Below are 72,089 nucleotides of genomic sequence, written 5' to 3' on the forward strand. Positions count from 1 at the left end.
GTCCCAAAGCTTTAGAAATGGCTTTATAACCTTTTCCAGACTGACAGATCTCAATTACTTTCTTTCTCATTTGTTCCTGAATTTCTTTGGATCTCGGCATGATGTCTAGCTTTTGAAGATCTTTTGGTCTACTTCACTTTGTCAGGCAGGTCCTATTTAAGTGATTTCTTGATTGAGAACAGGTGTGGCAGTAATCAGGCCTGGGTGTGGCTAGAGAAATTGAACTCAGGTGTGATAAACCACAGTTAAGTTATGTTTTAACAGGTGGGGCAAACACTTTTTCACAGAGGGCCATGTAGGTTTGGATTTTGTTTTCCCTTAATAATAACAACCTTCATTTAAAAACTGCATTTTGTGTTTACTTGTGTTATCTTTGACTAATATTTAAACTTGTTTGATGATCTGAAACATTTAATTGTGACAAACATGCAAAAAAATAAGAAATCAGGAAGGGGGGCAAACACTTTTTCACACCACTGTGTACCTTGCAGTTTGAACAGTCACTCAATGCAGTGTGAACAAAGCCTATAACATCACGTTGCTATGCACACTGCATGTAGCTGATAGAGAAGTGTCAGGCCATTCTTGTGTCCTCTCGGGCAAAAATGTTAGTAGAAAGTAAAATTCAGTGCAAAACTATCTTAACTTTTATAATTTAGCACAAGTGCAGGATGATTTCCTAGGGAGTCTTATTCCCCACGCTGTGATGAAAATGACGGTTCTCACTTCTCATGTGCTGTCGTCATCATGTCATATTCTCTTGGGTTCGGTGGCACATTACATATTCTTCGCCGAATTTTCTTGTCTTTAATTTCCTAATGTTTACAGTGTAAAATTAGATGGAATTTATGGGAGATTACATGGATTATATTTACACTCTGATTCAAGTCTGAAATTGAAAAATTTGCTGCTTCAGAAAATAATACTGCATATACTGTAACATTTGACAGTAGCTTGCTGTTAAATTTAGTTTTTTGTTGATAATTTTCTCCTCCAAGGCTCAAATTTACAGTATTAAACTGAATATTGAAATAACAGTATTTCACTGTACGAAATTGCCTGTGTTTTTACAGCATTTATTTTTGTTTTTTTATGTACTGTGATTATAATATACCTTAGTGTTACCAATGTGACCACAATGCAAATACTCAATCTTGTGGAACAGAGTTTAAAACTTCATGAACAGGTTGAAACATGTTCACTAGAGCTGGTTCACACTTCTGCCCACACAAATCTAGCCATTACGGTAACCTTTCTATCAAATTACAGATTTGTTTTATAAATAATGCAGAATAAATAAGACTTTGAACTGACCTGTTAGTCTTGATCCAGCAGCCATATCACCCTGTATCTCAAGACTGGTTGCCCACTGAAGCTAAACAGGGATGTGCCTGATCAGTACCTGGATGGGAGACCTCCTGGGGAAAGCTAAGGTTGCTGCTGGAAGAAATGTTAAGGAGTCGAGCAGGGGGTGCTCACCCTGTGGTCTGTGTGGGTCCTAATGCCCCAGTAAAGTGATGGGGACACTATACTGTAAAAAGTCACTGTCCTTTGGTGAGATTGTAATCCAAGGTCCTGACTCTCTGTGGTCATTAACAAAAAAAACAAAACAAAAAAAAAATCCCAGGGCACATCTCGTAAAGAGTAGGGGTGTAACCCCTGTGTCCTGGCCAAATTCCCACCATTGGCCCTTCTCAATCATGGCCTCATTATAATCCCCTTAAATTAATTGGCTAATAAATCACTCTACTCTCTCCTCTCCACCAATAGCTGGTGTGTGGTGAGTGTACTGGTGCATGCTGCACACTGCTGGTGGTTGAGGAGAGTCCCCTGTACACTGTGTAAAGTGCTTTGAGTGTAGTGTCAGAAAAAGCGCTATATAAATGTAACGTTCATTCATTCAGTGATGCCATAACTCATAAAAATCTGTTTGTCCTAGGGCCGGAGTGGGTAATCGGTAAGATGGGGGAATTCCAGGTGGGCCGCTCATAAATTGGGCCACAAGTTGATTAATAACTCTCTTATTGTTGGGATTTGGCAATTTTTTAATGGCATGTAAAAATGCAAGACAACCACTTCAGTAAATTTCTTAAACGTTTCATTGCGGCACATATTTTCACACTGGATCTGTTGTAATGTTAATTAAAATTTGCGGAAAGCAATTTTAGTATTTTTTGAGTTTATTTGGCTCCAGGCACCTTAAATAATGTAAGTGTGAAAATACTGTACAAGTTTGAGCACAGCAATACTCTCTACTTCATCAGAAAGCTAAAATCTAAGTGATTTAAACTTTAATTTTATGCAATGTGTGGCATAAAGACACTGAAACATATAATTTTCTAGTTATTGTATATAATGTATGTTTTCACCATGTTCTCGTTTTAGCGTAATCATTTTAACACCCATGGGGCAGGGGGTGGAGGGGGGCTGACATGGACATGAAATTCCCGGGCTGAACATGAATCCTGCTCCGGCCCTGGTTTGTCCTGACTACTGCAGCATTTTCTGTATTCACAGAATGTGAGAAACTGAAAGTGTCGGAGCTTGTTTTGTTTTAATGTCACTTTGTTGGAACAAAGTGATCACATGATGGAGTGGCTACACAAAGGCGTGGATTGGCCATTGGGAGAACCGGGACTTTTCCCGGTGGGCCGGCCATGAAATGGGGCCGCATGGGCCACCGCGTTATGCAGAACACACCACAAAACGGCGCCGCGATATGTGGAAGTGGGCAGCGATATGCAGAAAAGGACAGCAACACCCCCCCAGTCCACCCCTGGCTACACCTAAATTAAAGCCCCACCCCCGTCACATAACAAACATTTTCACAGCTCATTCAGTTTTTCAGTTTAATTCAGTTTTATTAGTGCTTTAATATATTTTGTTCCAATGCAGCTTTACAGAGAAAATTAAAAACTGTCAATGAATCTTCAATTAACTATTATACAAACATCTATAATTTTATACTAAAACATGTACAGGATTCTTATGTTATACTGATGCTCCTTGTGACCCCATTATTTTCAATTAAAAAGCTTTGGCTTCAATCCACCAATTTGAAATTAATAGTTGAGGTCTTGGACTTTGGTCTTTTTAGAGCTTTTTCTTACCAAGTGTTTAAAAAGTCTTTTGACGTGTTTGAATGTAAGCGTCTTTGTTCCTTGTCATATGGTATATTTTCATTTAAAAAAGAGTCAGCTCTTAGCCATGATATTGTTTAAGATACAACAGTCTGCCCTTCAACATTTTCCAGTTAGGGCGGAGCAACATGCAAGTGTGAGAAATAGAGAGAAAAAAAGCAGGAGAAAAGGGGGCTTCAAGTCACTTCAATTCATATAAGTGATAAAATCACGTTGTGTTAATAAACATTACGTGTTAAAGCGAAAATGTCTAAAAAAATGTCTCTTTATACGCTTTACACATATTTTTCATTGATAGCAATGTCATGTGTTCCCTGGTTTTAGAAAGCTTACTTATTTTCAGTCATAGCTGACCACAACTGTTATCTTTGCTGTTCTGCAGTTACTGTATACTGTTTTGATGAAGTCTGAATTGGTCACAGTCTGTTTCCAACTTCAAATTTAAATACATGTTTGTGAATTTGTGTTTGTGAGTGAAAATCTCAGAATTCATCTTCATGTTTTCAATGTGTAAATTTTTTTTTTTCTCACTGAGACCGTTACTGTTCAAGTACTGTACAGTTATTATACGTTTTCAAACCGGACTTGTGACATAAAAGGAGAAATTTTGAAGAATATACTGGTCGCTGTTTTCCATGCAATTACAAAGAATGTGAACTGAAGCTTTCAAGCTTCAAAAAGTATGCAAAAGCACAATAACGTATCATAAAAGTGGTCCATGTGTTATATTTCAAGTCAGCTGAAGTCATATGGTAGCACTGTGTCAGGAACAGATCAGAAATTGTCATTATTCACTGAGCACCGGATTTAGTGAGTTGAATCAGATCAGTCTAATCTGTGAATGAATAAATCTGCTTTTGTGAACCAGATCAACCAGATTATTGAAAACATCTGACTAAAAAACAACAACAACAACGATTAATTCACAAATCGGACACTTTTCTCATGAACGCCCCAAGGAGAGCCAGTATGATTTTCAGTATTTTCATTGAATAATGACTTAAAATGTAATCTTGTCCTTACACAGAGTAAAAGAGTGCACTGCCCTTACATAAGAAGCAACAGATTTCACCTGTTAACACTTTTATGGGACCTCATTCATTCATTATTATTGCATGGGAAAGAGCGACTTGTGTGTCGTTTTGTTATCAACACACATACTGTATGTTAAAGAGTTTCCTTTTATTAAATTACATTTTATTTAAACATAAAATGCATGGATTGCATACAGTAGATTAGACATTACATTGTTATTTTAAATGCAAGTCATATTTAAGTCTACATGACTGTAAGATGTTTATGAGCTAGCTGTTGTAGAATAGATGAATTGATTAAGAGCTCATTGCAGTCATCCATTAGGTGTCATTTGATAATGAAAGACATTATTATTACATTTGGAAATACTAATTTCTATGTTTAAAAAAGATTGAATGAATATCTGAATAAAATCTTAACTGATACATTAACTGATTTATTTATTTATTTATTGCCTCTCCAGATTTTCTGTCCATATCATATAATCCCTTGAAAGTGTTTTAAAAGACACATGCCTCAGTCTTCTTTTTTATCTGTTTTTTTAGAGGATGATTTTGCAAGTAAATATGCTCCTCCACCAACTACTACTGCTCCTGCAACACCACCTCCTAATGCTCCCAGTGCAGCTGCCTTCCCCACAGCAGCTGCAACTACTCCTGCCTTAGCTATTGCTGCTCCTGTTGCTCCTCCTACTGCTGCTCCTCCTGCTCCTCCTCCTGCTGCTCCAATAAAACCTTTTTTGAGCCGAAGTTCTTCCTGAGTTTTCTCATAGTCCTCCTTTTTATAGCATTTGCATTTATTCTTCTCCTTTAATCTTTTCATCTTTCTCAGAAGTTCAGTAACTTGAGATCGATCTTTGTCTTTGTTATTAAAAACATGATATCCTCCTCTACACTGATTAACCAGTGACTTCAGCTTTTCATTCTCATCAATATAGTTCTGAACTGAATCAGTTATTGAGTCTCCATGAGTAAACAACACCAGTGTGTGTTTTGTGGCTTCTTCTCCAAAGTTCTCCCGAATCCACTTCACTGTGTTCTCCTCCTCTTGTGTGAATTTCACATCCAGTCTGATCACCAGCAGGAATGCATCAGGTCCATCACCAGAGAAATTAAATATCTTCTCTATTTCAGTTTTAATCTTGTCTGATATCAGTGTTGTATCAAAGAGTCCTGGTGTGTCGACCAATGTGATTCTCTGTCCATTCACCTTTCCATGATATGCCTTACAAGTACTGGTCACAGATTTCGAAGAAAACTTTGCTTCAAAAAACATCTCACCCAGGATAGTGTTTCCTGTTGCACTCTTTCCTGATCCAGTTTTACCCAACAGCACAATATTCACTGTAAATAAATAAATAAAGACAGATGGACAGACAGACAGTTTGTGGTTTGCACAGAGATAAGTCTAAACCAAAATACACAATTAACAGGATTCTTCAAACTTTGTTAGATGCATGTTCATATCAATAGACAGTGCTGGCACTAGCCTTTTGGGGGCCCCCGTCAGCATGGTGTAACACTACTTATAATGTCTTTGACAGTGTGGGGGCCCCCTGGCATATTGGGGACCCTAAGCAACTTGCTTAATTTGCCTATAGGGAAGACTGGCACTTTTAATAATCATAGATTGATTTTGTAATCATGCATTTTGTATATGTATTCTAGTATTTTCAAACTTTATTAATAACATCTATCAATGCATTTTTTTTTTTAAATAAAGGTTATAAGTAAATGGATGTTGATTTTGAGTACTTGCAATGCAAATATGACTTAGGTAATAGTTCCATAAAATGCTTTTTGATTTTTATCTTTGATGGCCTTTTTTGTAACACTACAATAAGGTTGGATTTGTTAACATTAGTTAATGTCTTAGAAAACATGAAATTATGTATTAGTTAACATGAACTAACAATGAACAACACTTAGTTACAGCATTTATTAATCTTAGTTAATGTTTATTTATACATGTACTAATACATTGTTTAACATTAAAAAGGTGTATATGTACACATTAGTTAATGCATTAGCTAACGTAAATTAACAACGAACAACACTTACAGCGTGGTTGCATTTGTTAACATTAGTTTAGTCTTAGTAAACATTCATTAATGTATTAGTTAACATGAACTAACAATGAACAACACTTATTTACAGCATTTATTAATCTTGGTAAATGTTTATTTATACACATACTAACACATTTCTTAACATTAAAAAGGTGTATATGGGCACATTTGTTAATGCTTCAGAAAACATTAATGTATTAGTTAACGTGAACTAATAATGAACAACACTTATTTACAGCATTTATTAATGTTGGTTAATGTATACACTAACACATTTCTTGACATTAAAAAGGTGTATATGTGAACATTAGTTAGTACATTAACTAACGTGAACTAAAAATGAACAACACTCTTTTACAGCATTTATTAATCTTGGTTAAAGTTTATTTATATATAATACTTACACATTTCTATACACTGAAAGGAGTATATTACACTGTTTAAAGCATTAGTTAATATTAACTAATAATGAACAATGCCTCTTTCTTCACAGCATTATACATTTTTGTTAATGTTAATGTGTTGCTAATGTTTGTTAATTCTTAATTAATTATAAATAATTCTATTAAATTATGTATTATACATATTTGTGAACCTTACTGTAAAGTCTAAACCATTTGAACATCAGTTAATGTGTTGCTAATCTTTGTTAATCATAATTAATGATAATAAAGTATTTATTTAGCAAATTTGTGGAACTTATTGTAAAGTGTAACCTATTTGAACAATATCTAATGTGTTATTAATGTTTATAGGCTCTTTACTAACATTATTTAATAATAAAAATACAAATGAATTATGGTTATTGACAGAACTTACTTATGTGAACATCTCCACTGTGCAAAAGAAAAGTAAAATAAAGAAATATATATATGTATGAGAAATTGAGTAGTATGAGAAAAAGGTCAAGCGAGGTTTGCACGGGAGGACTCCGCTCACGTTTCCTTCAGAAAATGTACAGTTTAGTCCTTAATTTGCAGTTGTTTCTTACATGTTGGATCCACTGTGAGCAGCAAGCTTAACTTGTTTACCTGTTTTGCCTTTTTTATATACTGTATATTTTATGGATGTTTACTAAATATGAAAGGTATATTATTAATTTTGTAAAAGAATGTTGTTCATTGTCAGTTCACGTTTGCTAACGTATTAACTAATGTTAACATATACACCTTTTTAATGTTAAGAAAACACGTATAATAAGGGTGCATTTGTTAACATTAGTTAATGTCTTAGTAAACATTATATTATGTATTAGTTAACATTAACAATGAATAACACTTAGTTACAGCATTTATTAGTTCATGTTAACTAATACATTATTTAATGTTTACTAAGACATTAACTAATGTTAACAAATGCAACCTTATTGTAAAGTGTTACTGTCTATTTTTTGGTCTGGTTGTTAATATTAATTTCTTATTTTCAATGTTTATACAAATTTGTTTCTTCTCATTTCTGCACTCTTTCTTTCCCTCTTCTTTTTCTCTCTCTCTCTCAAAAAAAAAAAAAAAAAAAAGTAGCACAAACTGCATGATATTTACTAACACCTAAAAGCAGTAATAGTTAAACAAAAGATTTCTCACTCACCCATTGCAATTGTTATTTTGAAAGACTTCAGATGAACCTATAAAAAATCCATATAACAAAATACCTCAACAATGAATTATGTGATTATGTCAAACATGAATAATGCATTGCACCATTGTTATAGTTGCATTAACAATAATGTGTCATCATGTTATAAAACTACATAAACTACAATAAATCAGCGTACGCTACATGGCCAAAAGTGTGGACATCCACTTCTAATTCATGGGCTTTGCTTCTACAGCTACAGTAATAATGCATGATTAGTTCACTAAAAGTGAATGAAGGGTTGATGTAGCTCAAGTGGAGTGTGGTGCAAGTAACACATTTTCTTGTTTCAGTTCTAAGGAAAAACACACAGATAAAATACAGTATATGCCTTGAATGCACTGTAAATCCCTCTGCATAACAGCATATGCCAAATGCATAACTCACATACAGTATAATATAGTTAACATTTCTAAGCTAGGTAACACTTCTTAGCAAGCACAGTCATTGTGACGTCAAAGGTATTGTCTTTTTAAAGTGTGAGTAATGGCTATTCAGTGGCACCAAATTTTACAAACAATCTTATTGGTTCAGAGGTCATCATTACTATTTGCTCTAAATAAAGACATCAGCCAGTTGTAGCAGAGATAATTTCTTCCATATCGATAAAGAAACAAACAGAATAGTCCTCCTATCACTATATTCACTCCTCTTCTCAGTATGATTATCTTTCTGTTTTTCTCTTCTCCTTTTCCTGAGTTTCTCTCTGAAGTTTCTTCTTCATTGTCTTTCTCTCTATTCAGACTGGCTTCATCTTCTTCTTTGATCTTTCTCTGAGTCTCCTGGTACATCTCTTGAGTGTAGCACTGTCCTCCATTTTCTGTTATTAATGCTTTTATTTTCTTCATCAGCTCAGACACCTGAGATCGATCATTCTTTTCCACATTTGTAATGGTATGATTTACCGCTCCATGTTCGTGCAGGACATGCAGCTCTGTGTTTTCCAGACAAAATTCTTCTATTGGTTTGTCTAATTTATCAACTCCAGTAAACAATATTATGCTAAATCTCATAACATCTTCTCCAAAGTTCTTCTGAAGCCATTTCACTGTTTCCCTCTCTTCTTCTGTGAACCGCACATCAAGTCTTATCACCAGAAGAAACACATGAGGACCAGGAGCAGACATCTCCAAACACTTCTCAATCTCGGCCATCAGTTCTCCATCAGTCATGGATGTGTGAAACAGTCCTGGAGTGTCAATCACCGTGATGTTTGTGTCTTCTACTGTTTCTGTGTGTTTCTCACACTGTTTAGTTGTAGACTTAGAGGAGGAACCCTTTTTAAAAACATCTCTTCCCAGGATTGTGTTTCCTGATGCACTTTTTCCAGATCCAGTTTTACCCAGTAGAACAATATTCATTTCAGACACTGCGAGATAAACAAACAGTGTTTAAACTTGTTAAATCTGTAGTTTGTAATGTCTGCACAACAGGGGCGGTGCCGGGGGGTGGAGAGCACAACTGCCACTGCTGCACAACTAGTGGTACCAAACAGTATTGAAAAAATAATTACTCATCTCTTTTCACTGGTTTTTAATAGTATGTAATGTCCTGGTCTTGAATCGTTGTGTGTTTTTATAATTTTGTATTGTACAGCACTTTGGTCAGCCTTGATGCTGTTTTAATATGTGCTATATAAATAAAATAACTTGGAAAAAAACAAGAACTTACTTTTTGAAAACGTAAATATCCCGAACACAAAAATACCCAAACAGATAGTACTGGCCCAAACTCATGCCATTGTTTTTTTTTTTTTTTTTTTTTTTTTTTTTGTATGAATTTGGACAGACCTCTCAAACAAGCAGAGCAATATTTTGAAAGTACACCAAAGCCACAGAGTTTACATTTTACAATGAAATTAAAGCTGAAGTGTTTCTGTGCCATAGCATCACTGAATTAAATTGCAAAAAGAATCAATAAATAATAAATATAGAACAGATGGTCCCATAAACAGATCTCTCAAAAAAAAGAATAATAATAATAATAATAATAATAATAATATATATATATATATATATATATATATATATATATATATATATATATATATATATATATGTTATAGTTCCACAGAGACACAATGTTTACAGTTTTCAGGACAATGCATATTAATCTAGGATAGGAGAATGTATTTCAACACTGAAAAAAAAGTCACACACATCACCCTTTAAATAGATGTGAAACTAAAAACAGATCTTTGTTAAAATAGTAATAATAATAAAAAAAGTTTATATTTACATGTATAAATCGTTATATTCTTATTCTCATCTCTGCTTTAGGTTTTCTGAGCAATTAGTGGAAGCTATTTCATTATTACATTTTGATGAAAGATTACAGACATAATAAGAGGGTTTTGATTTCATCATAAAATGAGCAGTGCATGTGTTATAAAGTCAGAGTTTAACATTTGAAATGTATTGTTTTATGTTTGAATCAAAATAGAAAATAATGCATGTGAAAAAATACAACATCATAACGTTTACCAAAATGAGTATAGACAAAAAATATAAATTCCATAAAAAAATTCAAAGTCTTTGTCCTGCTTTAACCAAATAGGATTTCATTTAACTGCCACTTCTCATTTTCTTTAAACTCCTACCCAATCTCAGCCTGTATGTACTGTGGAAATTTACCTTCACCTATCTTGTCTTGAAAGGCACATGTGTAGGTAACACATACAAGAATGTACACAAAATAACATATTCCATGTTCACCATATAGTTCTTTAGGTAATTCTGAACAACAACAACAACTACTACTATAATAAACAAAATAAGCACTAAGGACATTAGCAAGAAAAAGAACAGCACTTCACATTTCAGTGCAGTTTGTTGGTTGGTTGCAGGATTGGTGTACTTACTTGATGATGATGAATAGCTCCTACTTTCAGAGTTTCAGAGTACAACTCAAAGGTGAGGAGAGGACTAAAATATCCCTGTGCATGTGAAGAGCCCCTCCTACTACTGTTTTAAATAATATTAATGAGCATGGAGACAAACAGAGACGCCCCAGTGCATTATATCATTTCTTGTAAACCAAGGCTGTTCTTGTAACAAAATCCACACTTTACTTTCAGTTACATGTACACTGGTGAAAAAAAGTTAATAACTTGCTGTCATTAAGTTCAGTTAAACCAACATAAATCTGTCTTTCACCATTTGTATTGTGTAATTTTAAAATAATAATTTAAACTACACACTTTTTTTCTGTAGAAAATGCATCTCAAATCCATTTATTGATTCAACTGATACAGGCATTATTACATTTTAATATCAAACTGTGTGTGTACAGAAGTGTCATGCACATGCCCCCATAATTTTTTAGCCAAGTGTATATTGAACACCATCTTTGATAATGAGGTTACATGAAAAATGTAGGTACAAATCTAGACTGTAATGCATTACAGAACAGAACACCCCAAAATCCTGGCAGTTTTATAGTGTCTTGATCAGGCACACTGTCATCAAACGGGTCACAAAAAACTGCATTAAGAGTACATTTGATAACATGTATATTAAAGTGGAACTGAAAGTAGATAGCAGACTGTCTTAGGAGTGTTATAATTGTTTGCAAGGCAGGAAACATGCACCAGGGACCCGTTAAAAGCGTTTGTGGTACCAGGTTATGCTTAGACAACCCTTAAGATGAGCAGCAGTTCAGAACCACCAACTACTATATATATATTTAGTTATTAAAATGGAACATCCTTAAAGTGGGAGTCTGGCAAAATGTGATACAGTAAATTCTTTTTTTTTCTTTTTTTTTCATTTCAATTTTATATATTTTCTTTGCAAAGAATAGCGCAGAAAAAAAAACTGCTGATGTTTCTGCTCATTTGACTGAAGGGTCTGCTACAAATATATTTGTGATGACATCATTTAATATGCCTGCATTGCTCACTGTTGTGCTATAAAAATGAAGACAAACCTAATTTTACACTCAGAACATCCACAACAGAGACTGATCTTTAATTTCAGTTTCCTACACATTTATTTGCTACAAATAATCCCACAAGATTGACAAACAGGATTATGATGGAGGAGGTCTAATGTAGATTTACTGTTACACTGAGGATTGACTGTTAATTATTATTTTGTACGGAGTAGCCCGACCACCCAGACGCGGGGAACGGCCGCCGTCCACGAGGCGAGTGGGGACGGGACTCCCCGACTGCCTGGAGCAAGGGAGCCGCTACCGGGGGCGGAGGAGTGCCCTGCCGTCCCCCAGGAACGCGGAGGGGTCGAGAGAAGACTGCCGTCCGCGGTGGGAGGAGGGAAGCGACTCCCCGACTGCCTGGAGTGGTAGGGCCGCTGCCAGGGGCGGAGGAGTGTCCCCACGGGACGCCGGGAACATGGAGGGGCGTTCTGTCCGCTGGGGGTCAGAGGTCTGACCGGGGAGGAGCGGCTGCCGTCCGCCTGAAAGGGTGGACTAGTGATCGAGGACCACGCGACGGCGCATCAGAGAACCGGTGAGTTTCTTTTTCTCTCTCTCCTCTCTCTCTCTCTGTCGCTCCATGTTGGCCTTTCCCTCGCCTATTTTGTTTTGTTGTTTTTTCCCCTCCTGTCTCCTCCCAGGTCGAGGAAGGCGGGGACGACCCGCCGGCAGTCAGGGCGCAAGGCACGCCCCCCCGGAGAGGAAGGGGGGATGTACGTCATGCCGGGGGCTCCCCGGCCTGAGGCAACGCCGGGAGGAGTGTAGAGCTGAGGAGGGCGGGGCCGGGCTGAAATGATGCACGCCCGGTCCCCAATCAGCCTGATGGGGCGCGTGAGGGATAAAGGCGGCGGACGACAGTTCGAGAGAGAGAGAGAATTACAGGCAGCTGTACTGTGTGTTTATGGTTGTGTGTTTTTGTTTAAGTTGTTTATTAAATTATTATTTGTCAAGCCGGTTCTCGCCTCCTCCTTTCCACTGAACCCCCTTACAAATTTATATTGTATTTTTTTGACACATTTATTTAAAACCTTCCTGATATCAGTAACCAAATGCCAAGAATTCCTGAACTACCAAAAACATTTTTAAATATTTTTTTCCTCATGTCAACAGTTTAATAAGTTGGCTGAGTGGTTGATTGTTCATAAACTAGAAATTATTTGTATGTTTTTTATTTGGACAGTATTTATCATTTATCAGTGAAGAGAATGGCAAGGCCCTGCCTAATGCATTTATTAAGAAAATTATAAAAACAAACCACAAAAGCATAAACAAATATACACACACCCTGGGGCTTTCTTGTAAATGTAGTGTGTTCCTGTAATAAGTGATATAATCTACTTTCGGTTTCACCTAATGGGAACTTTATTTAGAGTCAGACTAGTCAGCTTAACAACTCATTGATAATTTACACCATGTGTATTTAAAATATAAGCAACATTTGAATCTTGTTCATCATTTAAAAGACAGCATTTTATGTTAAACACTGAATGCACTTTTATACTGCATGTCTTTATACACAAAACACCCACAAGGTTGGGCTAATAGTTCAAAGAATCTTCCTCATTTAGACTATATGTTATTGTATTAGTATTGGTTAAGACTTTACATAATCCACTTGTGACGCAAATCATGCACACTCATTAAACAAAGAGCAATATAGAGTTTATCTGTCTGTAAGTCATGAAAAATGATGACGTGTAGTTTAGCATGTGTTCGACTGTCACCAGAGACATCTCCTAGCAACCCAATTGATAAACAATGCTGCAATGCTAGCATCTGTGCTACAAGTGTATGATTATTTGGTTGGGGTATTTTGAGTGGAAATATGTCACATGGTCTTGCCGAGCTTTGTCGGAAGTATGTCATGTGGAGAAGTCCCATGGAAAGGCCTACCCTACGGGGGAGGTGTTTCTACAAACATGGTGACTGGGGCAGAGGGGCCTCTGCCCAAGGAAGATGCAGTTTACTAACAGGGAAACAAATAAGCAGAAGATATACGTCGCATGGGGTTACCTACGAGGAACCAACACATGCGGAGCACCTACAGGGCTTAGTTAGTACATGTACTGAGCCGGCAGCGAGTTTCTCCGCAAACTCATCTGCCACAGGGCTCGGAGGAAATCATCCAGGGAACACAGTTTGTGAACACTACTGGGAGGCAACAGCGCATGTCTTCAGCTCAGGGGAGGTGAAAGGCGCTATGCGCAAGCGATACACCTGGCCAGCTGTCCCGGACTTAACTGCTTGTGCCTGCCACTACACGGGACGAAACCAGTTCCACCCGGAGATTGCAGAACCTCGCAAAGGTGTTGGGTGTTGCCCAGCCCGCTGCTCTGCAAATGTCTGTTAGAGAGGCGCCACTGGTCAAGGCCCAGGAGGCCGCCACACTCCTGGTAGAATGGGCTCATAGCCCTACCGGGAGCGGCACGTCCTGGGCGTGATATGCCATTGTTATGGCGTCAATGACCCAGTGGGTGATCCTCTGCATGGAGACAGCGCTTCCTTTCCGCTGTCCACCAAAGCAGACAAAGAGCTGCTCAGAGACTCTAAAGCTCTGCATGCGATCCAAATAGATGTGTAAAGCATGCACCAGACACAGCAATGTCAGGGCTGGGTCTGCCTCCTCCTGGGGCATCAATTGCAGGTTGACCACCTGATCCCTAAAATGGGTCGTGGGAACCTTGGGCACATAGCCCGGTTGGGGTCTCAGGATCACATGAGAGTATCCCGGACCGAACTCCAGGTATGTTTCACTGACAGAGAATGCTTGCAGGTCTCCTACCCTCTTGATGGAAGTGAGTGCAGTCAGGAGGGCAGTCTTCAAAGAGAGTTCCTTAAGCTCAGCTGACTGCAGGGGCTCAAAGGGGGCTCTCCATAGACCCTGAAGAACTACAGAGAGGTCCCATGATGGAATGAGGTGCGGTCTGAAGGGATTCAACCTCCTGATGATCAGGTCATGCTTCCGTAAGGACTTACCATCCACTGTGTCATGGTATGCCGCTATAGCGGCTACATACACCTTCAAAGTGGAGGGGACAGCCACCCTTCCAACCTCTCCTGCAGGAAGGAAAGCACCGATCCGACTGCGCATCTCTGGGGTCTTTGCGTCGGGAAGAACACCACTTAGCATACAGACGCCACTTCAAGGCATACAGGTGCCTTGTAGAGGGGGCCCTAGCCTGAGTGATCATGTCTACCAATGTGGGTGGTAGGCCACTCAAGTCTTCCATCAGTCCCATCCAGGGGCCAGACATGGAGATTCCAGAGGACTGGTTGCGGGTGCCAGATAGTGCCCCGTCCCTGAGAAAGAAGGTCCTTCCTCAGGGGAATTTGCCGGGGGGGGGCAAATTCCCCTGAGGAAGGACCAGGGGGCCAGCTGTGTGCCAGCACGTCTATACCGAGAGGTGGCTCGGTCAGGGTGTACCAGAGCAGGTAGTGGGAGGATTCTTGGGAGGCAAATAGGTCTACCTGTGCCTGCCCGAACTGACTCCAAAACAGCTGGACCACCTGAGGGTGGAGTCTCCACTCTCCCCTGAGGGTAACCTGCCATGACAGCGTGTCTGCTGCAGTGTTGAGGTTGCCCGGGGTGTGAGTGGCTCGCAGCGACTTGAGGTGCTGCTGACTCCAGAAGAGGAGACGGCGGGTGAGTCATACAACAGGTGCACAGACCACCTTGACGGTTGACATATGCTACCGTTGCCGTGTTGTCTGTCCGAACTAACATATGCTTGCCCTGGATCAACAGCCGAAACCTCCACAAGGCGAGCAGAATTGCCAGCAACTCGAGGCAATTGATGTGCCAATGCAGCCGCGGGCCCGTCCATGAGCCGGCAGCTGCGTGCCCATTGCATACAGCGCCCCAGCCCATTTTGGTGGCATCTGTCGTAACCACAACATGCCTGGAGACCTGCTCTAGGGGAACTCATGCCTATAGAAATGTGAGGTCGGTCCAAGGGCAGATCGGCGTTGTGTCCTACGGTGCCATGACCATCTCGGGACTCGAGTCTGAAGCCAGTGCTGAAGCGGTCTCATATGCATCACCCGAGCGGAGTGGCCACCACTGAGGATGACATATGCCCAGGAGCCTCTGAAACAGTTTCAGTGGAACCGCTGTCTTCTGTCCGAATGCCTTCAGAGAGGTCAGCACTGACTGTGCACGCTCGTTCGTTTGGTGCACCGTCAACGAGACTGAGTCCAACTCCAAGCCGAGAAAAGAGATGCTCTGAACCGGGAGGAGCTTGTTCTTTTCCCAGTTGACCCGAAGACCTAGTCGGCTGAGGTGCGAGAGCACCAGGTCCCTGTGTGAGCTAGGATTAGCCAATCATCGAGATAGTTGAGGATGTGAATGCCCACATCCCTTAGCGGGGCAAGGTATGCCTCTGCGACCTTCGTGAAGACGCGAGGGGACAAGGACAGGCCAATAGGGAGGACCTTGTACTGATACGCCTGACCCTCAAATGCAAACCGCAGGAAGGGTCTGTGTCAAGGTAGAATCGAGACGTGGAAGTACGTGTCCTTCAGGTCTACTGCCGTGAACCAATCTTGATGCCGGACGCTCGCTAGAATGCGTCTTTGCTTCAGCATCTTGAACGGGAGTTTGTGTAAAGCCCGGTTCAGTACTCGCAGGTCCAAGACTGGCCGAACCCACCGCCTTTTTTCGATACAATTCTTCATCTCGGCCGGAGGGACAGGCCCTATCACATCCTTCCATAGGAGGGTAGCGATCTCCGCACGTAAGGTGGCAGCATTCTCGCCCTTCACCTCGGTGAAGTGGATGCCGCTGAACCTGGGCGGATGCCTGGCGAAGTGAATCACGTAGCCGAGTTGGACGGTCCGGATCAACCATCGTGACGGATTGGAAAGCGCAAGCCATGCGTCCAAGCTCCAGGTGAGAGGGACCAAGGGGACAATCTCATCGGACATACCAGTGGGTGGGGCCTCGTGGTGGGGCGGAGCCTGAGGTGCCACACCATGTCATGGTCGTGCTGAGTTCAGGGACATCAAAGTATTTAACTGGCTCCTTGTGTCCACCCCCAGAACAGCCTGGGATGGGGGAGGAAGAGGCCTGTCCTCATGACCCGTGGAGACTGTCACATCGGGGGCGGATTTGTGCCACAGCTGGATGCTCAGGGGCGGGGAGACCGCCGCTGGAGCGCCAAACCTGCCAAAATGGAGTGGTGAACGGTGGTCGTGATGATGGCCGTGCACCCCAGATTTGTGACACAGGCAACAAGGAAACTGCTCTTGCTGAACTCTTGGGTACCGCAGCCAATTGGGCATACAGCACAATTAAATGCAAAGGTAACAAAATATTCTCCTCCCGGCCCTCCACCAGGGGATGGAGTGGTCTGCTTACCAGCTCCAGAACAGCAGGTTTCATCGTCCCTGGGTCGCCCATCCCAGGGGCGCTTCGAAGCCTTTTGCGGTTTCTTGGAAGCCGTGAGACGGGTGGTGTCTTCTTCCTGTGGTGGGCTCCATGCCAGGGCCAGGCTGCAGGGGTGGGCTGCGGCGGAACCAGTGCAGTTACCGCAGGGGGACGCCCTTGGTGATGAGCAGATGGGGTGCAGGATCTTGTGCCGTGGCGGGGCAGTACTTGCCGGATAACCTCCATCTGCTGCTTCAACGCTGAAAACTGCTGGGCAAAGTCCTCGACGGTGTCGCTGGACTGGCTAACCTGGGAAATGGGGTGCCAAGGAACCTTGCCTTGTCAGCCTCTCCAATCTCGACCAGGTTGAGCCAAAGGTGGCACTCCTGGACCACCAAGGTGGACATCACCTGCCCAAGAGATCGCGCCATGACCTTTGTCACCCGGAGAGTGAGGTCGGTTGCCGAGCGCAGCTCCTGCATCAATCCCGGGGCAGAACTACCCTCGTGCAGTTCCTTTAGCGCCTTGGCTTGGTGGACTTGCAGGAGAGCCATGGCGTGCAGGGTGGAGGCGGCTTGTCCAGCGACACCGTAGGCTTTGGCCATCAGGGACGCCATAAACCTACAGGCCTTGGACGGGAGCTTTGCGCGCCCATGCCAGGTGGTGGAGCTCTGCAGGCATAGGTGCACTGTGAATGCCTTATCCACTGGGGGGATTGCTGAATAGCCCTTGGCCGCCCCACCATCGAGGTTAGTGAGGGCGGGGGAGCTGAAAGATCGGGACCGGGCAGTAAAAGGTGCCTCCCATGACCTTGTCAGCTCCTCATTCACTTCCGGGAAGAAAGGAACGGGGTGGGGCGTGGCTGTGAGTGGCGCCACAAGCCCAGGAACCAATTATCGAGCCGCGAGGGTTCAGGAGAGAGCGGAGGGTTCCACTCTAGCCCGATGCTCGCTGCTGCCCAGGAAAGCATGTCGTCATCTCCGCGTCAGCCTGTGACTGTCCGATGCTGCACTCAAGAGCTCATCACCTTCGTGGGCTCCGAATAAGTGGTCGAACTCTCCATGAGACGAGCCAGCGGACTCATCCGGAAGCCCGATCGGGGCAGACGAGCGTGCTGGAGAATAGGAGGTCCGTGGGGGGATACCCGGTGAAGGTGGTCCCATGGGGTCCCCAAAACGCTCCCAGTGCTAGCCGCGCAGGCCTCATACCCATGGGTAGAAGGTCCGAGGCGGGGAGCCTCTGGGGTGGCTTTCTTTCTTACGAAGGGAAGCCGCGACCGCATCGTTGCCATGGACATGTTCTCGCAATGAGTACATGACCCATCTACGAATGCTGTCTTCGTGTGAGCAGCGCCCAGACACAAAAGACAGTGATTGTGGCCATCAGATGGTGAGAGACAACAAGCGCAACCAGGAATAACACACAAACAGAAAGGCATCTTTAAAAAGACGCGTCTTTAAAAAGACGTTCCGTGTGTGCCGCTCTTTTAGAGAAATGTACTCTTTTAGAGAAATATACTCTTTTAGAGAAATATTCTCTTTTATTTCTGCCAAAGTGCCCAGGGGCGTTCTCTGCAGTGCACCAGTGCAGAGGGAGGAGAAGCCGCTGAAATGCGCCGTCAGATCCAGCAGAGGTGAATGAATAGCTGTGGGAATTCAGCTCAGTGAGCATCAAACGTTCGGCTCTGAAGAGAAAATCTGAATGAGTGGTTGCATACCATCTCCTTTTATAACCGTATGTCCGGGGGAGTGGTATGCAAATACCACTCACCAATTTTCATTGGCCTTTTATCAAAGACCAGAGGTGTCTCGGGCTCCCAAGAGTGACCCCTAGTGTCACTACATCGACACAATGTCGAGTGAGTGACAGATAGGGAACCATGGTTATATTACCACCACATTACTGTAGTAACAGCACTGTTAAATGCATTAAACTATGGTTTATGCCAAAAAAACATGGTTATTACAATATTACAAGTGCGATCGACAGACCCCGCCTCCGAATCAAATCCTTCTCTGCCCTCTCTGTCATTCACTGTGACCAAATTACTGTAATGAAATCAACATTTATATTAATTTTTATCTATTATTTTTAGTAGTAATAAAGGACATATTAAGAGTGTAAACAGGAAATCAGATGGGAAAAAGAGTGGGACAAAAGGCAGGAATCAAACCAGGGTCGCTAGGACAACAATGCACATTCACACACCGTCTTTACACCCCACACCACTGCAGTGACACCTCTTGACTAGTATGTCTTATATTTCTGTGGTTCCACCAGACTATTGGGGTGAAAATATCAGCACAGTGTGGCAGATGCTATTTACACAGGGGTGCAATGAGGATAGTAATAATAATAATAATAATAATAATAAAAATAAGAATAAGAATAAGAATAAGAATAAGAATAAATGAAATATTGAAATGCAATTTAAAAATAAGTATTAATATGATAATTAATCATTTATAATACGTCAATTATTATTATTTTTATTATTATTGCTGTTGTTGTTATAATAATAATAATAAAACATATATTAACAATAATAATAAATATTATGGTTATTATATTATAATTGTTATTAATAATAATCATCATAATAACAATAATAATAATATTTTTTATAATAATACTATTTATTATTATGATAATGATCATAATAATCATCATCATCATCATAATAAATATGATTATTATTAAAAACAATGTAGTATTCTTATTGTTATTATTATTATTATTATTATTATTATTATTATTAATGTAATGGTGCTTCTGGTGGAGTAGAATATGTGTATCTGTTGAGGGACTATTTGGAAGACTCTTATAAGTGAGGCTTGAGGATAAAGAGCACAGATCTACTTAATCTGATCTTGGAGTGCTCCTCCATGCAGTGGCACAGGAAAGTCTAAAAAAAAAAAAAATACAGAACATGCCTGTCAAATCAACTGTTCTGAAATAAATTTGATTTTTATGTCTTTGTTTTCTTTAACAGCAGGATAGAGTTTAAGAAGATAATCTTCTAAAAGGGAGTACGAGGTGATCACAGAACTTCTGAGCAAAATCAAGCACTATTATATTAGGGTTTTCATTTATAAATATTTTTATTATTATTATTATTATTATTATTATTATTATTAATTAATTAATTAATTAATTAATTATTATAATTGTGTGTTTCAGTTCTAGATAGCAAGATTTCAAAATGGTCTTTTGCACATAAATGGCAGTTCCATGATACTATTCAATTTTAAATATGAACACATTTTAAATCACTTATTTTGTGGTGCAAGTTCCTCTCTCTGTTCCCCTTTATAACGCTGATCCCAGTGATGACACATATACAGCTCTTAACGTAAAGACCAGATCTTCTGATGTGTACAACACAATCACAGTGAGTGAGATCTCGATGTCAGATCATTCATCAAATATGATCCAATAATCTCTTATTCTCTGTCTCTCTCACACACAGACTTTTCATCCCAGATTGACTAAAGGCACACACAGAGCTCTTACTCCTCAGTCGAACACTCCTCTATATGAGAATATATCAGTCCATAATATTCAGCATATCAGGTCTTCTCAAAACAGTCAAGAAAGATGAAACTGTCTATAAATAGTGATTCTATTTCATTGTGTGTACATCTGATTTACTGTTGTTAAATTGTGTAATGTATATCAGCATTTATCGTCCATTCTGCTCTCTAGATATCTGTATCGGCCATTGAAAAACCATATCAGCTGACCAATATTTATCATAACCTGTTTAAATTTGTGGATGTGATGAGTATTATACCCTTTGAAAAGGGAAATATAACATTAGTCTGATGTTCTGAGATGCGTGGGAGAGATGTGATGTCATTCTGACTTGGATAGAGCGAGAATACAGATAGTTGGTAAATGAGGATATGATGTGAGCAGAGATAAAGTGTGATGTATGTCAGTTCCTGTTATTCATGATGAGTTTCTGTGTGTCAGTACAATAAACTTAATTCAGATTTGAATATAATCTGTTTCTTTTCTGCTGCAAACACATGACAAATGCCTTATAGAGATTAATCACAAATTCTTTGTCAGACTTTGGGATATTTGTTTCACAGACAAAATAGGTGCTTTATTGTTATATGTTATAAACAATAACATACGTCCAAGTTTTTTTTTTTTTTTTTTTCAAGGAAAACTACAAACTATGGTTACATAATTAAATGCTAAAAACATCTTGTAAAAATGTATTTAAATTAACTTAATTAAAAAGATCTTTACTTTTCCCTGGCATGTTTTAGTTGAGTGATGTTGTTCTGCTGGGGGAGTGAAAGCAAGAGACACTTTTGCCATTGCATTAAAAACACAAAAGGTCAATCAGATTAAAGATGCCAATCAGAGGACTGAATGTGACAATATACAGGTGCATCTCAATAAATTAGAATGTCGTGGAAAAGTTCATTTATTTCAGTAATTCAACTCAAATTGTGAAACTCGTGTATTAAATAAATTCAGTGCACACAGACTGAAGTAGTTTAAGTCTTTGGTTCTTTTAATTGTGATGATTTTGGCTCACATTTAACAAAAACCCACCAATTCACTATCTCAAAAAATTAGAATACATCATAAGACCAATAAAAAAACATTTTTAGTGAATTGTTGGCCTTCTGGAAAGTATGTTCATTTACTGTATATGTACTCAATACTTGGTAGGGGCTCCTTTTGCTTTAATTACTGCCTCAATTCGGCGTGGCATGGAGGTGATCAGTTTGTGGCACTGCTGAGGTGGTATGGAAGCCCAGGTTTCTTTGACAGTGGCCTTCAGCTCATCTGCATTTTTTGGTCTCTTGTTTCTCATTTTCCTCTTGACAATACCCCATAGATTCTCTATGGGGTTCAGGTCTGGTGAGTTTGCTGGCCAGTCAAGCACACCAACACCATGGTCATTTAACCAACTTTTGGTGCTTTTGGCAGTGTGGGCAGGTGCCAAATCTTGCTGGAAAATGAAATCAGCATCTTTAAAAAGCTGGTCAGCAGAAGGAAGCATGAAGTGCTCCAAAATTTCTTGGTAAATGGGTGCAGTGACTTTGGTTTTCAAAAAACACAATGGACCAACACCAGCAGATGACATTGCACCCCAAATCATCACAGACTGTGGAAACTTAACACTGGACTTCAAGCAACTTGGGCTATGAGCTTCTCCACCCTTCCTCCAGACTCTAGGACCTTGGTTTCCAAATGAAATACAAAACTTGCTCTCATCTGAAAAGAGGACTTTGGACCACTGGGCAACAGTCCAGTTCTTCTCCTTAGCCCAGGTAAGACGCCTCTGACGTTGTCTGTGGTTCAGGAGTGGCTTAACAAGAGGAATACAACAACTGTAGCCAAATTCCTTGACACGTCTGTGTGTGGTGGCTCTTAATACCTTGACCCCAGCCTCAGTCCATTCCTTGTGAAGTTCACCCAAATTCTTGAATCGATTTTGCTTGACAATTCTCATAAGGCTGCGGTTCTCTTGGTTGGTTGTGCATCTTTTTCTTCCACACTTTTTCCTTCCACTCAACTTTCTGTTAACATGCTTGGATACAGCACTCTGTGAACAGCCAGCTTCTTTGGCAATGAATGTTTGTGCCTTACCCTCCTTGTGAAGGGTGTCAATGATTGTCTTCTGGACAACTGTCAGATCAGCAGTCTTCCCCATGATTGTGTAGCCTAGTGAACCAAACTGAGATACCATTTTGAAGGCTCAGGAAACCTTTGCAGGTGTTTTGAGTTGATTAGCTGATTGGCATGTCACCATATTCTAATTTTATTGAGATAGTGAATTGGTGGGTTTTTGTTAAATGTGAGCCAAAATCATCACAATTAAAAGAACCAAAGACTTAAACTACTTCAGTCTGTGTGCATTGAATTTATTTAATACACGAGTTTCACAATTTGAGTTGAATTACTGAAATAAATGAACTTTTCCACGATATTCTAATTTATTGAGATGCACCTGTATATATATATATATATATATATATATATATATATATATATATATATATATATATATATATATATATATATATAATCAAATCACTTTTATTGTCACACAACCATATACACAAGTGCAATAGTGTGTGAAATTCTTGGGTGCAGTTCCGATCAACATAGTAGTCATGACAGTGATGAGACATATACCAATTTACAATAAACATCAGATTTACACAACACAATTTAAAATCTAATATACACATAATTACACACAACACAATATACAAATAATAACATACACTGTACAGTATACAATTCACACAATATAGATACACATTATACAATATATATAGTATATATAAAATATACAGTAGGTTGTATTATACTGTATTGACATTCAGGCTGTCTGTTGATAGTCAGTTGCCAGTGTGTTGTTAAGAGAGAATATAATTTATGACAGTCCAGTGTGAGATAATAAGATTAATAAAGTACAGTGCTGATGTATATTGATCGTGAGAGATCAAGTCTGATTGCTTGGGGGAAGAAGCTGTCGTGAAGTTGGCTGGTGCGGGTCCTGATGCTGCGATACCGCCTGCCTGATGGTAGCAGTGAGAACAGCCCATGGCTCGGGTGGCTGGAGTCTCTGATGATCCTCCGAGCTTTTTTCACACACCACCTGGTATATATGTCCTGGAGGGAGGGAATCTCACCTCCGATGATGTGTCTGGCAGTTCACACCACCCTTTGCAGGGCTTTGCAGTTGTGGGCGGTGCTATTGCCATACCAGGCGGAGATGCAGCCAGTCAGGATGCTCTCTACAGTGCAGGTGTAGAACCGTGTGAGGATGTGGCGGTTCATTCCAAACTTCCTCAGCCGTCTCAGGAAGAAAAGGCACTGATGAGCCTTCTTCACAACAGCCTCAGTGTGGACTGACCATGTGAGTTCCTCAGTGATGTTGACACCCAGGAACTTGAAGCTGCTGACCCTCTCCACTGGTGCTCCATTGATGGTGATGGGGCTGTGTTCTCTTTCTCTTCTTCTGAAGTCCACCACAAGCTCCTTTGTCTTACTGACATTGACAGAGATGTTGTGCTCCTGACACCAGTGTGTCAGAGTGTGCACCTCCTCTCTGTAGGCTGTTTCATCATTGTCAGTGATCAGACCTACCACCGTCGTATCATCAGCAAACTTAATGATGGCATTGGAGCTGTGTGTTGCCACACAGTCATGTGTGTACAGGGAATACAGGAGTGGGCTGAGAAAACAGCCCTGCAGGGCTCCAGTGTTGAGGGTCAGTCATGAGGAGATGTTGCTGCCCATTCTAACCACCTGGCGTCTGCTTGACAGGAAGTCCAGGATCCAGCTGCACAGTGAGCTGTTTAAGCCAAGAGCCCAGAGTTTCTCATCAAGCTTGGAGGGCACTATGGTGTTGAATGCTGAGTTGTAGTCTCCAAACTCTATTCTCACATAAGTGTTCTTTTTTTCCAGGTGGGAGAGAGCAGTGTGTATTGTGGATGCAATGGCATCATCAGTGGAGCGGTTGTTGCGGTAAGCAAACTGCAATGGGTCCAGTAATAGAAGCAGCACAGAGCAGATATAATCTTTGATTAGTCTCTCAAATCATTTGCTGATGATGGGGGTCAGAGCAACAGGACGCCAGTCATTTAAGCAAGTGATTTTGGATTGCTTTGGAACAGGCACAATGGTGGACGTTTTAAAGCATGTGGGGACTACAGACAAAGAGAGGGAAAGGTTGAAAATGTCCATAAAATCACCAGCCAGTTGGTTCGCACACGCTCTGGTGACGCGGCCCGGAATGCCGTCTGGACCCGCGGCTTTGCGGATATTCACCCGTCGGAAGGATTGGGTTACATCCGCTACAGAGACGGAGAGTGAACTAACCTTTGTAGCTTCGGCGAGAGCTCTCTCTGCGAGGGCGGTGTTATTTCCCTCAAAACGAGCATAAAAAGTATTTAGCTCATCCGGGAGAGAGGCAGTGGTGTTCACGGCAGAGTTTTTATTCCCTTTAAAGTCCGTGATGATGTTAATTCCCTGCCACATGCTTTTAGAGTTGGTGGTGTTAAACTGTCCTTCATTCTTTTTCCTGTACTGACGTTTTGCTGTTCTGATGTTTTCGGAGGGCATATCTGGCTTGTTTATGCTCCTCCGCATTCCCGGAATTAAAAGCAGAGGTCCGCGCTTCAAGTGCTGCAAGAACATCGCTATTAATCCAAGGTTTCTGGTTCGGGTAGATTCGTATTGTTTTGGTCGGAACAACGTCCTCTACGCACTTTCTGATGAAACACATTACGCTATCAGCGTAAAGCTTGATGTTGTCATCAGAGGCGGACTGGAACGTCTCCCAGTCCGCGTGATCAAAACAGTCTTGTAGCATAGAGTCTGATTGGTCCGACCAGCACTGGATCGTTCTGAGGGTGGGTGATTCCTGTTTCAGTTTCTGCCTGTAAGCGGAATGGAAGAGTGGTCCGATTTGCCGATTTGGTGGGCGGGGGAGGGAATTGTAGCCATCCCGGAAGGGAGAGTAGCAATGGTCCAAAACCCGGTCCCCTCGTGTGTTAAAACTAATGTGTTGGTGGTATTTTGGTGCGACTGATTTGAGATTAGCTTTGTTAAAGTCCTCGGTCACAATGAACACAGCCTCAGGGTGCACGGTTTCCTGCTTGCTTATAATCCCATACAGTTCCTTGAGTCTGTGTCGGCTTGTGGCGGGATGTACACAGCAGTGATAATGACTGCTGTGAATTCCCTCGGTAGCCAGAATGGTCGACACAGAAGCATGAGAAATTCCAGATCAGGAGAGCAGAAAGACTTGATAGAACGTACATTTCTCTGATCACACCAGGATTTGTTGATCATAAAACATACACCACCACCTCTGCTTTTACCTAAGAGGTCTTTCGCTCTGTCTGCTCGGTGCAAGGAGAACCCCATGGGTTCAATGGCTGAGTCTGGAATCTCCACAGACATCCAAGTTTCTGTAAGGCAGATAATGCAGCAGTCCCTCGTCTCTCGTTGGAAAGAGATCCGCGCTTTCAGCTCGCAGAGCTTGTTATCCAGAGACTGAACATTTGCCAGTAGAATAGTGGGTAGCGGGGGTTGATTTGCATGACGTCTTACTCTGATGACGCCGGCTCTGTTTCCCCTTTTCCTTTTGCGTTTCCGCGGCCGGGCAGCCCAGACAAAGGGCTCCGCTGCTGTGTTTGTAAACAGTGGGTCGGCATTGAGGAATCTGAAGTCCGGTTTACAGCGTGTAATTGCAGAACCAATGTCCAGAAGGGTTTGTCCGTTGTAGACAATAAGGCAGACAACATCCAAGACAAAAAACATAAGAATTGTAAACAAAACAAAACAAAAAAAACTACAATGTTGTGTCGGAGCTCGCAATGCTGCAGCCATAATCGGCGCCATCTTGAGTCCATACATACATTTGTGATGGTGATCACAATTTATGATGAGTCATTGATGTTTTTATTACAAGAATGTTGTTATTGTGTTTGTTATACTACTAGACTTCATTTTATGTATTGATTTTTATTTTATTTTTTAACTCTTTTGATTTTGACATTACATGGATGTGGTGACAGTGACATAGTTGTTTAGTATCAAAGGAAAAATATGTGAGACATCCTTCATAAGTACTGTTGTCCTATTAGTAAAGTAAAAGATGATTGACCTCATCATTGAGGACACAGTAGATTAGGAAGATGAAGGTTTCTTGCTGGGAGTTCAAGATCAGGAAGACAATCTCCATCACCTTAAGAATCCCAGAATACAGGGACAACCGAAAACCACAAACTGGGCCAGTGCTTTAAATACCAGAATCCTGAGGGGAGAGAATAACACATATTCAACTGATGTCTTTATTCTTTATAAGGTTCATTCTTAATAATGTTTAAAACACATGTTTCTTACTTGGTTTGTTTCATCAGTGAAACTTCAGCGTTCAGTTTTATTAGAACTGAGTTCAGATTGATGATGATGCTGATAAAAAGAATTGCATTTAACTGCAAGTCATTTTCACTTTCTTTTTCTTACAGTACAACAGTTCATGTCAATAAATGCATAACTTACTGCTAGAATTATGCAAACATGTCCTATAAAACTCCCGATAAAGCCTTGTTCTGCTTTTAATCCAGCATCTGTTTATGAGTAAATCCTCATCATTACTTTAATACCAATACAATAAAAAGCGTGATTAAAAATTGTGTCTACATTTTATTTTTATGGCTGGTTTTTACTTGATTACATTGTCAATTAAGAGCCAATAATGTATTTATCACATGGTACAGTAGCATTATGATAAAAGCTCTATAAGCAGATAAACTGATCAAAATAAATGACTTATTTTTTTCTCCTTGCTTAGAACATTAATAAAGTTTTTTTTTTTTTCTTTTTTTTACCAAAAACAAAATTAGTTTTTCATGACTGTTTCCTATAATGCATGTTGTCTTACAACAATTCATGTATTTTAAAAATGTCACATATTATATACAGTAACTGAAGCTATAAATTGTCAAATAAAACATTTATAAAAAATGTTTTTATTTTTTTATGAATGTTTGTAAAAGCATGTTATAAAAGCACTTACATTCATTCTTTTGTTAAAACTCATGTATTATTTGAGCTGTAAAGTTGTTTAAATTGGTATTTTTGTGGTCGTTTTAGGGTTTGTTGAAAGAATGTTGTCATGGCAAAGAACTTGCAAATTTATCACACTAAAATCATGTTAACACACATATTGTTTCTGTCTTGTGGCTATACTTTTGAAACAGTGAGTATTTTAACATATAAATATTGGCCCCATTCTCTTCCATTGTAAGTGCCTCACAGTAATCCAGAGGGACGAGTCACAATTGTTTTTTGTGGTAATCAACATTATGCCACGAATTCTGTCGATTGAGCTTAACTTGTATTGAGCCTAAAATATCCCTTTAATATTTATCACTGCTGCAGAAGCAGAAAGTCTATATTGATTACATAGAACATGATATCACAATAACATGTTTTTGAGCAGGTAAACAGATATTGATTAAGAGACTGACTGTTACTGCTGTCAGTTCCATGGCTGCATCTGAAACCAAAGGTAGCTGTATTGTTGCCTCGCTGTCCTCTCAGTCAATGACTCAATAGACAGTGCTTGCACATGGATTCGGACAGGCTACTGAGGCAGCATAATGTCACATTGTTACTAGGATTCCAGCAACTGATTACACCATGTAACACATTTTTTTTTTTAATTATTATTATTATTTTTATTTATTTTTTGGTTCCTGGGTAGTAAGTGTTATTTTCTAATTGCTTATGCCTCAAAAGTATAGAAAATGGCTATTATTCCACACACTGTGGCCAGGACAGTGATATTTTGAAATGTACCTATTTTCCAGAACATTCCAGATAGATTCCGTGCTGAGTAAACTTGGAGTAACTTCTAGAACTTTCTAGAACTTTCCAGTAATATAAATAGTAGTATAAATACAGGGGCCTTAAGCCCACCAGTTCAGTTCTTATTGTTCATGAGTGGATACCTATCTGCATTTTTCTGAGATGGCATCAAGAGGCTGCAAGCATCCGACAGACGTATTTAGCTATGCGAAAAGACAAGAGTGAAAAAGTACTCCGTGGAAGCATCTGCTAAGATGTGTGAGGCCTACAAGGCATATTTCGGCATGCCTGTTGGGGATCAAGACAAACCCTGGCCACCTCATTTCACTTGCGAGCACTGCAAAAAAACTCTGGAAGGTAAGATGGACAATTGACAATTTTATGTTATAAAATTTGTTAATTTTTAAAACTGTAAAGGTTTTTAATTTTAAAATGTTTTTTTGGGACGGCAGGGACACCAAGGTGCACTACCACAGACAGGACTGGCCACAGCAGACCGAGTTCTCTGTGGGGAGGAACAACGTCAAGTGGGAGCCACTGGTGGACCCCCGGAAGGTGCTGAGGCCACCACTGCATATCAAATTGGGCCTTATGAAACAATTTGTCAGAGCTCTAGATAAGGAGTCAGCAGCCTTCAAGTACCTTCAAGACTTCTTCACTAAGCTGTCTGAGGCAAAGGTCAAAGCCGGTGTCTTCGTCGGACCACTGATAAAGAAGATCCTGGAATGCAAGGAACTCCCCAAGAAGCTCACTAGTAAGGAGAAAGCAGCTTGGAACAGATTTGTTGCAGTGGTTCGGGGTTTCCTGAGCAATCACAAGGCCGAAAACTCTGTGGAGCTGGTTGAGAATCTGGTGAAGAACTACGGCACAATGGGCTGTAGAATGTCCCTCAAAGTCCATATCCTTAATGCTCATCTTGATAAATTCAAGGAGAACATGGGAGCGTACTCGGAGGAGCAAGACGAGCGCTTCCATCAGGATATACTGGACTTTGAACGCCACTACCAAGGACAGTATAACGAGAACATGATGGGAGACTACATTTGGGGGCTGATTTGTGAAAGTGATTTACAGTATAATCGTAAATCTCAAAAAACTACTCACTTCTAAATCTTTTGTAGTCATTTTTGTATTACTTTAGTATAAATACATGTTCATTTTGATTCATATGTTGTTTTTTTCTGACTTTATGTGAACGAAAAGACACAAATTCGCCCGTTTTCTCAGTGGAAATAGGTAAATTTCAAAATATTACTGTCCTGGTCACAAAAGCAAAGTTTGTGGGGAATAATAGCCATTTTCTATACTTTTGAGGCATAAGCAATTAGGAAATAACACTTACTACCCAGGAACAAAAATTGTGTTACATAGTCACCATCTGGTGTCCACTAAATGCAACGTGTCTGCTCATTCTGTCCAACCGAATCAAAAGGTCTAATAATCTGGAACAAAATATATGGGAGATAACCAAGTGTATATTTCATAACTACAATACTACTTTCTTGCTAGAAATGGAATCAAAATTTGGAAAAAGTGGGAAAAATCATACATTATACACAAATTGGACATCAATCGCCTCTTCAGCCTCCATATCTTTCTTCTTCAGCTCAGCAGTATTGTGGGATTTCATAGGCAGCAAAGGATACATCTATGCTGCCTTCAAAAATCGATCAGGTGAAGGGCATCTCAGTAGACAGGATGTGACACAAACATTGGTTTCAGACATGCCTCGATACCTTCCTACCTCCGTATACAGCCTCCGGAGGCAGCATTTTCCTGGTTTCAGACGCAGCCCTTGTCTCCAGTGCTATTCCCGCCCCCTGATTTGCCAGCTGTCTGTCTAGTTACACTCCTCATTTCTCCCTCTATTTAATCTCCCTGTCAGGGGTGTCTCCAGGATTTTCTGCCTGGGGTGGCAAAGGGGTGGCAAGAGTCAAGTATGGGATGGCATCCAGTAAGTTCGTCGTACCTGGGGCATGGGTGATGGTTGTGTGGTGTTGTCTTGTGGAGGATTCTGTCTACTGAGGCGGAACACTGTGTCCTGTCAGTCTCCAGGACCAGAGCTGGGTCCGAGTTGGTGTGGCAAGTGGGGTGGCAAAGCTCATTCTGCTCCCTGTGTGCTCTGTCTTGTACCAGTTCATTGGGTGGATTTCTCCCATATCAAGGTGTCAGTCTGGTGTGAATGTTCCTGTATGGTTGGATTTATTGTTCATGAGCCTCATTCTGCTCTGGGGAACTTTGAGTTTGTTGTTGTTGTGTTGTTGTTGTTTTTTTGTTTATTTCTTTGCATTAAATCTTTTTTTGATCTCCACAACTGATTCCTCACCCCTCTCCTAAACTCTGACACACACAGGCTGTTTAATTGTTCTTCTTCTGTTGAGCTTTGATGGCCGCTTCCTCATTTACCACCAGTATCAATCGCCATCTACAGGAGAAACTTTAGAAAAGCATTTGAGTTTGTTCTTTTCAAGATCTCTTGTTATTATGGAGTAATTCACATGTAACAATTAAGCATTAACACAAACATAAATAGAGGGTTTATAATACACTTTATAATACCATAACAGGGCTCTTTAGGAGGTTCAGATGGTGTAGTTACAGCATCTACCAGCAGGACCATAACTAAATCAGACTATCTAGCCAAATCTTGAACTCTAGATGAATACTGTCAAACAGGAAATATGAACTACAGTTTGTGTGTTTGTTGTTGAGTTGCAGATTCAGATTACAATGAGTTTATGTATCATTGACTGTGATACAGTTGACTATCATGGAGAATTACTTGTGCATTGTTTCTTTTTAAATCAGCAGCCTTTCTCAATCAAAAATGTGCTGATGTTATTTAATTTGCCTTGTTGAGATGATATTAATCAGTTATGTTCTTTTTCATTTGATGCAAAATTGGTTGCTCAGAAGGAGAAGAAATGTAAATAATAATTAAACTTAATCTCAGATTTTTTTTTTCCTTGAAAAACTACCAAATACTGTATGGTAACAGATTCCTTAAAAAAATAAATGTAATGTATTTAATTGATTATTATTATTTTTCTTTTCTTTTTTTCTTTAAGAGGGTTCAGCAAAGTGATGTTGCTGTGTTGGGGGAGGGACAGAGACATTTCCGCCAATGTATGTATAAAAAAACAAAACAAAAAATCTGGGTTAACCACACATTCAGTCTAGCGGATGTGCTAAAAAACTCTTTTGTCGCTGGTGATCAGACTAAGTTGAACACGGTAAGACAAACTAATTTGTACATAAATGAAATAAATGCTGCACATGCACATAAAAATGCATATAAATGAAATGAATTCTTGCAACAGATGAAGCTCACATGAAATTATATATATATATATATATATATATATATATATATATATATATATATATATATATATATATATATATTAATGGCCAGTTAATTTACATGAACCAATAATGTTGACAAGCTTCAGTGAAATAATGCTTCTGTAATAACTAATGCTAAGGGTCAGTTTATGGTGCTCTTAAAACAGATATACATAATGTTTATGAAATCGATTTAAAAAATCAATGCTGTATAGTATATAATTTTATATTATGATGTCATCAGAATGGCTCCACCTCTTCCTCTGATGTTTCTGCTCATGATTCCATGTGAGTCACTCATATTACATCATCACTCCAGAAATACTCTGCACTTTTTTTCATTTAATGTTGTATTGATTAATCAAATCATCGGCTTATTTGTTTAATGTGTTTTAGTTGCTAATGTATCATGATGTTGATCTGATTATTTGTTCAGTTGTGTTCTCTATTCAGTTTTCACACGTCTGTATGTTTATTTCTGCTTTTCTGCAACACCCTTCACACTCATTTATCACGTCAACAGTCAAGAGCTTGAGAATATTATAATATTGTCTGTTATACAGTGCTGTTTTCAAGCGCTAAGAGTATTAAAATTATATGAGCTTATCTAATTATAATTTTGCATTTCAGGGGTTTATAGTGCTGATGATTGGGGTGTGAGTTACACGTCTAAATACATCTGTGCACTAAAGGGGTCATCAGTGATAATGTCCTGCACTTATAAATACCCTCCTGAATATAAGATCAAGAAAGTGTTCTGGACCAAATTGATTGAAAAGGGTGTAGAGCCTCCAGATCTGTCTGATGACACTGAATACAGTCAGAGGATTCAGTATCTGGGAGATAAACGGCAGAACTGCACCATCAGACTGAATGATGTGACACAGAAGGATTCACACAAGTACTATTTCAGATTCATTACTGATAAACCCGATGGAAGATGGATTGGTTATCCTGGAGTGACTCTTGATATCACAGGTAACATTTTTCACAATTCAGTCTTGATTGTTTTTTATTTGGGTTTATGATCTCCATTTTAGATCAATTATATTCTGGAAAACAAAGTTACATCCACAATATATACAGATGTCAAGTGTTGTTGTTTTCAGATCTTCATGTGGAGTCTCCTGAGAGTGTGACAGAGGGAGATACAGTCAGTCTGACATGTAAAAGCACCTGTAATCTGACTGACAGAGCAACATTCATCTGGTTGAAAAACACACAGTCATTAACTGAGAGAAACAATAAACTCCTCCTGCAGTCAGTCAGAAGAGAGGATGCAGGCAGATATAGCTGTACTGTACACGGACACAATCTCACATCACCTCATGTTTATCTCAATGTTAGATGTAAGTATACACTCAGTCATTCTTTAAGGTTTTAATAGCTTTGTTCAGAGCACCCCTACTCGCTCCCTAACATGGATTCTTCCAAGGTTGAATCATCTAGCGCATTTAAGAATAACCATTTATAATCAAATTAGCAGCTAGTTCACTGAACAGCCAACCAACCAGACTTTATTTAGCATTAGTCGATCAGAATGAAGAACATCAGTCAGTAACAATACCTTCAATACAACAAAACATTAACAAGGATAAGATTTGTATGATGTACAATTCTTATGCCAGTAGGTAGCCACATTAACGAGCTAACAGTTGCTAACTGGTAAAGTTACACGAGCTGACCAAATATCTGGATTTATCATTATCGTTATGTTATTAGTTCTGTCTTGTGATTGGTTGTCTTGTTATCTTGTTACCCCTGTCTGTGCATTTAAACCATCTTGTTTGCTTTTGTTCTTGGTTAGGTATTGTTTGTGTAATGTCCAAATCTAAGTCGATTTGATTCAAGTCTAGTTTAGTCTCATCATAGTTTATGTTTGTTCTGGATTCCGGTTTTTGGATATTTTGTACCTTGTAAATAAACTGCACTTGGGTTTTCACATCATTGTCTTCATCTGCTCTTATCTTTATATGCTCCTACTATGCCAAAGTTACAATTTGGAGAAAAAAATAATAATTAGGCCAAACAGAGCATCATTATCACAACGATCGAACAGATGCTGAAACAGCAGCTTCATTAATGCAACAGATGGATGTGGAGGATGTAGTTAAATCATATTTTAGAATATGATTTAGAAATAAAGAAATCCTTGGTCTTTTGGCTCATCAGCACAGAGTTATTAGTTTTCGGACACTGAAGCGGTTATGTAGAAAATTACATTTATTCAGGAGAAAGAACCAGACAGATTTGTGCAGTCCCAATCGGTGTGGGTGATGCTTGATCTGCTTTTTTTTTGGGGGGGGGGGGGGGGGGGTTCCTTTCTAAACAGCACTGTAAATGAGGCGATGTTACCACATAGAATGTCTTGAAATGGACCTATATACAGTAATTAACAGCATTTCCTTACAATTATTTTTCGCTTCACTTGAGTGTGAGCCTGTATCTCGTGCCTCCCTTGACAGGCGCCCACATGTTGAAAACTTCTGTACTAATGCATACCTCATTCATGAACAGAGCGCTCGCAAAAACTTCTCACAAATTCAGCTCGGTTGCATAGCTAAGTTATCTCCCTGGTTAGAGATGTTGTATGTAAAGACCCAGACACTCCACTTTGCTGTTGTCCACCACATCACTTTGATGTTACTTTTGAATTATTCTCAAAATATTACCACGTTAATCTTATAATGCTTTGACTTTATTGTTGTAATGTTTACTTTATTCACAAAATATTATGATCAATGATAATTGTAAACGTAAGTTGTTTAGTGACTGCACAATGAACAATGAGTTGACAAATTGTAATTATCGCTTTGATCCGCAAATTAAATTAAGATTTGTTTATTGTGCGGCTGACATTTGCTCATGTAAAGTACTAAACCGTTGTCAGTGTTGCTCTTTTATATTATAATAAGCACCGGGTGACACTGAAGTCTTGCGACGCCCCTGGCTGAAAGTAATCAGAGGATATGTAGACTGTTGATGTTTGCTGTTGATGCAGAAAAATAAAGAAACATGATTCAATTAACATTATTTTTCTTGACACCCGTGGGTTTTCAGTGCTCGACTGGAATCTTATATTTTATATGTTTCACCTGTAGATCCTCCAGAGGATCCTGTAATCTCCATCAGTCCATCTGGTGAAATAATAGAGGGTGATTCAGTGACTCTGACCTGCAGCAGTGATTCAAACCCACCTGCAGACATCAGCTGGTTTAAAGAGAAAACATTTCTTACACATGGGCAAATCTACAGCATCACAAGTATCCGCTCTGATCACAGTGGAGAATACAAGTGCAAGTCCAGAAATGAAGCTGGAGAGAAATACTCTGATACTGTCACTTTAAATGTCATGTGTGAGTTTATGATACAATATAAGATTCCGCTGAACATTCCAGCATTTCTGTTTTGATAGTATACAATATAATTAACATTTTTTTTTATATAGATGCCCCAAAGACTGTCTCAGTGTCCATGAGTGGATCTGGTGAAATAGTTTTGGGTGATTCAGTGACTCTGACCTGCAGCAGTGATTCAAACCCACCTGTTCTGAACTACACCTGGTTTAAGGAGAATGAAAGCTCAGCTGTTGGATCTGGACAGAGTTACAGTGCACTACAGAGTGGATTCTTCTACTGTGTGGCTCAGAATCAACATGGATCTCAGAGATCAGCTGCTGTATCAGTGACAGGTAAAGATTTGATTCAAACTAGATCACACCTGTATAACTTCACATCTCTCTTCAGTTTGAGAGTTCATCTTCATGTTCTTCCTCTTTCAGTCCATCATAGATCTGGTTGGCATGTAGTGTTGGGGATCACAGTGGGGTGTGGAGGATTACTCATCATCATCATCATCATCATCATCATTCTGTTTAAAATGTAAAAGTATTCATTATATTAGTATGGTTCTTTGAAAACAGCATTTTTGACATTTCCAGTTAATTTATCCCAGTGCACTTATGCAGTTTATGTCTGTTCTTATAACAGGAAAAAGCATGCAGGTGTTAAAAATGAGAACCTCTCAGTAAATCAGGTAAAAATTATAATAATAAAAAAATCCAGAACCCCAAACTCACTTTACAACATCAGGAATGAATTGAATCTTTCAGAAGACATCTCTGTTTCATATTATGTCTCGTATCAACACAATTTCACAAAAACATATCCCCCATTCTTACCTTCTTTTTTAAACCACAACTTAAATATTGAAGTCTCTCTTTAGACCCGTGGTTCTGAAACTGTATGTGGATCGCTTGATTTGATTTCAGGATCATATCTATTCTGATGTGATAGAGAGAGTTTCAGTCCATGATGCTCCTCTTTCTGAAAGTGAAACAGCTGATCACAATGATGCTCAGTACTCCAGTATTACACCGAAGAGACTCAGAGGAAATCTGACCGCTGGAAAAGATCCTGAATCCACTACAGAGATTGAGTATGCAACTGTCCAACATCACAAAAACAAAAAGATGAAAAGAACAGAAGAACATGAATCCCAGAATGACAGGTGAGAAGAATCAAGTTAAACACACACATGATTATCTGTGTTTTAATTCATTTCTCTCATGTTATGTTTTGATATTTTAGGCGATCAGATATGCTGACTGTTGAAGAGGCCTCAGTGATCTACAGCAGTGTTAGATGATCAATAATGATCCATGGAGTTTATTGATTCTCTGTTGCCGCTTATAGAATATCTGACCACCACTATCAACATATTCAATAACCCACATTAAATCTGATTTCTTCTCTTTTGTCTTTTAGCATCATACTTATTGCATGCTGGACTAATGTAATATCTGTATCTTGTAATTTGCTTTGTATGTTTTTTTTTTTTTTTTTTTTTTTAAAGTTTGGTTATTAAAGTTTGTCTCTGATTTTGAATTTCTGTTTGTTTATTGTAATCTGATTTTAATCTATAGTACTTTGGTGTACAATGTTTTTCTAAGTATTTTTAGTCCATCACTCAGGGTGTAAATCTGGAAAACTGGAATCACAGATGGGATATAGGGTTATTTACTTAGTATAAACAGGCCATTTTTAACTCTTAGAAATGTATACTACATAGCCTATATTAATTGTTAAACAAAATGATATTTTGAGATAAACTACACTCTAAAATTGGCTGGGTTAAAAATAACTCAATTAGCAACCCAGTGGTGGTTAAATATTGGATAGAACACATGTTGGTGTTGTGTTTAATGCATGGTTTGTCATTATCTATACAGTTCAACCAGTAGATGATACCAGTGCTTCAGTAATGCATACAATCTTGAGTTAACGATGAAGTTGGTTGTACACCTGGGAGATTGGAGAAGTAAAGAATAAGTTAGAAATGATGCTTGGTGTCTGCATGACTCTTACTACATAACAAACAGGCCCTTCCTTCCATGCCCGGGAATCCGGCAATCCCATTTATTTCATGGATCAAGATGTTTGACAGCAATATGCTAGTGATTAATGCAATGAAGGACTTGTGGCCAGCCACGTGGAAAATGCTCTGACAAATGCATGTGTTACAGAAACCATCCGAGCAGTCAGTACAACAACTGCACCTGAAAAAATATTGCACGCTCACGAAAATGCGGGTGCTGCTAGAAAACAGAGCCGACCACAACAATGCGAAGGGGCGTGTTTGGTGCATAGGTGTCACAGCTGTGACTCAAATGCTCACTTGGCAAATTCACCACAGTGCCCATATGTTCACAAGTTGTGCAAACGTCGGACACTTTTCGAAGGTATGTTGTTCTGCTCGAAAACAAGAAGTTAGGCAAATAGAAGTGTAAGAACTCACTATTTTGTACATGACAAATTCAGCCCCTGTTTCTAACAAAGTTGTCTGTACTGTTGAACTGAGCACAAACATCAACATGAAACCACTTGAATTAATCGTTGATACTTGATCATTGCTGTCAGAGGATTTATACCAAAAATGCTTATATGACATGCCCAGTTACATTACACAGTAATGTTCACCCTGGGTTAGGTAAGGTGCTCCCTATATCTTTGCTGGCGATTTGGAGCTCACTCCCCTTTTTGGAGCAATGCCTGCAGCTATACCCTTCTCAAGATGTTCAGTGCTCGAGACAAAAACCTGCATGGCTGAGAGACTATGTCAAATAAGTATTCAACCTAACCTTGTGAAAACAGCAGTTTTGAAACTGTGAGGCTGTACTAAATTTATGAGCCTTAATGAAATATTGTTTGGGGTTAAACCATTTGTGTACTGTTATAGGAGGCTCAGAAAAATACTAAAATGCACTCATTGATATAATAATTATTTTTAGTTTCCTTACAGTATTATAGTACTAGTGCTTTCTTTACCAGAAGTGGAAATGTTGTGTTCTGTGCACGGTTTGTCATTGACTGTCTATACAGTCCAGTCAGTAGAGGGCGGCAGTGCTTCAGTACTGGATACAATCTTGAGCTAACAATGAAGAAGTCGGTTGTACACCTGGAAAGAAGAAATAAATATTAAGTTAGAAATGATACTCGGTGTTTGCATGATTCATACTACATAAGAGCTGGGTTAAACTAACCCAGCAAAGTTGGGTTACACATTTTAAACCAACCATTTATCCCAATATGTCAGCTCATATCGACATTACACTGGGCTAATTTCACCTCATAAATGGTTAATTTCATTATTCTTACAACAAAATCAGTACATTTAGATTTTGCTGTAGGGCTTCAGAAACATGACCTCAAATGGGTTTATAGAAACTAAATAAAGTCGTCCGTGGAATTGCCCGATTTAAAATGAGGATATGGTGTCACACCAGAGAACGTGGTTTTCAGTGACAAAATGTATCAACTTCCTACACTTCTAGAAATATATGGATGAAAAAAAACTAATTGCCATTTACTAAAATAGACACTTGTAAAATTATGCCAGTGGTATTTATCTACATTTTTATGCTTTTCTTTTTAATTTATAAAAGTTCGAATTTATCGAAAATTGCTTGAGGACAATTTTGAGATTTGGCTCAAAAAAAAAAAAAAAAAAAAAAAAAAAAAATCTAATGACAATGCAGTTTGTAGAATAACAGGTCGATGTAAAGTAAAGAAATGTTTAATCATGTAATGCATTTATAAATGATGACAGTACTATTTATTAATTTTTATCTTGTGTGACAGTGAAAATGCAATGTCATGTCAACAACCTATATACAGTAAATACTGTATATAAATACATACGGAAAATACTGAAAATACATTTACTTGACACCTGAAGACATTTTGTAATAAACAACAATCTTATATTTTAAACATTTAATTTGTAGATCCTCTAGAGAATCCTGTAATCTCCATCAGTCTGGACTTTATTATATCACGACAGGTTTGTTAACAGGTAAAGACCTTCAGTTAAGACTCCTCAGTGGGTTTAGATGGTAATAAACTTAAACTGAGATTTAAAAATAAACTACAAAATATGATAACAGATTCCTCAAAACATATGGTGGTAATAACTTTAATATATTAAATTTGATATTATTTAGCTAAAAGATGTTTCATGTCAGTGATGTTGATGTGAGGGGAGGAGCAGAGATATTTCCGCTGCTGTATTTAACTGTTAAACCCACAAACAGTCCATCAGATTAAAGTTATAAAGCAGATGTGCTAATAAACTCTTGTCTTTTCTCACTGGAGATCGAATTTAACTGAACACGGTAAGACAAATTCATTTGTAGATAAGGGAATATTGTTAATTATTGCAATAGATGAAGCTCATATGACACAAGAATCCTGATATGAGAAATATCTTGACCATCAATGAACAGTTCATTTAAACAAGCGTCACTGAAAGCTTTCACTGACACTATGAGCAGACCATGAAGCTGTAAATACATACTACAGTATACATGTGGTTTATGAAATCAGTTTCAAAGATTAATGATGTATCATATATCATTTTATGTTATGATGTCATCAGTATGGCTCCTCCTCTTCCTTTGATATTTCTGCTCATGATTCCAGCAGGTGAGTCACTGATATTACATGATCACTACTTTAATTTTGAATTTTATTAATGAAATATCTGCCTTTTGTTCCATGTATTTCTTTGCCTGTGTGGCATGATGTTGATCTGATTATTTGTTCAGTTGTGTTCTCTGTTCAGTTTTTCACACGTCTGTATGTTTATTTCTGCTTTTCTGCAACACCCTTTATAAAAACTCATGAAGAACTTCACACTCATTTATCATGTCAACAGTCAAGAGCTTGAGAAGATACTGTGTTATAAAGTGTTGTGTCCATGTGCAATGAGTGTTTAAAATGTATGTTAAAAGTTTCATATTATTGTCTAATAAATCAAATGATAAATTATTTTTCAGGGGTTTATAGTGATGATCGGGGTGTGAGTTACACGTCTAAATACATCTGTGCACTAAAGGGCTCATCAGTGATAATGTCCTGCACTTATAAATACCCTCCTGAATATAAGATCAAGAAAGTGTTCTGGACCAAATTTATCGAAAAGGGTGTAGAGTATCCAGATCTGTTTAATGACCCTGAATACAGTCAGAGGATTCAGTATCTGGGAGATAAACAGCAGAACTGCACCATCAGACTGAATGATGTGACACAGAAGGATTCACACGAGTACTATTTCAGATTCATTACTGATAAAACCGATGGAAGATGGATTGGTTATCCTGGAGTGACTCTTGATATCACAGGTAACATTTTTCACAATTCAGTCTTGATTGTTTTTTATTTGGGTTTATGATCTCCATTTTAGATCAATTATATTCTGGGAAACAAAGTTACATCCACAATATATACAGATGTCAAGTGTTGTTGTTGACAGATCTTCATGTGGAGTCTCCTGAGAGCGTGACAGAGGGAGATACAGTCAGTCTGACATGTAAAAGCACCTGTAATCTGACTGACAGAGCAACATTCATCTGGTTGAAAAACACACAGTCATTAACTGAGAGAAACAATAAACTCCTCCTGCAGTCAGTCAGAAGAGAGGATGCAGGCAGATATAGCTGTGCTGTACACGGACACAAACTCACATCACCTCATGTTTATCTCAATGTTAGATGTAAGTACATATACAGAGTTCAAGACTACATGTGTCTGTTCCACAATCAAGTGAGATTTCTCCTGAGTCAGCATTTTAAGACATCATAGGCGCACTCCCGACACGAAGGCTGTTCAACACCCTGCCTCCTAAGATATCTCGTTTTATACAAATTGTAAGGTATCATCGTATGAATCCTTCCCTGTGTAGACAATCCAAGAATTCACTGCGATGAGCTCGGAGGAATAATAAATCCAAGATGCGGATGTAGCAAGAACATTTTCTATTAAAAATATACTTATAAAATCCATTCAGTATTGGACAGTTTCGATAAAAATAGTTTAAAATAACAGAAAACTGACTATTTCACCTGAAAATGTGTGTGTTGTGTATATTTATGATGATTAGAGAATCGTGTTGTTCTTCTCAATGTTGCGCTGTCTCTAACGAGACTTCATTTCAGTTAGGATGCTGCTATAGAATACAGTGAGGCAGCTCACTAGGTTGTGGAACCCATTTCTCTCGTAAATGGTGAGAAAATGTGAAGGGTATTATTGGAGAATCTGTAAAATTTACATGAAAAATCATAAATGTAAAGCTGTTGTTCAGGTGTCTTTAAATACACAGACCATTTCTAAAGCTGAGAATAAAATAAGCAAGTCAAGATACTGTAAAAACTTCAACTTGAAGACTTTCAGTAATAGATTGGAACATTTCAACTATTTCACTTGTAGATTCTCCAAAGAATGTGTCAGTGTCCATCAGTGGATCTGGTGAAATATTTTTGGGTGATTCAGTGAATCTGACCTGCAGCAGTGATTCAAACCCACCTGTTCTGAACTACACCTGGTTTAAGGAGAATGAAAGCTCAGCTGTTGGATCTGGACAGAGTTACAGTGCACTACAGAGTGGATTCTTCTACTGTGTGGCTCAGAATCAACATGGATCTCAGAGATCAGCTGCTGTATCAGTGACAGGTAAAGATTTGATTCATACTAGATCACACCTGTATAACTTCACATCTCTCTTCAGTTTGAGAGTTCATCTTCATGTTCTTCCTCTTTCAGTCCATCATAGATCTGGTTGGTATATAATGTTGGGGATCGTGATGGGATGTGGTGGAACAATATTCATAATCATCATTATCATCATCGTCCTGTTTATAATGTGAGTGCAGACTCACAACACACAATTGAATCATGTGAAACATCAGGAGAAAACAGATGAGTTGAGCTCCAGTCGAGGAATATTACATGTCATATATGCAACAATAAAATGTTTTATTTGTGATTATTTCTGACAGTAAGAGAGAAAGGAAGAAAAGAAGATCTGCTATGAAGGAGAATGAGGTGAGATGATCACAGAACTACAAAATAAGAAAACAACTGTTATTTTTATAGTCACTATTAACTGTACAGAGATATTAAGAGTATAATTCATATGAGTGCAAATACTGTACCTGATTCTTCAGCATTCGGTGTTGAGGTTCTACATTAAAAAAGTGAGTAAACTGAATTACATAAAGTTCTTCTGAACAAGGCAGATAATATTTGTAATATTTTTTAATAATTTTGGTTTGTAATTTCTTCTCTCTCTGTTTCTCTATAGACTGCTGATCGCAGTGATGACACATACACAACTCTTGATCTCAAGAACAGATCTTCTGATGATGTGTACAACACAATCACAGTGAGTCAAAGAGACATTATTGAGTATTTAAAGTCAGTTTCTACAGTAAGAGAGTGTATTTATAATCTCTCTCTCACACAGACTGATGATCACAGATATACTGAAGACACATACACAGCTCTTGTTCCTCAGTCCAGATCTTCTGAATATGAAACTCTTTCAGTGTCACAATTTCACATCTTCTCAATACTGTTAATAAACAACAAAACCGTCCTGATCATTAGTCAACAATAATAACAGTCAATAATATTAAAATACAGATGGACATTTCTCTGTAACAGTCCACTATCATGAGGTCATTTGTATTGCTGCAGTATTTTATTACTATTCATGAACACTGCATTTGACTATAATTAATTAATGTTTAGTTAATTGTTTATCCATCATTCTTATTTATATAATGAGTTTCATAAAGACTAAAAGTGCTGACAAGAAATCTCCTACAAACTCACACATTTAATGTTATCCTAACATTTATGATAAAGTTTTGTGAATATTGTTTGCTAATGTGTTATAATCAGTCCTTCTCTGTCTTATTGTTTGTTCAGCCCAACAGGAAGATGGTGCAGTAAGTGGCGGAGCACAACCAATCAAATCCTTTCATCACTTCCCTGGGTGGAGCTTCAGATGATTGACAGGGATCATAACAATAAGTTACTGAAGTGTCATATTTGTTCTTCTTTAAAGCTTAAGAAGTCTGACATATCAGTGGACATAAATACAAGTAAGAAGTTCTGTGTATAAATTGCTGATACACATATGTGTTCAAATTAAGTCAGAGGATCAAAACAGCTCCTGAAGTGATGTTTAATAGGATACAAGCTCACTGCTTTGACATTTCAAAAGCTTTACAGAATTTCACTGTTTACAGAAGACGTCGTTTTACTCTAAAGTACAGAAAAATCTTCTTTGCACAACTTCAGTCTTTTATATCAGTTTGTTTTTGTATCTCTTGCACTTTTTTAAGTGGAGCATTTAACTTGTAATTACTGTACGTGTCACGTGAACTTGTTCAACAACCTCAAACCACCACCAGAGGTCTCTATCTGCTGCTGACTGACATGGACATTGATCTGCATCACCTCTGGATCATTCAATTATTCAGCCTTCAAATACATATTCTTCCAAACACATTTATTATCTACATATGAATTGCATTACTGAATGTATCCATTCTTACCATTATATTTTTTATGATTTCATGATTACATGTTTACATGTTTGCTGTTGACACTTCACTGTATTATGTTGATTTGTTTAAACTGCTATCTTTTGGATTTCAGATTCAGTGTTGTCTATTTTGTGAGTTACCCTTGAGTTTCAATAAATAACTCTTATGCACTTAGATTCATCTCTCTCGTCTCCTGAATTACAGTATGATGAAAAACATCTACAGTAAATACAGTAAGTGCTGTTACACCTGAAAGTGAAATCAGCTCACAAGAGGATCTTCCAGCACATTCTGATGATGATCTTGAACTGGATGGTGAGATGTTGCAGAAGAGTAATTGCTACCTGCATCAATCCAGGAGCATCTGAGATGGTTTGATCTGTAAAATAAGGAAATAAAGACACAGATTAGACTGCAAGAAGGACTGTCACTATGTTTAAATGTTCTTCTTCTTTTGAGCTTTGATGGCCTCTTCCTCATTTACCACCAGTATCAATCGCCATCTGCAGGAGAAACATTAGAAAAGCATTTGAGTTTGTTCTTTTCAAGACCTCTTGTCATTAAGAAGTAATTACACCTGTAACAAAGAAACGGAAACAATAAACATAAACAGATGTGTGTATTCGTGTTATCATTGTAATCTAATATCTACCCCACTTTATTATATCACGACAGGTTTGTTAACAGGTAAAGACCTTCAGTTAAGACTCCTCAGTGGGTTTAGATGGTAATAAACTTAAACTGAGATTTAAAAATATACTACAAAATATGCTAACAGATTCCTCAAAACATATGGTGGAAATAACTTTAATATATTGAATTTGATATTATTTTGCTGTAAGATGTTTCAGGTCAGTGATGTTGATGTGAGGGGAGGAGCAGAGATATTTCCGCTGCTGTATTTAACTGTTAAACCCACAAACAGTCCATCAGATTAAAGCTATAAAGCAGATGTGCTAATAAACTCTTGTCTTTTCTCACTGGAGATCGAATTTAACTGAACACGGTAAGACAAATTCATTTGTAGATAAGTGAACATTGTTGATTATTGCAATAGATGAAGCTCATATGACACAAGAATCCTGATATGAGAAATATCTTGACCATCAATGAACAGTTCATTTAAACAAGCGTCACTGAAAGCTTTCACTGACACTATGAGCAGATCATGAAGCTGTAAATACATACTACAGTATACATGTGGTTTATGAAATCAGTTTCAAAGATTAATGATGTATCATATATCATTTTATGTTATGATGTCATCAGTATGGCTCCTCCTCTTCCTTTGATATTTCTGCTCATGATTCCAGCAGGTGAGTCACTGATATTACATGATCACTACTTTAATTTTGAATTTTATTAATGAAATATCTGCCTTTTGTTCCATGTATTTCTTCACCTGTGTGGCATGATGTTGATCTGATTATTTGTTCAGTTGTGTTCTCTGTTCAGTTTTTCACACGTCTGTATGTTTATTTCTGCTTTTCTGCAACACCCTTTATAAAAACTCATGAAGAACTTCACACTCATTTATCATGTCAACAGTCAAGAGCTTGAGAAGATACTGTGTTATAAAGTGTTGTGTCCATGTGCAATGAGTGTTTAAAATGTATGTTAAAAGTTTCATATTATTGTCTAATAAATCAAATGATAAATTATTTTTCAGGGGTTTATAGTGATGATTGGGGTGTGAGTTACACGTCTAAATACATCTGTGCACTAAAGGGGTCATCAGTGATAATGTCCTGCACTTATAAATACCCTCCTGAATATAAGATCAAGAAAGTGTTCTGGACCAAATTTATCGAAAAGGGTGTAGAGCCTCCAGATCTTTTTAATGACTCTGAATACAGTCAGAGGATTCAGTATCTGGGAGATAAACAGCAGAACTGCACCATCAGACTGAATGATGTGACACAGAAGGATTCACACAAGTACTATTTCAGATTCATTACTGATAAAACCGGTGGAAGATGGATTGGCTACCCTGGAGTGAATCTAGATATCACAGGTAACATTTTTCACAATTCAGTCTTGATTGTTTTTTATTTGGGTTTATGATCTCCATTTTAGATCAATTATATTCTGGGAAACAAAGTTACATCCAAAATATATACAGATGTCAAGTGTTGTTGTTGTCAGATCTTCATGTGGAGTCTCCTGAGATCGTGACAGAGGGAGATACAGTCAGTCTGACATGTAAAAGCACCTGTAATCTGACTGACAGAGCAACATTCATCTGGTTGAAAAACACACAGTCATTAACTGAGAGAAACAATAAACTCCTCCTGCAGTCAGTCAGAAGAGAGGATGCAGGCAGATATAGCTGTGCTGTACACGGACACAAACTCACATCACCTCATGTTTATCTCAATGTTAGATGTAAGTACATATACAGAGTTCAAGACTACATGTGTCTGTTCCACAATCAAGTGAGATTTCTCCTGAGTCAGCATTTTAAGACATCATAGGCGCGCTCCCGACACAAAGGCTGTTCAACACCCTGCCTCCTAAGATATCTCGTTTTATACAAATTGTAAGGTATCATCGTATGAATCCTTCCCTGTGTAGACAATCCAAGAATTCACTGTGATGAGCTCGGAGGAATAATAAATCCAAGATGCGGATGTAGCAAGAACATTTTCTATTAAAAATATACTTATAAAATCCATTCAGTATTGGACAGTTTCGATAAAAATAGTTTAAAATAACAGAAAACGGACTCTTTCACCTGAAAATGTGTGTGTTGTGTATATTTATGATGATTAGAGAATCGTGTTGTTCTTCTGAATGTTGCGCTGTCTCTAACGAGACTTCATTTCAGTTAGGATGCTGCTATAGAATACAGTGAGGCAGCTCACTAGGTTGTGGAACCCATTTCTCTCGTAAATGGTAAGAAAATTTGAAGGGTATTATTGGAGAATCTGAAAAATGTACATGAAAAATCTTAAATGTAAAGCTGTTGTTCAGGTGTCTTTAAATACACAGACCATTTCTAAAGCTGAGAATAAAATAAGCAAGTCAATATACTGTAAAAACTTCAACTTGAAGACTTTCAGTAATAGACTGGAACATTTCAACTATTTCGCTTGTAGATTCTCCAAAGACTGTCTCAGTGTCCATGAGTGGATCTGGTGAAATAGTTTTGGGTGATTCAGTGACTCTGACCTGCAGCAGTGATTCAAACCCACCTGTTCTGAACTACACCTGGTTTAAGGAGAATACAACTGTAGGGTCTGGAGAAATATATAGTATCACAAGTATCCACTCTGATGACAGTGGAGAATACAAGTGCATGTCCAGAAATGAAGTTGGAGAGAAATACTCTGATACTGTCACTTTAAATGTCATGTGTGAGTTTATTATACAATATAAGATTCTACTGAACATTCCAGCATTTCTGTTTTGATAGTATACAATATAATTAACATTTTTTGATAGACGCCCCTAAGACTGTCTCAGTGTCCATGAGTGGATCAGGTGAAATAGTTTTGGGTGATTCAGTGACTCTGACCTGCAGCAGTGATTCAAACCCACCTGTTCTGAACTACACCTGGTTTAAGGAGAATGAAACCTCATCTGTTGGATCTGGACAGAGTTACAGTGCACTACAGAGTGGATTCTTCTACTGTGTGGCTCAGAATCAACATGGATCTCAGAGATCAGCTGCTGTATCAGTGACAGGTAAAGATTTGATTCATACTAGATCACACCTGTATAACTTCACATCTCTCTTCGGTTTGAGAGTTCATCATCATGTTCTTCCTCTTTCAGTCCGTTATAGATTTGGTTGGCATGTTGTGTTGGGGATCACAGTGGGGTGTGGAGGATTACTCATCATCATCATCATCATCATCATCATCATTCTGTTTAAAATGTAAAAGTATTCATTATATTAGTATGGTTCTTTGAAAACAGCATTTTTGACATTTCCAGTTAATTTATCCCAGTGCACTTATGCAGTTTATGTCTGTTCTTATTACAGGAAAAAGCGTGCAGGTGTTAAAAATGAGAACCTCTCAGTAAATCAGGTAAAAATTATAATAATAAAAAAATCCAGAATCCCAAACTCACTTTACAACATCAGGAATTAACTGAATATTTCAGAAGACATCTCTGTTTCATATTATGTCTTGTATTAACACAATTTCACAAAAACGTATCCCCTATTCTTACCATCTTTTTTTAACCACAACTTAAATATTGAAGTCTGTCTTTAGACCCGTGGTTCTCAAACTGTATGTGGATCGCTTGATTTGATTTCAGGATCGTATCTATTCTGATGTGATAGAGAGAGTTTCAGTCCATGATGCTCCTCTTTCTGAAAGTGAAACAGCTGATCACAATGATGCTCAGTACTCCAGTATTACACCGAAGAGACTCAGAGGAAATCTGACCGCTGGAAAAACTCTTGAATCCACTGCAGAGATTGAGTATGCAACTGTCCAACATCACAAAAACAAAAAGATGAAAAGAACAGAAGAACATGAATCCCAGAATGACAGGTGAGAAGAATCAAGTTAAACACACACATGATTATCTGTGTTTTAATTCATTTCTCTCATGTTATGTTTTGATATTTTAGGCGATCAGACATGCTGACTGTTGAAGAGGCCTCAGTGATCTACAGCAGTGTTAGATGATCAATAATGATCCATGGAGTTTATTGATTCTCTGCACCTTTATCAACATATTCAATAACTCAAGTCTGATTTATTCTCTTTTTGTATTTTAGCATGATGGTCAATGTATGCTGGACTAATGTAGGCCCTAAAGTGTGTTTCTCTATTTGCTTTATTTGGTAAATATTTAAAGTTTGGTTATTAAAATCTGTCTCTGATTTCTATTTGTTAATTGTAATCTGATTTTAATCTACAGTACTTTGGTGTACAATGTTTTCCAAGTATTTTTAGTCACCCCACTCAGGGTGTAAATCTGGAAAACTGTATCACAGATTTTAGTGAATGAATGTAGGGCTATTTACTTAGTATAAACAGGCAATTTTAACTCTTAAAAGTAATAATATATTAATAATGAAACAACAGATAGTCGGAGAAACACTAATCTGTGATATCTGTACTGTGTATCAATATTAAAAGTACATTTTATTTGACTATGTTTTTTTATTTATTTTTTTTACAACAAGGTTACACTCAACAACAACAACAACAACAACAACAACAAAATTGCATATTTTTTAGATTTACACATTTCAATTTCTTAATACATTTCCATGTAATTGAATTGTGTAATCTTTAACTAAATTTATTTAATAAAACTTCAATTTAATTCAATTTAGGCCCACCCAAATTAGACCCCGACCCGCCTAGAATATTAGGGATTATTCTTTGGTTTAATATACTGTATATATATATATAAAACAGTTTTAAAAATGTATAAATTCTGATTTCTGAAAGTGTGTAAGGACTGTTTGAATCTGCCACTTCTCTGTTGTTAAGGAACATTTTTGAAAAAATAAATAAATAAATAAATTGGAAGAAAACTTGGCACATCCATTTTTATTGAGGCCCACCCAAATGTCTGAACTCTGCATACTTTTCAACTCTATTTGTTAGTCATCTACAGCTTTTTCTTAATACCATCTGCAATGCTCTGCACAAATTTTCCAGGTGACTTGAACCTCTTCTTACATCCTCCTGACACGGTTTTGTTCAGTTTATCACTTGCAGATTTCATGCTGTCTGCGACTCCATTGACGAACCCCACAGGAACATCCACAGCTTTCATGACACCATCTGCTGAAACAGAACTCACTTTCTTCAAGAAATCCATTCTTCACACTGTAATTTGAATTTATGTGTCCTCTTGCGGTTGATTCCTGTGTGCTATATATATGGATGATTAAATGCTTAGCTATTGACTTATTAATTTAACTCAAAATATGACTTTCTGACACAATAAACACATGAGAAGTCTTTCTTTCTTTGACATTATTATCATGTGTAAAATAAATCTTACCGTCACAACCTGCGGTCAATTTAATTAAATCTGTTTAGTTCCCTATCCGTCACTCACTCGACGTTGTGTCGATGTAGTGACACTAGGGGTCACTCTTGGGAGCCCGAGACACCTCTGGTCTTTGATAAAAGGCCAATGAAAATTGGCGAGTGGTATTTGTATGCCACTCCCCCGGACATATGGGTATAAAAGGAGCTGGTATGCAACCACTCATTCAGATTTTCTCTTTGGAGCCGAACGGTCAAGCTCACTGAGCTGAATTCTCACGACTGTTCATTCACCTCTGCTGGATCTGACGGCGCATTTCAGCGGCTTCTCCCTCCTCTGCACTGGTGCACTGTAGAGAACACCCCTGGGCGCTTCGGCAGAAAAACTAGAGAGTATATTTCTGAAAGAGCATTTTTCCCCTCTAAAAGTGTATATATTTCTCTAAAAGAGCGCACACACGGAACGTCTTTTTAAAGACGTGTCTTTTTAAAGATGCTTTTCTGATTGTGTGTTATTCCTGGTTGTGCTCGTTATCTCTCGCCTTCTAACGGTCACGATCACTGTCTTTCGTGTCTGGGCACTGCTCACGCGGAGACAGCGTTCGTGGATGGTCATGTTCTCATTGCGAGAATATGTCCATGGCAACGTTGCGGTCGTGGCTCGCCTTCGTAAGAAAGCGAGCCACCCCAGAGGCTCCCGCCTCGGTCCTTTTACCCACAGGTATGAGGCCAGCACAGCTAGCACTGGGGGCGATTTGGGGACCCCAATAGGACCGCCTCCGCCGGGTATCCCCCCGCGGACCCCCCATTCCCCAGCACGCTCGTCTGCCCCGATCGGGCTTACGGGTGAGTCCGCCGGCTCGTCTCACAGCGAGTTCGACCTCTTATTCGGAGCCCGCGAATGTGATGAGCTCTCGAGCGCTGCATCGGAGAGCGGGCTCGTCCAGTCGGAAGCCTCAGCTGGGTTCCTCCCTTCAGGTTCGATTGCCCAGTCACAGGCTGACGTGGAGATGACGACATGCTTTACCGGGCAGCCACGAGCATCGGTTAGAGTGGATTTCGCTGCTCTTCCCTGAAACCTCGCGGCTCGTTGATTGGTTCCTGGGCTCGCGGCGCCGCTCAAAGCCACGCCCCGCCCCTGTTCCTTTCTTCCCGGAAGTGCATGAAGAGCTGACAAGGTCGCGGGAGGCACTTTTTACTGCCCGGTCCTGATCTTTTCAGCTTCCCTGCCCTCACTACCCTCTCATGGTGGGGCGGCCAAGGGCTATTCGGCAATCCCCCGGTGGATAAAGGCGCTCGTGGTGCACCTATGCCCGCAGAGCGCCACCACCTGGCACGGGTGCCCAAAGCCCCCATCCAAGGCCTGTAGGTTTACATCGTCTCTGACAGCCAGGGCCTACGGTGCCGCTGGACAAGCCGCCTCCACCCTGCACGCCATGGCTCAACTGCACTCGGCGACCGACCTCGCTCTCCGAGTGACAGAGGTCACGGCGCGGTCTCTCGGGCGGACGATGGCCACACAAGTGGTCCAGGAGCGCCACCTTTGGCTCAACCTGGTTGAGATGGGTGAGGCCGACAAGACATGATTCCTTGCTGCCCCCATTTCCCAGGCGGGCCTATTCGGCGACACCATCGAGGACTTTGCCCAGCAGTTTTCGATGGTAGAGCAGTAGATGGATGCTAGTCGGCATATCCTGCCCCGGCGCGGCTCAGGATCCCGAACCCCGTCTACTCATCGCCAAGGACGTCCCCCTGCGATGACTGCACCGGCTCCGCCATAGCACGCCCTAACAGCCCGGCCCCGGCGTGGAGCCCACTGCAGGAAGCAGAAGCCTCCCATCTTGCGGCCGCCCAGAACCCGTGAAAGGCTTCAAAGCACCCTTGAGAACAAAACCAGGGACAACGAAACCCGCTGCTCAGGAGCTGGTAAGCAGATCTCCATCTTTTTGTTACCTTTTGCATTTAATTGCGCTGCATGCCCAAGTGGCTGCAGTACTCAAGAGCTCAGCAAGAGCGGTTTCCTTGTTCCCTGGGTCACGTATCTGGTGTGTACGGCCGTCATCACGACCACCATCCACCACTCTATTTGGCAGATTTAGTACTCCAGCGGCGGTCCTCTGCCCCTGAGCGCCCAGCTGTGGCAAAAATCCGCCCCCGATGTGACAGTCTCCACGGGTTATGAGGACAGGCCTCTTCCTTTCCCATCCCAGGCTGTTCCGGGGGTGGTCACAAGGAGCCAGGTAAGTGCTTCGATGTCCTTAGACTCAGCACAGCCACGACGTGGTCTAGCACCTCCGGCACCAAGATTGGTTTGCGGCGGTAGACCTGAAGGATGCGTACTTCCACGCTTCGATCCTTCCTCAACACAGACCCTTCCTGCGGTTTGCATTCGAGGGTCAGGCGTATCAGTACAAAGTCCTCCCTTTCGGCCTGTCCCTGTCTCCTCGCGTCTTTACGAAGGTCGCAGAGGCTGCCCTTGCCCCGTTAAGGGAGTTGGTCATTCGCGTTCTCAACTATCTCGACGACTGGCTAATCCTAGCTCACTCTCGAGACGTGTTGTGTGCACACAGGGACCTGGTGCTCTCACACCTCAGCCGATTAGGGCTTCGGGTCAACTGGGAAAAGAGCAAGCTCCTCCCGGTTCAGAGCATCTCTTTTCTCGGTTTGGAGTTGGTCTCCTTGACGGCGCGCCTTACGCACGAGTGCGCCCAGTCGGTGCTGGCCTGTTTGAAGGCCTTAAAACAGGGAACAGCGGTTCCTCTGGAACTTTTTCAGAGGCTCCTGGGGCATATGGCATCCTCGGCGGTGGCCACCCCGCTCGGTTGATGCATATAAGGCCGCTTCAGCACTGGCTCCAGACTCAAGTCCTGAGACAGCCATGGCGCCACAGGACACACCGTGTGGCCATTGCGTTGGTCTGTCACCGTCTTTTCAGCCCTTGGACCGACCTCTCGTTCCTACGGGCAGGTGTTCCTCTAGAACTGGTCCCCAGGCACGTTGTGGTCACAACAGATGCCTCCAAAATGGGCTGGGGTGCTGTTTGCAATGGGCACGCAGCTGTTGGCCTCTAGACGGGTCCGCGACTGCATTGGCACATCAACTGCCTAGAGCTGTTGGCAATTCTGCTTGCCCTGCGGAGGTTTCGGCCGTTGATCCAGGACAAGCACGTGTTAGTTCAGACAGACAACACGACAACGGTAGCATATGTCAACCGCAAGGTGGTTTGTGCTCTCGTTGTATGTCACAACTCGCCCGCCGTCTCCTCCTCTGGAGTCAGCATCACTTCAATTCGCTGCAAGCCACTCACATCCCGGGCAACCTCAACACTACAGCGGACATGCTGTCACAACAGGTTACCCTCAGGGGAGAGTGGAGACTCCACCTTCAGGTGGTCCAGCTGATTTGGAGTCGATTGGACAGGCACAGGTGCACCTGTTTGCCTCCCAAGAATCCTCCCCACTGCCCGCTCCGGTACGCCCTGACTGAGGCTTCCCTTGGCAAAGACGTGCTGGCACACAGCTGGCCCCCTGGCATTCGCAAATATGCGTTTCCCCCAGTGAGCCTGCTTGCACAGACCCTGTGCAAGGTCAGGGAGGATGAGGAGAAGGTCGTCCTGGTAGCACCCTACGGGCCCGTCCAGACGTGGTGCTCGGACCTCACGCTCCTCGCAACAGCTCCCCCCTGGCAAATTCCCCTGAGGAAGGACCTTCTTTCTCAGGGAAGGGGCACCATCAGGCACCCGCACCCAGGCCTCTGGAATCTCCATGTCTGGCCCCTGGACGGGACATGGAAGACCTAAGCTGTCTCCCACCTGTGGTGGTAGACACGATCACTCAGGCTATGGCTCCCTCTACGAGGTGCCTGTATGCCTTTAAGTGGCGTCTGTTCGCTAAGTGGTGTTCTTCCCGTTGGGAAGACCCCCAGAGATGTGCAGTCAGATCAGTGCTTTCCTTCCTGCAAGAGAGGTTGGTAGGGAGGCTGTCCCCTTCCACCTTGAAGGTGTACGTTGCTGCCATAGCAGCACACCATGACGCAGTCGACGGTAAGTCCTTAGGGAAGCACGACCTGATCATCAGGTTCCTAAGAAGTGCCAGGAGGCTGAACTCCTCCAGACCGTGCCTCATTCCCTCATGTTCTTCAGGGTCTACAGAGAGCCCCCTTTGAGCCTTTGCAGTCAGCCAAGCTTAAGGCACTCTCCTTGAAGATTGCCCTCCTGACTGCGCTCACTTCTATCAAGAGGGTAGGTGATCTGCCAGCGTTCTCTGTCAGCGAAATGTGCCTGGAGTCCGGTCCAGGTTACTCTCACGTGATCCTGAGACCCTGACCGGGCTATGTGCCCAAGGTTCCCACCACCCCTTTAGGGACTAGGTGGTGAACCTGCAAGCACTGCCCCAGGAGGAGGCAGACCCAGCCCTGTCGTCGCTGTGTCCGGTGCACGCTTTACGCATCTATTTGGATCGCACGCAGAGCTTTAGAATCTCTGAGCAGCTCTTTGTCTGCTTTTGGTGCACAGCAGAAAGGAAGCGCTGTCTCCAAGCAGAGGATCGCCCACTGGCTCATTGACGCCATAACTATGGCATATGTCGCCTAGGGCATACCGTTCCTGGTAGGGCTACCAGCCCATTCTACCAGGGGTGTAACGGCTCCCTGGGCCCTGGCCAGGGGTGCCTCTCTAACAGACATTTGCAGAGCAGCAGGCTGGGCAACACCCGACACCTGTGCAAGGTTCTACAACCTCCGGGTGGAACCGGTTTCATCCCAGGTAGTGGCACGCAACACAAGCGGATAAGCCCGGGATAGCTGGCCAGGTGTATCACTTGCAGATAGCACCTTCCACCTCCCTTGGATCTGAAAACGTGAGCCATTAATTCCCAGTAGTGTTTACAGACTCTGTTCCCTGGTTGACTTCCTCCGAGCCCTGTGGCAGTCTAGTTTTCGGAGAGACTCGCTGCCGGCCCAGTACACGGGCTAACTAAGAGCCCTGTTTTGCTCCGTATGTGGCGGTTCCCTGTAAGGCTAACCCCATGCAATCTATATCTTCCGCTAGTTCGTTTCCCTGCTGGCAAACTGCGTCTTCCTTGGGCAGAGCTGCTCTGCCCCAGTCTCCATGTTTGTAGTAACTCATCTCCCATTGGGCAGGATCTACCTTGAAGGCTAGATCTACCAGTTCACGTAACACAGTTCAGCCTTGTGGCATTTTGTATAGGGACCCCTAGTGTCACTACATCGACACCAACGTCGAATGAGTGACAGATAGGGAACGTCATGGTTACTGGTGTAACCTTCGTTCCCTGATGGAGGGAATGAGACGTTGGTCCCTCCTGCCACAACGCTGAACTACCCGCTGAAATGGCCGGACCTTATATCGGCTCCTCAGCGTAAAACCTGAATGAGTGGTTGCATACCAGCTCCTTTTATACCCGTATGTCCGGGGGAGTGGCATGCAAATACCACTCGCCAATTTTCATTGGCCTTTCATCAAAGACCAGAGGTGTCTCGGGCTCCCAAGAGTGACCCCTAGTGTCACTACATCGACACCAATGTCTCATTCCCTCCATCAGGGAACGGAGGTTACACCAGTAACCATGACGAACTCTTCTTGAGTGTCATCTGATATGATGATGATGATGATGATCTAGATATGATGTGGATATCAAAGCTAGTAGAGCCTTTAGTTTGTTAAAATAGCATATCCTCCACAGTCAAATAAAGACTTGCCATTTCTTTTAATTTTTCCTCCTCTTTCCAAACACATGATTGTTCTGACATTATGAACATATTTAACATTCTTTGGCAAACCATAAGAAATTAAGTCCAACAGATATAAACATTACTATTGTTAACAGTCTGTTACTGTCACTTTTCATTTTTATAAATGTGCACATTTATAAGGCATTCTTTTATTTTCAAGTAATTTTATCAAGCTGAATCAAGATCTTTGCATTAATGTTTGTGGACTGAGAAAGTCTTGGGCCAGTGGTGTAGCTAAAGGTGGGCCGGGGTGGGACACCCCAATTAGACCCACCCAGAATATTAGAGATTATTCTGTGACTATTATATATACTGTATATATTATTCAAATATATATTTATAAAATGCTATAAATTCTGATTTCTGAAAGTGTGACAGAACTGTGCCGCCTCTCTGTTGTTATGGAAAATTTGGTAAGACAAATGTGGCCGATCCATTTTAATTGAGGCCCACCCAAAAGTAACTTTCTGGCTACGCCCTTGTCTTGACTACAGGTCGACTAAAAATCATAACCTTTTCCGGTGGTTATAAGATGGGAGAGTGTTCGGGAAACATGTTGGAAAACAGTCATTATTTTTGCTATTCCATTTGGTGCCTCTAGTGGGGCAGAAAAAAACCCTGTCACTTTTAAAAGCATTTACGTTTAAATTTCTATTTACAAATTTATTTTATATTCTGCACATGATTAGTTTAGAACTCACAAGTTCATCTAAGCACCATAACTTTCACATGTAATAAAATATGAGAATAGGAAACATTATAACGTTTTTTTTTACAATGTCAAGTTTAAATGTTTACTGTACTAAAGTTGGTGTTGTGCTACAAGTGTGATCATTAATGTTTTTTTTTTTTTTTATTGTTTTTTTTTTTTGGTGTTACCCTCAATTCACAGACCAAATCTTTCCCAAGTATTAGAGCAAAAGAAGGTCGCAGAGGCTGCCCTTGCCCCGTTAAGGGAGTTGGTCATTCGCGTTCTCAACTATCTCGACGACTGGCTAATCCTAGCTCACTCTCGAGACGTGTTGTGCGATAAATATCTAAAAACACCTCACAGATAAGTATGCATTATCAGTTTTCTGAAGAAGAGCAAAAGGATTTCTTTGATATGAAATTTTCTATTTACACTGAAAAGAGAGCGATCAGAATTTGACAGCTTAATATCTTAACATAGCAAAAATGGGTCCTTTTTTTGTAACTCGCTTTATTTTAAATTCATCGCCCCATAAACTCTATTGCCAAGAAACTATAGTCGTAATTTAAAAGAACAGAAACACAATTTTAAAAACTGTAAGGAAGCTGTCATTTAATTAAAATTTCCTTAAAAAGAAAAAAAGTTAGAAAACGTATATTTGTTCCAAACACATTGTTTTTGCTGAGTGAAAATTCTAACACAATTAACAATCAACATCTACAACAACATGTGTGAAAAAGTTTAACATGCTTGCTAATGCATTTACCAAAGGATATGTAGTGAGAAAAAGAAGAAAAAAGTAGCAATTACAATTTGTTTAAGAAAATTTGTTTATCAGACCAAATCTTTCAATATTCACACTTTCAGTTAGTCATCTAAACCTCTTGCAATGCCCCCTGCAATGCCCTGCACAACTTTTCCAGATGCTTTGATTATCTCTTCAGTTCCACCGGACACTGCGCCGGTCACCGGAGAGGTGAGCAGACCAAACAAAGCGTCAACACCTTCAGCAGGTGTGCTGGCACTGGTCATTTTATCACCAGCCTCTTTCATGCTGTCAGTGGCTGCTTTCACCACGCCCACTGTGCCATCTGCCACACCTTATGCCACGGCACCCAACACCTTGAAGAAATCCATGTCTGCTCACTTGTATTTGTCAACTTGCACTGGATTTCTGCGTGCAAAATATTATGACAGTAATGTTCACTAAACATAATTGTCTTTTATATTTAATAAAACAAATATATTTACATAATGTATGTTCTACACTGCAAAATATCATTTTTAAACATCTTTAAAGTATTAAAACAAGTATTTAAAAAATAAAAAAACTTTCTCCTATCCAGCTTAATATGCAGAGAAACGTCATGGTTACTTGTGTAACCTCCGTTTCCTGATGGAGGGAACGAGACGTTGTGTCGATGTAGTGACACTAGGGGTCACTCTTGGGAGCCCGAAACACCTCTGGTCTTTGTACCCCGGACATATGGGTATAAAAGGAGCTGGTATGCAACCACTCATTCAGGTTTTATGCTGAGGAGCTGAGACAAGGTCCGGCCATCGCAGCGGGGCGTTCTCTGCAGTGCACCAGTGCAGAGGAGGGAGAAGCCGCTGAAATGCGCCGTCAGATCCAGCAGAGGTGAATGAACAGCAGAATTCAGCTCAGTGACCATGACCTCTCGGCTCCGAAGAGAAAATCTGAATGAGTGGTTGCATACCAGCTCCTTTTATACCCGTATGTCCGGGGGAGTGGCATGCAAATACCACTCGCCAATTTTCATTGGCCTTTTATCAAAGACCAGAGGTGTCTCGGGCTCCCAAGAGTGACCCCTAGTGTCACTACATCAGCACAACGTCGAGTGAGTGACAGATAGGGAACTGAAAATAAGCCATTCATTGGTTAAATTTCTTGAAAACTGAGCATTCTTTCTCTCAGAATCTTTGAAAATTCCAGTCTGATTTCACATAAAATTCAAGTGTATGCCAATTTTTCTTTAGCCAAAATTGGTATATGTTGACCGAATATGAAAACACTGCCCCCAAAGGCTAAAGTAGTAAGTGTTTCAGAGCATATAAACAAGTGTGACATCCATTTACATCCAGAAGAGGTCGCCAGAAGCCAGTTGTAAAAATCATTGTTTTCAGCTGAACAGGGCGTAAAACAGTGAAAAGAAATGCTTATTTTATTTAATCTACCCCCAAAATAAAACCCAGATCTAACCCTAACCATTAGTAGAGACAAAATGCAATGTTAAGGATAAAAATGCAAACTCCTTATCACGCTTGTGATTGTTTATAAAAATGTGATTACTTCCTCGTTAGATTAGGGATTGAACTGTGGTCTCTTATGCAACTGATGCAATGCGCTACCAGTTGTGCCACGAGGGAAAGTAACTATTATTGAGCTGTTCCAAATATGTCTAATGGGAGATAGGGCATGTCAGTGAGTCGGCATACTGTTGTCGATCCTAGCGTACTGGAACTTTCAGAAACAGCATGCCGATTTCCCGTGCGATCATGTTGGAAAATTCCTGTTTGTTTAGAGCAACCCAACTAGACCCGCCCTAACAACGTTGCTCAACCAGTGGGGTGAGTTGGGGGGGGGACTATATTTTCAGAAAACCGTTTTGAAAACAAAATTATTTTTGCAATTCCATTTGGTGGCGCTAGTGGCGAGCAAATGACATTCCTCAGCTTTAAGACAGAATACATTTGCTTGAGAAGGAAAATTGCATTTTCAGAGAAAATATCTTGAATTTTATTAAGATTATACATAATATAGATGTAAACACTTAAATTTAATTTATGAAGTTTATTTAGGTTACGCCAACAGCAATGCGTTTTTTTTTTTTTTTAAGCTTTAATTACATTTTCTTACATTTATGCTTAAAACAAGAATTAATAAAAATTATCATTTTGGGAGAACGATTCATTTAATATATGTACTTTATGTATGTTAATTTGTGTAAATTAATACAAAATGTAACTGACACTGTGAACATTCATGCAAGAATTGTTTTTCAATATCAATACAATATTTTTAAAAATACACCACCGTTAACAATAATAATGTGCATGACAATACAGTAGGCACTACATCTGGGATTAAATAGTTTAATATTGATATATCAACAGTATATTTCTAGATTTCTAATATGATATGAATCCCAGACTCAATAACCACATGAGCTTGTTTGTTTTTTTTATGGGATATAATATCAGTCTTACCGCCTCCACATGTGATCAGTTCAGTTCAGCTGAGTTGCTTTTAAAACTTGAGGATGCCTGTAATGTTAATTCACATGTTAATGAACCTGAAATGAAATGACCAACAATCCCAGACATGAAAAGTCAACTATTATGTCTTCATAGATATAGTAAATACTCACACCTGAAGATGCAGCTGATGTTGGTGTTTTTAGAGTTTCAGATGATGTTCTTTAGATCAGCAGTGGAAATGAAGCATCTTTATATACTCAGAAGAGAAACTGAAATCAAACCGGGTCACTTATTTGTGAATGATTAATCTAACGGACTCAAATATTCACTTTAGGGGGTTTTACAGGAAAGTTTAAGTAAACCAAGGGGTTTTACGAATCTCCTTCTCATTCACTTTCATTTTTACCCCAATTGTTGTCAACACATACACACACACACACACACACACATACATATGTACGTCTTCACAGCTTTCTAGTAATCCAAGGCTGTTCTTGTATACAGTGGTGATTTAGCAAGTGAAGTATGTGGAGATGTTGTAAGTGTGCTGTGTAGTTCTGACGTCTTATATGCCCTTGATAGTGAAGATTTAGTGCTCTAATGTCATGATATCATGACCATTGAAATACTAAAACTGACACTTGTTTTGTTTTTACAATTATGCTCTCACATTGTGAAAAATCATAGTTTTTATAGCTTAAAAATATAAATGATTGCATATGAACATGTATACATATCGATGATTGATTCCTTTGACCGTCTGACCAGCTGTAAATGTTTGAGTGGAATCTGTGAAGCTATAGGAATGAAAAAGAGCATAAGGTCAAAGGTCACAGTGGCCATCACCTGTCTGTACAGTATTCTGTTCTCATAAGTCAGCTCTCATTCATATCAAAAGCAAAAGTAAGAGCACATCTGTGTTTGTTTGCAGGCCAACTGTTTAAGTCTACAGAAAAACACCACAACCTCTTGTGCTTAACAACTCTTCTGAGCAAATATTTTGTGTATATTTGTGTATATTATATATATATATATATATATATATATATATATATATATATATATATATATAAACCAGAATAAACCAGCCTGGACCAGCATGGAAATTCAAGATGGTATTTTTAGCATAGTCAACAGCTAAATTCATAAGAGTAAAAACATTCTTCAAGAATGCACAAGCAATGGAAAAGTGATGTTGATATCAGCAGAGGTGAGTCCAGACGAGTCACATTATCATATTATGGTTGATGATGTACTTGGAGTTGTAAGGCAAAGCTGATTTGGACCAATGTTTTATTCAGAAAAAGTGTTCTGCCAGTACATTTGATTTATTGATTTATTTTAGTACAAATGGATGTTTATAGATGGAAATATACAGCAAAGAAACCATCATATTTGGGAGTCCTCGGCATCAAAACGTTTCACAACACCAAATGTAGTTTTGCAGGAGAAACACAGATGCTTGCAATTATGTGAATGTAAACATGCATTTTACTTTATCTAGTATTAAGCACCGACAGCCTTGAGTGTCAACAGAACGAGATCTCCCACGAGTCCACTGCAGCACACGGGCTCTCTCATTCTAGTGTTGATGAAACACAAGGAGTTTTTCTGTCAAGATGTGAGTTTGAGAGTCAGGTCATGTCTTAATAACTTTCTGCTTAACATTTCTTATCATCTAGCAGCCTGAGTTACATTGAAATTCACTGAATGTCTGAGATATCTTTCATTTTGAAGGCCACCGATCAGTGTGAAACACTGAAAAGAACGTGTCCTTCCTGTGAGCATCAGTGCCCGATCGTGCTGTTATCTAAACTGAAGAAAGCCTTTATTATTGTCACACATTATACATTTTCATATATACAGTGAAATGTCTTTGTTTTCACACATCCCAGCTAAGCTGGGGTCAGAGGACACTGGACATTTAGATAATGATTACATGGACAATATGCTCGTGAGAGTATTTTATCTTTTTTATTAAACTGAAACTCATGTAATCAGTGAACTGCTGAATAGATGAATACTGCCACAGCGGCATTAATGAATCAAGCTTATTATCCCTCTAATTACATGCAAAACTAATTTCTAATGGTCAAAAATATCTCTATCCATCTGTCTATACATCTGTCTATCTATCTATCTATCTGTCTGTCTGACTCTCTATCTGTCTATCTGTCTGTCTGTCTGTCTATTTATCTGTCTATCTGTCTGTCTGTCTGTCTGACTGTCTATCTATCTATCTGTCTATCTGTCTGTTTGTCTGTCTGTCTATCTATCTATCTGTCTGTCTGTCTGTCTGTCTGTCTGACTGTCTATCTATCTATATATCTGTCTGTCTGTCTGTCTGTTTGTCTGTCTGTCTGTCTATCTATCTATCTGTCTGTCTGTCTGTCTCTCTATCTATCTATCATCTATCTTTCTATAAATCTGCCTGTCTGTCTGTCTATCTGTCTGTCTGTCTATCTATCTATCTATCTCTCTATCTGTCTGTCTGTCTGTCTGTGTGTCTATCTATCTATCTATCTATCTGTCTGTCTATCTATCTGTCTGTCTGTTTGTCTGTCTGTCTATCTATCTATCTGTCTGCCTGTCTATCTGTCTGTCTGTCTGTCTCTGTCTGTCTATCTATCTATCTATTTATCTATCTGTCTATCTATCTGTCTGTCTGTCATCCATCTTTCTATCAGTCTGTCTGTCTGTCTATCTATCTGTCTGTCTGTCATCTATCTATCTATCTGTCTGTCTATCTATCTGTCTGTCTGTCATCTATCTTTCTATCAGTCTGTCTGTCTGTCTGTCTATCTATCTATCTGTCTCTCTGTCTGTCTGTCTGTCATCTATCTATCTATCTATCTATCTATCTATCTATCTATCTATCTATCTATCTATCTATCTGTCTGTCTGTCATCTATCTATCTATCTATCTGTCTGTCTATCTATCTGTCTGTCTGTCATCTATCTTTCTATCAGTCTGTCTGTCTGTCTGTCTGTCTATCTATCTATCTGTCTCTCTGTCTGTCTGTCTGTCATCTATCTATCTATCTATCTATCTATCTATCTATCTATTTATCTATCTATCTATCTATCTATCTATCTGTCTGTCTGTCTATCATCTATCTGTCTATCTGTCTTAAGGTTCTGGGTTTCTGACCAGAAGGTTGGGGTTTCAAGCCCTAGCACTAACAAGATGCCACTGTTGGGTCCTTGAGCAAGGCCCTTGACCCTGTCTGCTCCAGGGGCACTCTGACCCCAGCTTAGCTGGGATATGTGGGGGGAAAAAAAGAATTTCACTGTATATATTCAAATGTATAATGTGTGACAAAATAAAGGCTTCTTCTATCTATCTGTCTGTGCTTTTGGAGCTTAGGTCTGTACAATGCCAAATGGTGCAAAAAAAAAAATATGTAAAGTTTAATAACAATAGTTTAGCCTAAATAGAGTAAACAGGTAATAATTCATGTAAAAAAATAAATAAATAAATAAACTAATAAAATGGCGATCAATACATTTATCAAAAAAAGATTATATTAAGGAAGTACCATTGCTGTATTCAAAAGTATCCTAAATAATAAATGATAAAAATTAATTAAGTAATACTTTTGTTAAGCCCTTCACTGTGCTCTTATTTTGAAGTTACTCTGATATTCGAGAATATAAGTTTGTGTGTGTGTATGTATAAGAGCTGTCCTTCCGCATCACTGTTCCACACTCCAGTTCAGTTGGTGGCGGTAATGCACCAAAAGCTGGTTTGCCAACCGCCAAAAAAAACAAGAGAAGAAGAAGAAGTGGTGTTGTTTGGAGGGCTGCGTCCTCCGGAGGTCGCATTTGTCTGCTGCATACGTCATCGAGGCTTTCTCATTTCAGAAAAGCGAGTAGGACACTTCGAATGCGACCTTCTCTCACGGGAATTCTGAGGATGCATGAGGTGTATCCTTCGTGGGCACTCTCAACCCACAATTTATTGCTTCAATGGAAATGTCTAAAACAATTACGCCAATTTGCCCGTAAATATGATGTTCAAACGCAAGGAATGTTAATTCCCAAGTTGAAGTACCTCAGTAGATGGGTGCAGAGTATATAATATGTATAATTATATTAATATATAATTAAAATAAAGTATTAGACTAAAAGTACAACTGTAAAATCTATTTTCTTTTGTCTTTACATCATTATAACTCTCCTAAAATGTACCTCATGCATGCCCTTCTAAAGGGACTTTGTTCCCTTCTCACTCAAAGCGCTCGCGCTTGTTAAAGAGTGGCGTGCTGTCATAGCAACCATGTTACGTTACATTTCCGTTTGTCCTACGAAGGCCGTCTTGTTAAAATGAGGCTTGTTTAAAGGAGGACGCTCGGTATACTGCAGCCTTCAAAGGACGCATCCTACCTAGCACGCATCCTTCAAAACGAGACACAGTCTGTCTCATGTTCTTTGTTTCCTGTATTTTCAGCTTGAATCAAATCCAGGTGTGACATGTTAATGAGTTCGTTTACATGCACAGCAATACGCTAACAACTACCGAAAATGTGTCAATACTAAAAAATCTCACAACGCAAGAAAACCGTGTTTATGTGAGATTTGAAATCATCAGGTTATTCTCTGTTTGTGACATCAAAACGTGAACAGTCATGCGCACAACACTTGTGCACATTGGATGAGCCGGTAAGAACGCGGGTAAAGGTGTTCATTTACATGCAAGGACAAATCAAGGTGATAGGCAAAAAATCGTTGTAAATTTGCACAAACACGCTGTCTTCTGTGGTTTAACGTTTGGTGGGTATCTAGAGATGTTTGCTTTGTGTTTTAAATAATCTAAAAGAGTTGCATATACAGTAGATCCTCCATCTTTACTTGAGACCCAAACATTTGACTGAAGTGTATCTAATTTGTCAAAATCTCTCCATTTTCTTAAGCAAAATGTTTTTGTTTTTTTACTTTTGTTCATGGGGTGAAATCTTAAATGTCCTACAGGAAGTTCACCCCGTCTTATTCAATATAAATTATGAATATATCTGTCATGATGGAGGCACTGAGACAAGGCGGATCACTCGCTGTTCTCTCTGTCTCTGCACCTCTTTTACATCATCTCTTTTATTGTCTTTCATCACTTCTTTTCTGTCTTACACAATTTGTGCTTGATTGCAGTTCTCTCTGTCTGGGTCTTGCGTGCCAGTCCTTCTCCTCCTCTCCTCCATCACTTTTCCTTCAAACACCTGTCCATCCTTCATCTCTCCATTCACAGCAGTGCTTCTGCGTATAGTGAGGTCATTGCATTCAACGTTGTTTTGATCAAATCATGGGTTTTATACGTGGCATACTAAAGATCTGTGTGCCCCTTTCTTACAAAATTGTACCACTGAAACCAGAATGCATCTCTATATTATGCCAGTCTTTCATCTGAAGTTTTAAATATTTGTTTGACGTTAGCTCTATGTCACATAGGATAGCTTAATATTCATCTCTGAATTACTGAACAAAGCTTTTGAGGCATTATAACAAAATATTTAGAAGTAGAAATATACATCATTTATGCATGATAAATAACATTGCTATCGTTATGCTAATGTAACGTATATGACGTACCTTTTACAATTAAGCTGCAGCTTCTGTCAGGAAAGACTGGGATGCTACAATTTGTATTTAACCCAGCTGGCTGGGCTGTACTAAAAAATAGCCCAACAATGTTTAGAAATAACCCAACATATTGACCCAATATGTGTAACCCAGCTCTTGGGTTAGAGTGTAGTTTCTGCTACAATATTATAAACAGATATTTCCCTGTCAGTCAAAACCAACTTGAATTTAGCAATAAATGAATTTAACCCTTGTGCATCAATTTAAAAAAGTTACTCAGAGGTCCTTAGAGGACAAAATGTCCATGTCAAAAAACTGCCATAATAATATTATATATTAATATTATTTTCCATCTTTCAATTAGTAAACTTTTTAACCAGCATCAGTTCTGATCATAATTTTCAGAATTTTAACCCTTTAAATGTCAGTTTAATTACATAATACCACTGTTGTTTTTTTACACACAAACACACATTTCTCAATACATACATACAAAACACACTCTGACATCCATACCAACACACACACACAATTTTAGCTGCATCATTTATTCAGTTGGCCTGCAGTGCTCTATAATACAGCAAACAGAGAATAGGGGAAAAGCTTGTATTTGCTCCATAGGCTAAACATGAGAAAAATGGTGCCATCTGGTGGAAAATATAAAAATTTATATTTTGAAGCCAGGGCTCCAGAATGAAAGCATAATATCAAAGAATTCATGATTTGATGCTTTAATGGCACTGGGATCAAATATTACAGTTTCAATGGGTTTCAATGGGGACATTTTTGTCCTGAAGGTCTTGAGTGTAACTATTGTGTGTACACAGTGTATTATAGATGTATTATAGGAACTGAGGTTGAAATATGAAAATTCCCCAAAAAATACACACCTTTGGCTAAATGTATGCCGTTTGCATTAACAGTCAAAATGATCAAAAAATAAATAAATGAAAAAGACAAAAATGTCGCACAAGGGATAAATAAACATTCAATAATGTCTATGCTTCATATTTGTTTGTTTTTATTAACATCTCATATTAATAATCTTGGACACTTGGCCCTGTTACAGTGCTCTATAAGTATTCCCCAAATTTAGCCTTGTATATATATATAGAGAGAGAGAGAGAGAGAGAGAGAGAGAGAGAGAGAGAGAGATAGAGAGAGACAGAGGAAAACAAAGGAATAAAACAAAATTGGCAACTAATTTTGCCGATAACCAAAAACCAATATATCAGTTGATTTCTAGTAGTTACTACAGTTATTGTTTCTGTAAATTCAAATTAAATTAATATGGGATGTCCTTAAAACAGTTTAAGGAGCTTTCAGAATAGTTGGGTTGAATTTCTGAATTTTTGACTACAGAGGCGGCTAATACCATGTTAGCACATTTTTTAATTTAGAAAACAACAACTGTAACTATGGTATTTTCGTGGGAACTGTGGTAAATGTGTGTTAGGGCTGTTGGATGACCCCTTTAAACCCAGAATCAATGTTTGTTCATATAAAGTGAGCACACAACAAACACATAGACGGCTGTCAGACAGGTGTGAATTGCTGACCTTTGTAAATGGTATCATGATGGCATAGCACACATACACACTCACAACTAGATATTTACATTGTTAGAAGAAAATATGAGTGACTGCTTACCCATGCAGAATTCATTTTCACAATGCTACGGTGTTGTGGATGGTTGCCAGGGTGTTGCTATACAGTGACTTTTACACAGGCATGCACCACCAAAAATTTAGAAATCGAAAACATTTTCAAATAAGTTCTCCTTAACATCGCAACTGTTTCTCCTGAACTGGAATAAGATTAAATCAACATCAAATCAAGACTTTTGCTTAGTCTCAAGATTTCATGACAAGTCGTAATAATTGTGAGCGACGGAGAAAGCATAAGAGTTGGCTCGCACAAAAACGTGCGACTTTCACTGCTATAGAGACAAATAAACGAGCCAGCAAATGAAAATGTAACGATTTTAACCCCTTACCCAAACCCTAAGCCTAACCATGATTTTAATTGGAAAATAGTTTTTGTCTACCACGGACATACGGAAACATTTGAGTTTTGATCGAGATTACAAGTTATTACATACATCAGTCATTTGTATTATTGCATTTGATGCAAGGTAAAATGTAATGCCTGTATTGTATAGATTTCAAAATCTGTTTGTTGTCTGGTTGGTCTAAAAGTTTTCAAAGCTTTTTCGAACAAGCTAAGTCAGATGATATCATACGGTTTCGCCATATCGTGCAAATTGTTACCATTTGTCATGACACCACGTTGGACGTTTCTCTTGAGAAAAAACTCTGAAAAAAACAGTAATCTCGCAAGTGTCTCCTCTAGAGTTTCACATGAGACCTCAACAACTTCTCAAACCGTGCTCAGATTTGCCAAGATACCAAAGTCTGCAATCGACATTTCTCATCAAATTCTTCCAAGAGCAAATGATCAGAGCTATGTCGTCCAGATTAATTTTATAGCTCTATACTCTTACTGTATGTCAACAAATTTTCTCATTGGGTTTATTTGTTATTTCTTGCAATGCCAAGGTAATGGGTTCGATTCCCTGGGAACACACATACTGATAAAATGCACACTTTAAATGCACTGTAAGTTGCATTGGATAAAAGCCTTGAATAAATGTAATGCACAATAAAATGCTTTATACTCTTGAACAAATCCTGCATTGTTTTCCAGCTTGTGAATTATATGCCTCTCTTAAGCAAACTCTATTCAATCAGCAGTAACCTTTGTGGACACAATCACGCTCACCCACAGCACTCTATGCACTCAAGAGTGAGACAGATCCTGTGTGTAGGTGTGCTGATGAATGACTGCAGAAAGGTTGCATGTAATGATTGTTATTCTCACCCTGAATCTCAGACTTTGTTTGAGTGCCTGATACAAACTCACTGCTGTTCCAAACAGCGTGGTGCATTTTAATTTCAGGGTCGTGATGATTCCTGTAACTGTAAAAGCAGATGCACAGGAGACTGAACGTTTTAACGGGTTTAACAAGCTGCAGGTAATTACCGAGCATCTGTGTGAGTTCAGATGCGTTCTGTACGTCTCCAAGCAGTTCCCATCTGAAGTACAACTCAATCTATTCCAACGGCTGTACATACTCAGCTCTGTGGTTGTTTATGGCACAATTTGGTAAATGTAGTAGGTCATCTGGACTCCATGCATATAGAATATCCACATAATGTGCACAATAGTACAAACAGTCAGATAGTTCCAAAAACCGTAAATGTGTGTAAGGGCTGTTGGATGACCCCTTTAAACCCAAAATCAAAGTTTGTTCATATAAAGTGAGCACACAACAAACACATAGACGGCTGTCAGACAGGTGTGAATTGCTGACCTTTGTAAATGGTATCATGATGGCATAGCACACATACACTCTCACAACTAGATATTTACATTGTCAGAAGAAAATATGAGTGACTGCTTACCCATGCAGAATTCATTGTCACAATGCTACGGTGTTGTGGGTGGTTGCCAGGGTGTTGCTCTGCGGCTGCAAAGGTGTTTTTAGTGGTTGTTAGCATATATTTGATTGCTTTGAAAATGAATGTCACACCTGTCCTCAACAATACACTATATTTGAGGAGACATACATGTCGTAGCACCAAAAGTTTTGGTACGAAATACACACCGAAGTCTAATACTTAGTGTTAGGGGTTTGTTGTTGTCTTCTGGAGATCCTCACTCTGCTTTGTGATTGCATGTATGTTTTAGTGTGTACTATACACTTTGTGATCTCATATGCTAAGTACAGTAGTGGTTCTTGTTATCATGCATTTCTGTGGCGATGCTGTGTTCTCATGACAACAGATCTTCTGCATATAGAATATCCACATATTGTGCACAATAGTACAAATAGTCAGATAGTATGGTATTTTAAACCCATACTCGTACCCAGGGTCTACAAAAACAGCAGGATGTGCTTTAGAAAGGGTAAACACACACATACACACACACTGATCATACTCTTCATGTCTCGGTAAGCATTGTAGGTGAGTGTTTCATCACCAAGCTCTCATGTATACTGTGTTTTGTCTATTGAGATAAAAATTCAATCCACAGCTCTGAATAGGTGTAATTATGAATCTACCCACTACTATTTTCATTCTATTCAGCTGCATAAATGTCAACCAGTGCACAAACAGAAACCCAACACACACACATTAACCTTACAGTACCAAAGATAGGTTAAAGTGTTTGTAGGCCATGGCAATAACCACCACAGCCATTGAATGCGGGGCAGATTATTCAGAATAGTTCTTGATTCATATGTGTTTTCGATGCCAGACTCTTAGTCTTCTGCATTTGGTTCCCCTGCATTCTTTGGTCACATCCTTGGCTATACCACACCACCACGAGGCCATAAAGAGTTTGGTCAAAACCTTGACTGCATGTGACTAATATTTATTCTGAAAAATAATAGTCCCAACGTCTAAGTGATTTATTGTTGACAATAAAAACAAACTGACTTAAATAATTGTTAAACTAATAAATTAGCAACTATTATTTATTTATTATTTTATTTTTTGGTCCAAAATGAATAAAAAGGTATGTAAATTGTATTCATTGATGTTCAGTTCTAAGCTCTACGGGTGTCCTGTAGACAAAAGTTGATATAAGATTGTATATTCATCTATTTTCATGTATGGGCTACAACGGGGCTAAAGCACCCCCAAAAGTTTTTTTGAATAAGCATTATATTAATTTGTTACTCAAAAAAAAAAAAAAAAAAAAAAAAAAAGCATCTCACTGTCTCAAAAGTATTTGTCTAAGTTGACAAATGTTGCCCTATAACTACTGAACCTACAGCTACACAATAATACTATAAACATTCAGGGGCCTGGCGTACAGAGCACCACCATTTTTGTTTTATTTTTTTTTATTTTTATTTTTTTTATTTACTGAATTTTGATCAAAACAACCTTCCATTGTTATTTTTTTTTTATTTATTTTTTTTCACACAAACTATGTTGCTCCATCAATATTCAATATATATATATATATATATATATATATATATATATATATATATATATATATATATATATATATATATATATATATATATATATATATATAAATATGGTGTTATGGGTGTTATGCAACTCCATGTCTCTAAGTGATCCATGTCATCTAAACACCCACATCCTGGTAATCATTTATTTCTTTTTATGAATTAATCGTGACACATTCCTGCTTCACCGAATGCATGGGGTTTTTCAGTGCAGCTTTTCAAATCATTAAACTGAACTCATGACATCATCTTTTTATAAAATGCTTTATTTAAAACCATTTTTGTACATATTATACAGTATCACAATTTAACAATCATTCAGCAAACCAATATTTCTCAGTCGTTCCCATTAGACGCCATATTTAATTCGAAAACGAGGCTGTAGTGATGTATATACTCAGTTCAGTTTGTAGTACTTTTGTGTACTTGTTGTCCATGGTTCTGCTGACAAAATGCATCTTTTCGAAAAAGTTTTAGGGGACAGAAACCATCGGCAATAATCGGTTGTGGAAAATAAGATGTGCAAATGAAAAATGCGACGGAACTGTATTCCTCAGAGGCGCGAAATTTTTCCCGCCAAATTGAACATGCCGTCTTCACTGACTGAAGTTTATAATAGCAACATATCTGTGACAAATACGGGTTGTTTGTCAGTGCTGTTCGGTTTTCTGTTTTGTTTTTTTGCTTTAAATAAAAGCAGTTGTCTTTCTCTTCACTGTATCTGACACTTGTCCAGTGTTTTGCTCTGCTTTTTATTGCCTTTAGGACCTAGAACCAGCTGCAGGTCAGTGCCGAAACTCGGTCTGCGGGCAAGTGGATAGAGCGCGCCGCACGGAGTGTCGCACACCGCCGCTTTGCTCCCTTTCTCCGCCTGCCGAGCAGCCCGAAGCGCCTGGTACGACCGGATGGACACTTTCCGGTGCTGTGAGGGTCCGGTCTCCAAAGGGAGTCCGCCGCGCTTCGCCAGCGCTTCAAACACCTGCTCCAGATTCACACTGTCCTTGGCGGAGGTCTCGAACAGAGCGCTGCCGTTCCCGAACGCACGGGACACTTCTGTCCGTGACACCGCGTGCTGTTCGGAGGGCAAGTCTACTTTGTTCGCGCAGATCACCGTGGGCACGCAGACTTTCTGCTTGGATCTGTGCAATGCTGTTTTGGCCGCTAGAATCTCGGCGTGCAGAGCGCGCACCTCCTCAAACGAACTGCGGTCATCCAGACTGAAGACGAGCAGAAAAATATCACCTGCATAGAAATAAGAGGAAAGTGCAAATGTTAAGATACATATTGCAAATTTAAAGTGCAACATAAATAAACGGATTCTTTTAGTCTATTTGTTTATGTGTGTATTTATGCATGCACTTGAAAAGAAAATAACTTTGCAATATTCTATAGAAAATGAAAAGAGTGCAGCATTGGCTCCAAAAGTGAGAATGAGCTGGCTTTAAGAATTACGATCCAACATAGTATGTATAGCCTAAATATCAATGCATATTCTTGTATTGGTCGTGTCAAATTTGTTCATACTCCGTGCTTCTGAATACAAGCGCATCCATTTAATTGTTCGTAAGCCAAGTGCCAGTATGGACGAGTTAATGCGCAGAAAAATAAAATAATAATAATTATATAAATATATATATATATATATATTGCTTTGTTTTTAATTAGTTGAAACTTTTACGCACCGGTTAGAATGGACAGTCTCCTCTTTGCAGGGAAGCTCCTCTCCCCGGACGCGTCCAGGATGTCTATCTGGTAGGTCTCTCCGCGAATGTGGTAAAGTTTCCTGTGAAAGTCTTCACATGTGGGCTCGTATTGCTCTTCAAAGCCGTCCCGGAGAAACCGGCGCAGGATGGAGGTCTTGCCGACCCGCGGCGCGCCGAGCACCACGATGCGCCTGCAGTTCTGCGGCTTGGTGCCGCACGGGAGCTCCTTCCACAGCTGCTGGAGACGCGTGTGTCCGTGCAAGACCAACGCTGCCAGCTGGTCCATTGGAGATTTCTTACACTGGCTGCTGTCGATGGACGGATGCGGCTTGCCCAGACTGGACGCCCGCACCACCCTGG

The 72,089-nt window shown here is 39.6% G+C and overlaps 4 protein-coding genes and 1 long non-coding RNA gene across 5 annotated transcripts in view; 2 read left to right on the top strand and 3 right to left on the bottom strand.

Annotated features, from left to right (window-relative positions):
• Window positions 1–2,863: 2,863 nt before the first annotated feature.
• On the bottom strand, window positions 2,864–10,844 carry LOC127444810 (uncharacterized). Its single transcript, XM_051704350.1, has 5 exons — window positions 10,739–10,844; window positions 8,426–9,247; window positions 8,157–8,173; window positions 7,831–7,867; window positions 2,864–5,518 (listed from the first exon to the last, which is right to left on the bottom strand). Coding segments are annotated over exons 1-5 (1,704 nt in total). The 5' UTR covers window positions 10,740–10,844; the 3' UTR covers window positions 2,864–4,691.
• A 20,867-nt stretch (window positions 10,845–31,711) lies between these two features.
• On the top strand, window positions 31,712–36,834 carry LOC127445459 (B-cell receptor CD22-like). Its single transcript, XM_051705549.1, has 10 exons — window positions 31,712–31,770; window positions 32,127–32,170; window positions 32,513–32,860; window positions 32,992–33,231; window positions 34,984–35,238; window positions 35,331–35,573; window positions 35,664–35,763; window positions 35,872–35,917; window positions 36,153–36,391; window positions 36,472–36,834. The coding sequence occupies exons 2-10, from the start codon at window positions 32,128–32,130 to the stop codon at window positions 36,527–36,529; spliced, it is 1,572 nt and encodes a 523-aa protein (XP_051561509.1). The 5' UTR covers window positions 31,712–31,770; window position 32,127; the 3' UTR covers window positions 36,530–36,834.
• A 2,634-nt stretch (window positions 36,835–39,468) lies between these two features.
• LOC127444811 (uncharacterized) lies at window positions 39,469–49,232 on the top strand. Its single transcript, XM_051704351.1, has 20 exons — window positions 39,469–39,554; window positions 39,818–39,864; window positions 40,218–40,562; window positions 40,694–40,933; window positions 41,647–41,889; window positions 41,980–42,079; window positions 42,216–42,261; window positions 42,384–42,413; window positions 42,521–42,601; window positions 42,683–42,824; window positions 43,150–43,216; window positions 45,042–45,088; window positions 45,442–45,786; window positions 45,918–46,157; window positions 46,871–47,128; window positions 47,217–47,459; window positions 47,550–47,652; window positions 47,761–47,806; window positions 48,042–48,280; window positions 48,361–49,232. Exons 2-20 carry the CDS (start codon window positions 39,819–39,821, stop codon window positions 48,416–48,418), a joined length of 2,919 nt encoding a protein of 972 aa, XP_051560311.1. The 5' UTR covers window positions 39,469–39,554; window position 39,818; the 3' UTR covers window positions 48,419–49,232.
• A 7,554-nt stretch (window positions 49,233–56,786) lies between these two features.
• LOC127445330 (uncharacterized) lies at window positions 56,787–59,615 on the bottom strand. The gene is made up of 3 exons (XR_007897966.1): window positions 59,573–59,615; window positions 59,412–59,468; window positions 56,787–57,357 (listed from the first exon to the last, which is right to left on the bottom strand). It is a non-coding gene; the product is annotated as an uncharacterized LOC127445330 (long non-coding RNA).
• Window positions 59,616–70,348: 10,733 nt separating this feature from the next.
• Window positions 70,349–72,089, bottom strand: part of rasd2b (RASD family member 2b) — a 2,042-nt gene continuing 301 nt past the window's right edge. Inside the window, exons 1-2 of the mRNA XM_051705115.1 lie at window positions 71,709–72,089; window positions 70,349–71,268 (exon numbers count right to left, since the gene is read on the bottom strand). The exon at window positions 71,709–72,089 is cut by the window's right edge and continues 301 nt beyond it. Coding sequence (XP_051561075.1) covers window positions 70,739–71,268; window positions 71,709–72,089 — 911 coding nt within the window. The 3' untranslated portion in view covers window positions 70,349–70,738. The remainder of the gene's footprint in view (window positions 71,269–71,708) is intronic.

The sequence above is a fragment of the Myxocyprinus asiaticus genome, chromosome 8 (genome assembly GCF_019703515.2).
Source record: "Myxocyprinus asiaticus isolate MX2 ecotype Aquarium Trade chromosome 8, UBuf_Myxa_2, whole genome shotgun sequence".
Classification (NCBI taxonomy): Eukaryota; Metazoa; Chordata; class Actinopteri; order Cypriniformes; family Catostomidae; genus Myxocyprinus; species Myxocyprinus asiaticus.

What these genes read in the sequence shown, in the direction of transcription:
- LOC127444810 (XM_051704350.1), bottom strand. An exon ending in CAAAATAACAATTGCAATGG is followed by an intron (nt 5,519 to 7,830) that starts GTGAGTGAGAAA and finishes ATTTATTTACAG; the next exon opens with TGAATATTGTGCTGTTGGGT.
- LOC127445459 (XM_051705549.1), top strand. Translation starts at nt 32,128, where the DNA reads ATGGCTCCACCTCTTCCTCTGATGTTTCTGCTCATGATTCCAT. An exon ending in AGTGACTCTTGATATCACAG is followed by an intron (nt 32,861 to 32,991) that starts GTAACATTTTTC and finishes TGTTGTTTTCAG; the next exon opens with ATCTTCATGTGGAGTCTCCT. An exon ending in ATCATCATTCTGTTTAAAAT is followed by an intron (nt 35,764 to 35,871) that starts GTAAAAGTATTC and finishes TTCTTATAACAG; the next exon opens with GAAAAAGCATGCAGGTGTTA.
- LOC127444811 (XM_051704351.1), top strand. Translation starts at nt 39,819, where the DNA reads ATGGCTCCTCCTCTTCCTTTGATATTTCTGCTCATGATTCCAGCAG. An exon ending in AGTGAATCTAGATATCACAG is followed by an intron (nt 45,787 to 45,917) that starts GTAACATTTTTC and finishes TGTTGTTGTCAG; the next exon opens with ATCTTCATGTGGAGTCTCCT. An exon ending in TGTTTATCTCAATGTTAGAT is followed by an intron (nt 46,158 to 46,870) that starts GTAAGTACATAT and finishes TTTCGCTTGTAG; the next exon opens with ATTCTCCAAAGACTGTCTCA.